General features: G+C 39.0%; 2 protein-coding genes and 1 long non-coding RNA gene across 4 annotated transcripts; all 3 read right to left on the reverse strand.

The window, feature by feature from the left end:
* Positions 1-34,610: 34,610 nt before the first annotated feature.
* On the reverse strand, positions 34,611-36,721 carry LOC143661616 (uncharacterized). Its single transcript, XR_013164733.1, has 4 exons — positions 36,523-36,721; positions 35,927-36,062; positions 35,116-35,305; positions 34,611-34,891 (listed from the first exon to the last, which is right to left on the reverse strand). It is a non-coding gene; the product is annotated as an uncharacterized LOC143661616 (long non-coding RNA).
* Positions 36,722-44,591: 7,870 nt separating this feature from the next.
* On the reverse strand, positions 44,592-47,510 carry REG1A (regenerating family member 1 alpha). Its single transcript, XM_077134701.1, has 6 exons — positions 47,415-47,510; positions 47,067-47,176; positions 46,342-46,460; positions 45,891-46,028; positions 45,069-45,180; positions 44,592-44,849 (listed from the first exon to the last, which is right to left on the reverse strand). Exons 2-6 carry the CDS (start codon positions 47,128-47,130, stop codon positions 44,782-44,784), a joined length of 501 nt encoding a protein of 166 aa, XP_076990816.1. The 5' UTR covers positions 47,131-47,176; positions 47,415-47,510; the 3' UTR covers positions 44,592-44,781.
* An 8,962-nt stretch (positions 47,511-56,472) lies between these two features.
* On the reverse strand, positions 56,473-59,183 carry LOC143661073 (regenerating islet-derived protein 3-alpha-like). 2 transcript variants are annotated; one of them, XM_077134702.1, is made up of 6 exons: positions 59,154-59,183; positions 58,747-58,833; positions 58,228-58,331; positions 57,880-58,017; positions 57,041-57,167; positions 56,473-56,762 (listed from the first exon to the last, which is right to left on the reverse strand). In XM_077134702.1, exons 2-6 carry the CDS (start codon positions 58,820-58,822, stop codon positions 56,695-56,697), a joined length of 513 nt encoding a protein of 170 aa, XP_076990817.1. In that variant the 5' UTR covers positions 58,823-58,833; positions 59,154-59,183; the 3' UTR covers positions 56,473-56,694. The 2 variants fall into 2 exon arrangements, with proteins under 2 accessions (XP_076990817.1, XP_076990818.1); XM_077134703.1 differs by having other exon boundaries at positions 59,150-59,162.
* Between the last annotated feature and the right edge of the window lie 12,906 nt (positions 59,184-72,089).

The following is a 72,089-nucleotide window of genomic DNA, read 5'->3' on the forward strand; positions in this document are numbered from 1 at the left end:
ACGTAAAGTCCAAAATCCGCAGGGCAGGCTGTGAAGCCAACGATTCCGATGGAGGGTCTGGACGAACTCCACAGGAGAGGCTCACCAGCCGAAGCAGGAAGAGAGCCTGTCTCTTCTGAATCCTCCTTAAAAGGATTCCAGTGATTAGACTGAGCATCACTCATTGCAGAAGACACTCCCCTTGGCTGATTACAAATGGAATCAGCTGTGGATGCAGCTGACATGATCATGATTTAATTCTATGAAATGTCCTCATCACAACAGACAGGCCAGCACTTGCCCAACCAGACAAACAGGTACCACCACTTGGCCAAGTTGACCCATGAACCTGACCATGACAGACTGGAAGTCAAAAACAGGGTTCAATTTCTGCTATTTCTCCATTCTCTATCTTGGCTGCCCCTCATTTTTTAAGAGACAAAAACTGCAATGCCCTTCCAGCCCAGGAAGATTTGAAAGCACCAGCAGGCACTGAAGCAGTTGTCCACAATCCACTCCCTTTCATCCAGGTTTTTCTCAGTTAGCTTTGCTAATGCTTTGTTTCTACTTTCCACTATCCCCAAGATCTTTGCTGTGAACTAAAACTTAGAATGTTATCTCTACTTACTTCCAGACTTTACTATTTTGTGTGTGCTTTCTCAGTTGAATTAAACAATACATGACACTCTTAACTCTAACAACATAGTACAAAGCATAAAACAAAAAGTGCTTGGCAGAGCATTAAAGCAATAACATTCTGCATTACAGAACCAGAGTACTCAGTTGGGTGGCAAAATATCTGATACTCCCAGATTATGCCACAAACTGCCTATTACTCATTTCTTCACTTACATGGATTTAGGGATCTCTAGAGGGTTATACACTGGATTCAAGGCATCATGCCTGTGAAATAAGTAGAGATCCCACTGTCCCTTAAAGAACAACACATAACCACCCCTACCCGCAGAATGTCCACCGCACAAACTGAAATACGAGTACTTCTTGGTTCCTTTACTTTGCTTAGACAGACCACTGTTGGGTCTAATCTAGAATTTCCAATGTGACGCTTGTTTTTATTGCTGTTTACCTTCAGTCCTTTAAGTTTCTGCTATTTTACTTACCATATGACCTTGGTCAAACTGGGGGTTTCTTTCCCTCCACTGGATTTGCTTCTGCATCCCCTCACCAATTATATCAGTTATGATGTTTTTGGCTATAAAACATCCAAAAGAAGCTTTAAAATATAGAAAGATTTATTGATTCACTTAAGGACTCTGGGGATGGGCTTATCTAGAGTTCATCAGAAACTCATGGATGTCAGATCTCTAGGTTAGCATCACTATGGTTCTCTTAGGCTCTCTCTCATCAACATAAAACAGCCAAAGCATGCTAAGAATCATATTCTGATATGTCAATTTTCAATGCAGTAAAGAAAGGAAGAGGAGGTTTAAAAAAAAGAAGTCTTTCTTTCCCTACACTTTCTTATTAGGGTGATTTTTTTTTCCTCACATAGTCCCAGAAGACAAAAATTTACAACTCATTGGCCAAAGTTGACTCACAGTTCTACTCTTAAATCAACCATCAGAAAAGGAAATGGGATTGCCATGGTTTGCTTAGATAAATCAAAATTAATCTCCTAAGACTAAACATACTGCCTCCCACACAAATAGGGTCTTTGTTATCAAAAGTAAAAGAGAATGGCTGTGGCCATGTCAATTGATAGTATCTGTTACACCTAGAGTCATATGTAAGTTCCTGAAATACAGATCTCAAGGATATATTCCTAAATTCATAGTGGTTATTCAAGACAAGCTTATGAACCAAACTTTTTATACTTTTCTTCTTGTGAATTCCCAAGAACTTTTTTTTCTAAATCTAGAACAGAAGTAGCCATGCATTCTTCTCTCCACTCCCCCTGTATCTACTGTGATTGAATTCTCCATACTTAATGCTTCCAGCCAGTCTAGAGTGCTACTTCTCTAGATGCAGTTGATAAAAATACCCCCTCCCTTCTAATATTTTTAATCCATTTTCTCTCCCTCTAACATCTTCATCTACTATTCTTGGGGAAAAAGTGGGAGTTGTGTCATTTGCATTTGAGCCCCTGATGCCTCCAATTTGTACAAGAAACAGCCAAAGCTCAAGTGAAGGTGTGAGATCAAAAACATTTCCAAGTTGTATTTTATTAACTTTTTGGCATTCTAACTCTTTTATATCCAGTGTCTGAATTTCCCATAAATTCTGCTTCTGGAGTCCTGCCGTTGTGATACTGACAACTTGCTTTGTCTTTTATGCAGCCTAAGATAGAAGCAGGCTTCTTTAAGATTGGCTCAGTTAAGGATTTTTTGGGTATGAAAAAACAGACATGCATTATAACTTCCTCAAGCAAAAGGAGATTTTTCTCTCTTTTTCTTGAAGAATAGTTTATATCAATACACCCAAGATTAGGACATATGGCTGAGTTTTGTGAAGATTAGATAAAGAAAAAACAAAGTCAGGAAATGAGATTACTCTCTCCTTTTTTTTTCTTTTCTTACCATCTCTCTCTCTGGGTCTGGTTCACACTTCTCTTTCAGCCAACCAGTTCACTCATTTTGGGGATACAAGAAGAGTGATCAAACATGACCCAACATGTTATAATTCTACCAAATTTTTCACTCTAGGGATTCAAAGCCTTAACTGTAATCTCTGTGAACAAATGCAGTTTCAGCAAAACATATGATTGTTTCAACTATGGCTAGTTCAGAGATTAGGGTCACATTGTACTATTATGGGAACTACATCCACCTCTTAAGTAGACCCTGTGCATGAGGTCCAGTTTTTAGACATGAGGGCAAGCAGGCATACTGATAGAAGTTTACTACAGAGAACAAGACAGTTCTCGGTTTCTGCCTCTCTCTCTGACCGTGGCTTATTATCTGATCCATATATCCTTCCCTGAATGGACATGTTGCTCCAAGTAGCCTTGTGCTCTGACCTTGCACTGTTCTCCAGACTTCCAGGAGTTTTCCGACTGTGCTCACTTTTCCCTGTTTTTTGTCCAATTCTTCTCTGTTTCTGAAACTATGTGTTTAACTCATAATTTGGACTTTGGCCAGTCAATCAGCCAATGAGACAAAACCCTTTCTGAAGTTGAATCAGCAGATCCCCACCAGGCCCCCAGGGGCTTCCATTCCCCTCTACAGTAGACATCTGTCCTGCTGGAGACAAAGCCACATGAAAGGAATAAAGGTATGAGAAACTTCAGAAGAAGAGAGTTAAATGAACTAGGGACCATATTCTACACCATCTCTGAATAAAACAGATGATTCATACCTTTTAGTTTTAACAGAATTCTTCCCTTCCAAATTCCAAATATTTCACCCTCAAACTACTTTTGTCTATTCTTCCTAACTAGCTTCTAAAACCCACCTCTGGGATATCATTACCCACCAACTGCATAGGTTTCTGCTACAATTTATGTGCCTTTTTTGAATTTGGATTTATATGTTGATTATTTTTCATGTCTAAAGTAAACTCCATTCCTTAGAATACTCATTTCATAAGTTGCTCATATGATTGTTTAGTTTTGTTGCTTGTGGGTGTGTTTTAGAAATACTCCTTCATGGTTAAATTCAGGAAACAATGAGTTACGCAAAGTTAAACAGGTTTCTTTAATGCAGAACTTTTCCAAGTCTTTGCATGCTTTATGTTACAACTCATCAGATATTTAATCACAGAAGGGGTTTGTGTGCATGTCTGGGTCTGTCTGTCTGTGAGAAATACCTATGAATCGATCACAAGGTTAACCAATATTAATATTAGTAATAAGTATTGGTTTTTGAAGCATGGGTTGCCACTTATTGGTTGATTAAATCAATTTAGTTAGGAAGATCCCACATAATTTTCCTAAATGAAAGGAGACTAAGCTAGAATAGAACAAATATTACAGAATTATACAGAGGTGCTCTAAATACTGTTTGGTGAAATTTTTCTTTCCTTTATATGTATATATGTTTAAACAGGGTTGAGATATAAAGTAGATTTCTTATTATGAATTGCAGTCAAAATTTTGAGTGCTGCTGCTCTCAAGTTTAGACAACCTGGATAACTGTGGGAGAATTAAAGAAACTGCCACTAGAGGGAGAGTTGGACCAGCCCAGAACAAAATACCAGCGAGCACTGTTTGCTTCCGGGAACAGATGTTAGAAAAGACACTGGAAAATAAAAATGTTTAATCTACTCCAACATCCTCTAAGATCGAATGTCTACTAAAGTAGCTCATCGCAGGGAACTGAGGGAACAAATCTTGCAAATGGAAATACATGTCATATAAGCAAAGAAGGAGTCCGAATTGGGTAGTTCTGCTGTGTCCCTAGACAACTAGAGACCCAGGCAGATGTGTTGCAAATTTCTATACCCAGAAAGAAGAAGTAAGAGGGACTAAGAGAGGAAGCTTTAATTATAAGAACCTATGAAGTGAATGCTTTTTAATTATTAGAACCTATGAAATGAATGCCTAGAGATTCATTTACTTTCTTTTTTCTTGTGGCAGAGTGAGAATGCATCGTATATATTCAGAGACGACCCCTTAGCGTAGTTCACAATGGGAAGCAGATTCACAGCTGCCATGAGAGAAGTAAATGCTGTAGAACCTCCAGTCTTCCAGCTCATTGGGAACCAGGGTCTTGGGATATCATAGTGACATGCTAATAGGATGCCTCAGCCAGGATGCGGGGAAAAAAGAAAAGGAAGCAGGTAGAATTCATTCATGATAGTTATGAACCTGGGGGTCTCGTGGTGCTGGAAGTTCAGTTGGTGGTTCTCACATCGTGCATAATATTGAAATTGCTCATATACATGAAATTTCCTGTGTGTTTAGGTCCAGGTTCTTAATTCCTGATTCTTTCTTGTTTCCCAAACTCGGTGCTTGTAACCTCCCCATCAATCTTTGATCTGAAGAAGTCTTTTTATTTTGTTTATTTTGTATTTATAGCTCTATCAGAGTATATTTAAAGTATAATAAACTGCATGTTTTATGATTTTATATGTTTTGCCATATGTATACACCCATGAAATCATCAAAGCAATCAAGATAATGAACATATCTATCACTAACAAACGTTTCCTCTTCCACCCCCAACCCTCACTTCTCAACCTTCTCAATCCTTCCTATCCTCGTCCATGGAAACTACTGATATGCTTTCTCTCACTGCAGACAAATATAATTTCCATTCTCTAGAATGCTGTATAAATGGGATTGTATACCATGTGTTATATTCCTGGTTTCTTATACTCAACATAATCATTTTGAGATTCAACTATGTTTAGCAAGTATATGGAATTAATTTACTTTTATTTCTGAGTAATATTCTATTTCTATTATGTAGATGTAGCACAACTGTTTATTTTCCTGTTGATGTGCATTTGAGTAGGGGTTTGTTTTTGCCATTTGTCCATTATCTATAACATTTCTGTTAACATTGGTATATAAGTCTAGGTGAAGACAAATGATTTTGTTTCTCTTGTGTAAATAGCTAGGAGCGGGTTGTATGGAAGGTGTATGCTTAACTTTTTAAAAAAGTGCCAATTTTCTATGGGGGTTATATTATCTTACATTCACATCAGCTGTGTATGAGAGTTCTATTTGCTTCATATTCTCACCAACACTCTGTATGCTCAGTCTTGTTGATTTCAGCCATTTCTCATAGGTATGTATTGACATTCCATTACCTTTCTATAATAACTAATGATGTTGAGAAACTTATCAGATGTGCATTTGCCACTTATATATCTTTTTAGTGCAATGAGTGTTTAAATCTCTTGTCCATTTTGTATTGGGTTGTTTGTCTTATTATTACTGATTTTTATTATTATTTCATAATAATAAAAAATTATTATTACTGATTTATAAGAGTTTTTTATTAAGCATAGATTGCAGTCCTTTTCAAATATGTGTTTTAGAAACATGTTCTCTCATTTTGTGGCTTACTTTTTCATTTTCTTAACAGTATCGCAAGAAGGGTAGAAGTTTTAGTTTTTTATCATGTCCAACATACCAAATTTGAGTTGATTTTTATAATAAGTCTGAAGTATAGGTCAAGGTTAACTTATTTTACATATGGACATTCAATACTTCTGATCCTAGTTTATCACAAATACTGTTAAATTTTGTCAAATTCTTATCTACATTTATTAAAATTATCATTTTTAGTTTGTTAATATGAAAAATTATATTGATTTTTTAAATGTTAATATAACCTTGTATTTCTGAGATAAAGCATCTAGTGTTCATGATGAATTATTCTTTTAATATGAGTCAATTTGGTAAATTTTTATTGGAAATTGTGCATCATTGTTCCTGAGGTGTATTGGTGTTTAGTTCTCCTTTTTAATGTATTTTATTGTGAAATATAGCATACATACAAAAAAAGCACTAAATTTCAAAGTACATTTTAACAACAGTTACAGAACAGACTTAAAATTTTGTTATGGGTTATTGTTTTTCCTTCTAGCTGCTCCAAAACACTGAAAACTAAAAGAAATATAAAAATACTAGTTCAGCAGTCATACTTGTTTGTTAAATCCTATCTTTTCTGTTATAATTCCTCCTTCTCCTATGATCCTTCTCCTGATTGGATATTTGGGCTATGCCCCTTCTAACTTTTTTATGTTGAAAAGGGATATCAACATTATGGAATAAGTGAATGGAATTTTTGATGTTTTTGGAGAGGCTGCTCCAACTGGGTTTCAGCACTTATCTGGCCTAGGAACAATCTGGAGGTTGTAGGTTTCTGGAGAGTAAACTTAATACATGAAACATTTGTGGAATCTCAGATAAAGCCCCAGGTGTTCTTTAGGGTTAACAGGAATGATAATAGTTGGGATTTGGCAGACAATAGTAATTAGCTATATCTAGCTGATGCTTACATAAGAGTAGCCTTCAGAAAACCTTCTTGACTTTATTTGAACTCTCCTAGCCACTGATACCTCATTTTATTACATTTCTTTTCAGTCAGGAAAGTATTGCCAATTCCATTGTGTCAGGGCCAGCTCGTTCCTGAGAATCATGTCCCACGTTTCCAGGGAGACTTTCATTGCTGGAGGTCATGTCCCATCTAGTGGGGAGGGTAATAATTTTCCTTGCAGAGTGGGTTTAGTGAGAGAGAGAGAGTCCATATCTGAGTTACATAAGAGGTTTTCCAGGAACAACACTTAAACATAATTATAGTTAGGCTTAGCTTCTTCACCACAGAAATAAATTTGTAAGAACAATCCTCAGGATCAAGGGCTTGTACTAATACCAGGGAGTTCTTAACATTTGAGAGAGTATCAGGGATTTCCCATGTGGAAAAGTTTAATAATTCTGTCATTTTTTTCTCCAGTTCCTCAAGGGACTTTGCCAATACTTTTAATTATCTGCCCAACAGTCTCTGGAATGTATCAAAGTATTACATTAAGCTATACAGAATTATTAGTTTTCATTCCCATTCTGAGCTCCTTGTGCTTCGGTTACTAAAATGAGCTATCCATGCAGGTTAAGTTAGATTGTGTCCTACAGAAAGTTTAAGTTTTGGACAAAATAAACCCTCTTCCTTTGATCTCAGACAGTAGGTGAACTTCTAAAATATATACAAAATTAGTTTATTTTTCATTCTATTGTGCTTTGCCTTACTGTGCTTCTCAGATATTGCAATTTTTACAAATTTAAGGTTTGTGATAACCTTGCATTAAACAAGTTTATCAGCACCATTTTTCTAACAACACGTGTTCACTTAATGCCTCTTCAAAACATTTTAATTAAGATATGCAAATTATTTATTTAGACATAATGCTGTTGCACATTTAGTAGACTATAGTGTAGTCTAAACATAATTTTGATATGGACTAGGAAACCAAAAAGTTACTGTGAATCACCTTTTTTGTGTGTGAAATTCACTTTGTTATGGTTGTCTGAAATCAAACCCACAATATCTCTGAGACATACTATAATGTCGTTTTTAGGTTTTCATAATAGGATAATGAGGGCCATATAAAATGATTTGCGAACTGTTCTTTCCTCTTCTATTTTCTAGAAGAATTTATATAGAATTGAATGTTAATTCTTCCTTAAATGTGTGGTAGAACTTACCAGTGAAGCTATTCAGACTGGAGTCGTTTGTCATGGGAAAGCTTTAGTGACTTTGACAGTTTGTGCCTTTCAAGTAATTTATCCTTTTCATCTAAGTTACTATATTCATTGACATAAATTTGTCCATAATATTACCCTATTAGTCTTTTAATGCCAGTGGGATTTGTAGTGATGTCCTGCTGTCATTCTTGGCATTTCATCTTTTCTTTTATCCATCAGTTGGGGTAGAGATTTTTCAATTTTTATTGCCTTTTTCAAATAACTATCTTTGGGTTTATTGAGACTGTTTTATGACCCTAAAATGGTCCATATTGGTACATTTTATTTGCACTCGAAAAGAGTGTATGTTCCACTCTTGATGGGTAGGGTACTATAAAATTATTTGGGGATATCTTCCTTGAGGATGTTTAGTTTCTCAAAATTCCTTTAAGTTTTCTTCCTATTTTTTCTTTCAGTTACTGAGATAGGGTTACTAAAATCTTCAATTATGATTATGGAGTCTTCTGCACTTTCAGTTTTATTGTTTTTTTAATTAATATTCATCTGATTTGAAGTTCTATTATTAGATTCATATAACCTTAGAATTTTTATGTCCTCTTGATAAATTAACGTTTTATGAAGTAACTCCCTTTAACTTTGGTATACCCCATGCACTTTGTCAGATATCAGTGTAGTCATTCCCTCTTTCTTTTGATTACTGTTAACATATGTGTTAGTCAGGAGTTTCGAGAAAAAACAGGGCCAACAGAAGATACAGTTAGATAGATGATAGAAGGATAGATCTAAATCTAAATATCTAGATCTAGATATTTATTATAAGAACTGGCTAACACAACCATAGGCATTGGCAAGTCCAAATTCTGTAGGACAAGCTGTAGGACAAGCTGCAAATTGGGAATCCAATGGTGATGCTGAATTTCTCAGCAGAAGCCACAGGTTGGAATCTCCAATGAAAGTTTGATGAAGTCCCCAGGAGAAGCTGGATGGCTGAACTACAGATAGAAATTTTACTTTCTGACTGCTGAAATCCTCAGTTCTGGCTTTAGGGTTGCAAACATTGGATGAGAAGACTTCTTTCATTGCTTAAGGCCATCTCCTTTGTTGACGGTAGATGTAATCACCCACAGAGGCAGTCAACTGGCTGATGATTTAAATACATGAAATACCCTCACAGTAACAATCAGGGACTCAGTGCTTGCTTGGCCAAACAACTGGACACAGTACCCTAGCCAAGTTAACACATGAGCTTAAACATCACAGTTCACTCTCCCTTGCCATTTTAGCCCACATGCACATCTCTTTAAACCATATCTAATCTCTAAATAAAGACAATAACAACCATATTTTCACCTAACATAATTCAACTGTCTTGTATACAACTGGAAATACACCAACCCTTTCCCACAAAAGGATGCAAGTCCTTGAGTAGTATTCACTTTTAAACTTGACATCCTCTGGTTTAAATACTATGCATACACTTAATATAACTTACACTATCTGATAAGGGGATGAGAGAGGGATGAAAGCAAAGATATTTGATTTATGTATATATGCAAACAAATTCATAACAACTGGTCATATAGTTGTAGCTTGATTTATAACTACCTTTTTCTGTTATCCAATCCATATTGCCTTTACCCTCAGCAAGCACTTCAGCTGGCCATGGTTCTTAGCCTTGCGAGGTGACCCAAAACTTCATTTCTGGGCCACTAATAGTCCTGACTGGATTGGGTTGTTGCAGTTTTCCACTGACTTTAATCAGTGAAGTCAATGAGCCACCCTAAGGGCTCTCCTGTATCCCAGGTACACTCTTCTTTACCTCAGGTTTATAGCAGCAATCCTACTTCCCTCTAATAATCACAACTGATCACCACAGCTAGTACATTTACTCCTGTTAATGCAGAAGCATGAGGGGGCCAAAATTTCTGGCTCTTAAAGTATCTCACAGCCTGTAGAGTGCATCTTACTTCCACTACATGCTCAGTTCTTTAACCTTGAAGGTTTGAGGTTAAAAATGGGCTATTGGAGAATTGCCTTCTTCCTCTGTTGTTCGTCACCCCAGGCAAGAAAAAGCCCCTGCCTCATCACCATGTTCATCCTTTGAGAAAACTGCAGTAACATTGTAGCCTAAATTTTTCAGAAGGTGGGAACAAAATAAAATCCTTACCCACTAGTAAAGCTTGCAGCTTAGATGGGAAATTCCAGAAAGAAACAGGCAACCCCTCTTCAGCTCAGTAGCCTTAAGAAACTCAAGCAGCCCAACTGCTTGTCCCTGGAAAGCTCCCTTTCTTAGGCCCATGAAAGGACAATATCATAATTCATTTGTCTTGTTAGCAAAGAGGTTTCATCTCTCTTTTCCTTACCCAAGTCCTTACTCTTCTCCTTAGAAACTATTAGTAAAGTTCTTCCATTTGAGGAAAGGACAAGAAGGCTATTTTCTATGAAAAAAGGTCAAGACCAAAGTATCACAAATCTGTACTACTTTGAGAGATAGAGTAAAAATCTGTTCTGGGGTACACAGTCTTGAGAGGATGGAGGGGAGCAGGAACATGTCCACTCCTCAGCTCTTTTCTTCCCCTGACTTCTGAGTACCATTGATTATTCTCTCAAGAGGCTGAATGAAAGAAGGGGAATGACTCCTCAGGAGGCATGCTGAGGTGTTAGAAGAGAAGTCAGAGACTATGCAGAGAAAGGAATTTTGCATGGCATAATTTTAACCATAAAATGGGCTGATTATCAGAAAAGAGCAAGGGGGTGGGAGGAAGACCCAATCACATTAAAAATCACACATGAAACCATCCCACATTGGGTTGAGCCAATCCTACCTCACCTTTCAGCTTGCTCCTTTCAGTATCTAAAATTATGAACTAATTCAATTCACATCAATAACCACAGGGCACCAATAATGTGTAGAACACCAGAGACAATATACCAATCGAGAATGCTTGTTTGGGAAGGAAACTGTGATATCAATGGTATCAGTCTTTTTGCTTTACTTGTCCCTCAGAATTCTGCCATGAAGGGGGAATGGAATGCAAGGTACCCTTCTGGTGGCAATAAAATGAAACAATCAGTTAGAATTTCTCCTATTTATATATATATATATTATATATATATATATATATATTATATAATATATATTATATATTATATATATTATATACATATATATATAATATATATATGTATATATATATATAGAAACCTTCATTAAAAGAATGAGAAAACCTACATTTTCAAATATTTGGTCATTTTGGTAAGTAGTCTCAGAGATTGTCCCCAATGATTCCTGCCTCTACAATCATGTTTTGACTTAATTGTTGTAATTCTCTCCTTTCATGTGTGAGATGGCCTAGTGACTTGCTTCCAATCAACAGAACAAGGAAAAAGTGATGGGATGACACTTTCATGATTAGATTACAAAAGATCATGACTTCTCTCTTGCCTCTCTCTTGTTCACTCTGAGAGTTTACATGGTATGAGCTGCCAATGTGGACAGAAATTTGGAAAAGCTCATTTAGTAAGGAACTGAGAGAAACATCCAGTGATCATCACAAGGACGTGAAGCCTTGATGTAAGTGAGTTTGAAATCAAATCCTTTTTCTGTTAAACCTTCAGATGAGCCTGTAGCCCTGCTGATACTTTGATCATAGTTTTGTGAGAATCATTGTACACCCAAATTCCTGAGTCACAGAAACTGTGAGATAAAGATGTGTTTGTTACTTAAGTCACTTTGTTTTGAGGTGATTTGCTAATATGCAACTAAGAATATTTAATACCTTCTACCTACTAAAAGGTAGATGTGGTTCATATTTGTGGCAAAAGGCCATTGTTGAACCTGAATTCAAACATCTTAAACTGGAACCTAGTGTTCTATTTGGTCCTCTAAACTGACTGCATGCTGTAACAAAGTTATGTTTCTGGCCATGATGTGTTTCAGTGGAGGAATGTATCTGTATGTGGATGGTTTGTTTTAAGCATCTTGTTCCTGCTTATTACTTCTAAACCATATACAAATGTGTGTGTGTGTATGTGTGTGTGTGTGTGAAAGAGACAGAGACAGAAAGACAGAGAGTGTTTGTTCAAGCATTTTTCCCAGAATGCCAAGAACTGATCTTCACTTTAAGATAGAAGTGAACAAAGAGAATGGCCTGGGCCTGAGCAGGCACAGTCTGAACCAGGGTCCATTGAGTAATCCTGGGGAATATCATGATTTTTTTTTATTATATTCTATTCTGAGTATGTTTTGTAGCAATAGGTAGGGATGGGGTATCCACTGTCAACCACCATCAGGCAACATGAGATCTAAGAAAGGAATTAAAAGCATGGGAAGTAGACTTCAAACTTGTGGGACAAAAATGCCTTTCTTCTTTATAAGCCTACTATTGTTTGACTTTAAATTCTTTACAAGGAGAGCATGCTGTAGGTCCTACTCCTCTAAATGTGGTCTCCAGTATCACCAAGGATAGTTTACTAGAAATGCAGATTCTTGGGCCCCACTTCTGACCAGTTGAATCATTATGTACATTTGAACAAGATCCTAAGTGATTTCAATGCACATTATAGTTTGAGAAGCAGTGTTCTGGAGTACTAACATTTTGGTGAAATAAGCTGGTCCTTGGCTCATAGCATCAGGCTGCAGACCGGAGAGGGGAAGCAGAAAGGGATAAGAAGTGGCCTGGACCTTTCGGGATACTAGAGTGTCCACATCTCACCATTGTAATTAACCTTCCATTGTCTTCTTCCTTCATTCATCATTAAAGTGTTTTAAACAAAACTTGGCTTAAGTAAGTAAAGGTCTGTCTCCATGTTTGCTATGAAGTCATACAAGAAAAAGAAATAGAAACCTGAAAGAAGCTGATCCAGCAATTATTTGGAGATGGCCCATGGCAGAACTGAAAAAGGAACCAAGTGATATAAATACAAAGGCTTCTCTAAGGAAGCAATAATGCTAGGAGGGTTTTGTGAAGCATGCACGTATTCCATGTAGATTGCCAGAATGACACAAGAAGGTTGAAATAAATGCCTAGTTTCCAAAGAGTCAAGTGGGATAGGAGCTTGAGTTAGTGAATTGGCCGATGTTACCTAATTTGTTGGTCACACATTGGTGCAATCTGATGGCCTTAGAGCCCAGACAAGGAACCTTTACATCGAAAAAATTTCAATTCAGCATCAGTGCCTGTGGTAGTTAAATTCAGGTGTCAACTTGGTCAGATGAAGATGCCTATTTCATTGCTGGGGACATGAGCCAATGGCATGTGAACCTCATCTGTTGTTGATTACATCTGCAGTCAGCTAGGAGGTGTGCCTGCTGCAATGAATGATGTTTGATTTAATTGGCTGGTGCTTAAATGAGAATGCTCAACTTAGCACAGCCCAAGCAGCTCAACATATTCATCTCAGCACTAGCAGAGGCCTGGAGAGAAGACCAGCAGAGAGCGCCCTGTACCTTCCCATGTAAGAAAAAAACCTCAATTGAAAGTTAGCTACCTTTCCTCTGAAGAACTATACATTAACTAAATAAATCCCCTTTAATTGAAAGCCAATCCATCTCTGGTGTGTTGCATTCCAGCGGCTAACAAACTACAACAGCCCCTAATCTTGTTAGTGGCACTCTTGGTCTGTTCTCTAACTCTTTGCTTGGATTTGTTGTGGGATTTCTCTGAGTCTGTCTTGCACACTCCATCGTGAACCTATGGCTTCTACTGCCTCTCTTAACAGAATTTACCATGGATTGTCTTTTTGCTTTGAATAATAATTAGATTATTTTTGTGGTAGAGCATTCTTGTGGCGTATTTCTTGACTCCATGCCCATAAGGGAACTGAATAGCAGACCATCTTCCTTTCCTTTTATGTTTCCCCTCAGTGCCTATTTATAGGATATTAAGACCTGAGAGATGGTGGGGTGCGGGGGCAAGTGCAAAAAAAGTTGGGGATAGCATATGGTATCTACTTGGTGATTATCAGCAAAACTCACTCAAAGAAGATGTAAGATTTGAAGAAAGTACATAATAGCTTACCATTAAAACAACAAGAAGTGACAAAGCATATGCTTGTGGCTTACAAAAACTGCTAATTAAACAAAATATGTGCATGGCGGCAGCTTACTAAATGTAGTATGTCAACACTTAGATTCCAGGCTCCCTCCACACCCCTCCACCCCCATCTGCCAGCATAATCTGAAGTCTGCAAATCATATATTCCATCTGTTTTCTATCCCAGTAGTGCCAGCTCTCACTTGAGTCAAGCTCAGGAAAACTTATGGAGAAAGTGGGAGATGTTTTCAGGAGATCCCAGCAGCTCTCTGGATTTTAGTATGACGTGAGAACAGCTGGTAGCAGTGTCTTGCCAGCTTCAAACTGATGGCTCCCAACACCTCCAAGCTCCAAATGAGCTGTTGTGCTCTCATGGGGAGAAGCAATAATTGGACGTGTTACAAAGTCAACATAGGCTGTTTATTCTCCCTCAGATCTAAAAGCATCCATGTCCAACTGCCAAGTTCCTAAGGTGTATGAAAACCTACAGATTTCTCAAGTCCTGGGGACAGGTAGAAAACTGGTTCCCCTACTGAACAGAAGGTGCTAAAAGCTTTGCTCTCCCACATTTCTATAAGGTTTCAAGTGTTTTCATGATATCCTCTTCTCTTTCTCTTGCTTTACTCATCCCTCTATCAAAACATTCAGGTTAAGCCTACTCTAATAAAAATAAAAGTGTCTTGTATCTGGCAAAAGGAGTCCAGGAATGAAGAAGTCCAGGAAGGTATTGGAGAATGGGGGTGTTTTGGTTTGCTAAAGCTGCCAGAATGCAATATACCAGAAATGGAATGGCTTTTATAAAGGAGAATTAATTAAGTTAGAAGTTTACAGTTCTAAGGCCATAAAAATCTCCAAACTAAGGGTTCCAGAAAAAGATACTTTGATTCAAGAAAGGGCTGATTATGTTAGGGATTTCTCTGTCAGTTGGGAAGGTACATGGCAATGTCTACTAGCTTTCTCTTCTGAGTTCTCATTTCAAATGGCTTCTCCAGAGGTGTTTTCCTTCTGCATCTTCAAATATTTCTGTATTGTCAGCTCTGAAACTTTTTACTAAAATGTTTCCTTCTTAAAGGACTCCAATAAGCAACCCAAATTGAAGGGTGGAGACACATCTCCATGGAAACAACCTAATCAAAAGGCCCCACCCACAATTGGGTGGGTCACATTTCCATGGAAACATTTTAGTCAAAAAGATCCCACCCCATGATACTGAATGAGGATTAAAGAACATGCTTTTCTGTGGTTCACAACAGTTTCAAACCAGCACAGTTGATCAGAAAAAACTACCTAATGAAATTTTCAGTAAACCCATGCTTCAGAACACTTGGATCCAATGGAAGAGCTATGACCCACCTTAACAAAAACAGCAAAACATGAAGAGGAACCTTTACTATGATTGCTGAATGACCCTCCTGTGGATCCCTTTCTCTATATGCCCTTTCAGAAACCAGTTTCAAGTCACCTTCAGTGGAAAAGAATCTAAGATATTGGAACTCTACCTTTCAGAAAGTCCCCGAATTCTCTGTGAAAATTGGCCTGATCCCGTCCCAAATTTTGACCTTCTGAGACCTGATCATATTAAATCACAGGAGAGGAAAAGGCTGGTAATATCAGTGCTTAGTCTCCATGGTAAAAATGTGACTATATTTCTTGAATTAACATTACTAAAGGAAGTCATTCTAGTAATTATTTACAAAATGGTGTCTTGAAGACTTCATCTGTAGACAGAGAAAAAAATGGCATAATTTTTAAGTTCTGCCCCCATACTCTCCCTGTTACAATTAATGTGCTTATACTTGGAATGGAGTGTCTCATAGATTGCTTTAAGTCTTTTGACACTCAGAGCCCTTCATTTATGAATGGGCACTGTTCTCATTCAAATTATAATAACAACATTTATTAAATGTCGACCAAGTGCCAGCCATTTTATACAAACTTTACACATGTTGACTTCTTTAATCATCCAATATAACCTGTGAAGCAAGTACTATAAATAAGTAACACAATTTTGCATGTGATAGAACTAAGGCACAAAATGTTAGGTTACTTAGCTGAGGTTGAAATTTAAGGTCAAAGATCACAAATTTTAGTGGTCTTGTCTCTGACTTAAGGCTATGAGATAAAAGAAGAGAACTATAGGTGACCTTCAGGTTTCTCTCCACATTGATGCTGAAATTGGGTGATTTAATACATACACACAGAGGAGAAAGCAAGGCAAATATGGAGCAGAGAGAGAGTTAGAGAACAAAACTGAGGATTGGAGTGATGTGGCCACATCCAACTAATACCAGTAGTACCAGATATTGGAATGGATTCCCCACAAAGCCCTAGAGGGAAAACAACCCTACTGATACTTTGATTTTGTTCCACAGATACTAATTTCACACTCTGATCTCCAAAACTGTAAGAGAATAAATTTCTGTTGTTTTAAGCCACCAAGTTTGTAGTAATTAGTTATAGGAGCCATAGGAATCAAATACAATATGTAACAAGACGAATGGAATCATGGGACCTTCAGTGAGTGTCAGTTCTACTGATGACATTAGGCAGATAGCTTATTCGTTTCTCCACAAACATTTCACAGATGGGGAAAGTCTATCAAGGAAAAAATCAAAGATATTTCTGAAAGGCGGTGATGCATCCTTGAAAAATATCTATGAGACAAAACGGCTTTCCCAGCTGGTGACTGAATCAGCAGTGGGATCAACAGCGTTCTCCACTCAGATGCATATGCAAAGGTAAGCTGGTTATTCCTGGTTAGGTGATTCTGCTGGGAACTGGTTGTTTATGGCTTTGTGTATTGATGGAAAGATACCTGAGCTCCCTAAATCCAGATGATTCCAATCTTTCATTCAAAGTTGTCTTCCTCCTTCATCTATCCTCCTACCCATAGAAATAACTCAGTAGATTCCCTTCTGCTCCTAGTAAATATAGAGTTCTTTCTTTGGTGCTGGGCATGAACAGGCATACAGGAGGAGTTGACTGAATCTAAAGGATTAAGCACAAGTTGCTGGCCCTAGTGACTTTGGTTCATTGCTTGGTTCCTTTTAAGGCTCAGTACCTGTGTATAAAAGTTTGAAACTGTTATGTACCCCAGAAAAGTCACAGTCTTTTCCTAATTCAATCTGGTGGGGGCAGACCTATTGTCTAGGGTGGAAACCTTTGATTAGATTGTTTCCATGGATATTGACCCATTCAAACATGGGCATGATGCTTTGATTAAATTACTTCAATGGAGACGTGCTGTGCACAATTGTGGGTGTGGCCTTTTGATTAGATGGAGATGTGACTCCACCCATTGAAGGTGGGTCTTGTTTAGTTTAATAGCATCCTTTAAAAGGAGAAACATTTGGACTTGCTTCAGAGCAGACACAGATGCCTAGAAATGGACATCTGGAGATACAGAGCCAAGCAGATGTCACTATGTGCCTTCCCATGAGATGCTGAACAAGCCAGAAGCCAGAGGATCCACCAGGACTAAGAAAGCCATGTGAAACCAGAATCTGGAATAGGATGCACATGTCAACCACATACCCTCCCATGTGACAGATATTGGTCTTTCTTCAGAGTCTGGGTATCTTTATCTACATGCTTTAGTTTGGACATTTTTGTGACCTTAGAACTGTAGACTTGTAACTTAATAAATCCCCTTTATAAAAGCCTTTCAATTTCTGGTGTATTGCATTCTGGTAGCATTAGCAAACTAAAACATTTTGGTGCCTGGAGTGGGCTGCTATGGATTTCAAATATTAAACATGTTGGAATGGCTTTTTAAATAGATAAGGAGAAGGTTCTGGAGGAATTGTGATATGCTTGATGGAGAAGGCCTGAGTTGTTTTGAATAAATTGTTGGTAGAAATGCGGACTTTAAAGATACCTCCAATGAGGTTTTAGACAGAAATAAAGAATGTGTCATTGTAAACTGGAAGGAAGGTGAACTTTGTTTTAAAATGGCAGAGAGTTTGCCAAAATTAAGTACTATTATTAGATATGAGGGAGAATTTAACAGTCATGTGCTGGGATACTTAGCTGAGGAGACTTCCAAATTAAATGTGGATAATGCTGCTTGATTCCAACTTGCAGCTTATAGTAAAATGCAACAGTAGAAGAATAAGCTGAGAACTAACCTCTTGTGTATAAAGAAATCATAAATTGATGGTCTGGAATATTCTGGGCTTTCAGAAAGTGAGACCCCAGAGAATAGTGCCCCACAGATTTAATCAAACATAGAATCAGTCAGCGATTACATGACAAGTCAGGATTGGAGATGAAAAAGAAAGGATTTATGGAAAACCTTGTTATATGATGGATGTGGTCTGTGTATAACACATGGAAAACGTGACAAATTTCTTGTGAGACCTATATAAATGGGACCATGGCCAGTCTGGACTAAAAGGGACAGAAAAGAGACAGATTGAAGGGAAAATAACTTCAAAGACAGAACTGTGGAAGCTAAGATATGGATCCAAGATACTTGGGGCCAGAGAGCAGAATCACCTATGCAAGTGGAGAGGGTAAGTTTGCACTAGAAGTAGAGGGTAGGTCTTCTGTTTCATTGCTTAGAAAGTATTTTGGGGCCGTGGGCCTTGAAGAGGGTGGAACACATTCCTTGGGGATTGGGAAGAGCCTTTCTACTACCCCATTATTCTGAGAGGGTTGAACATGTATCCCAGAGATAGCAGAGAGCTCAGGTGCTGTCCTGATTCTTGGAGAGGGTACAACCAGGAAAAAGGTACCAATGCCCACCAGTATTGCAACCCTTATCCCAGTGTTTGGAGAGAACAGAGACCCTGTGTAAACCCTTGGAAAGGGTGGGATTGCCACTATCTCAAGCCCCAAGGATAAGTGATTCTCAAACCTTGAAATCTGATAGTTTGCCCTGCTGGTTTAAGGGACTATTTGGGTCAATGACCCTTGCTTTCCTTTCAATTTTGCCCTATGGTAATGGGAGCAAGCATTCTGTGACTGTTCCTCTTTTGCATATTGTAAACAGATAACTTGTTCTGAGTTTCACAGGTCAACAGCCAAAGGAGAATTTTTGCCTTAAAACAGATCATGTTTTTGACTTCTGTGAGATTTTGTACTGTTTCTTTGTATTGTAATTGAAATGATTTAAGGAATCTTTGATATTGTGATGGAGTGAATGTATTTTCGCCAAGGAGCGTGTCTTCTGCAATGAGTGATCCTTAATCTACACTGGAAGCCTTTTAAGGAGGATTCAGAAGAGACAGACTCTCTTCCTGCTTTGGCTGACAAGCCTCTCCTGTGTAGTTCATCCAGACCCTCCATCGAAGTTGGTGTCTTCACAGCCTACCCTGCGGATTTTGGACTCTGTGTTCCCATGATTATGTGAGGCACTTTTATAAATTTTATATTTGCGAGTGTTTCCTGTTGATTCTGTTTCTCTAGAGAATCCTAACTAATACAACTTGGTACCAGGAATGGTGCTTAAGAAATAGAATCTTAAAAATGGGTTTTTATGATTGGTTTTCTACTCTGACTGGACTCAAAGTCACTAAGGACTCTGATTGCCAAAATCAGAATGACAAACTCCCAATCCACGCAGTGATTTGGCAGATGAGGTAATCAAAATATCACCATTCGATTCTTCTAAGGCTTCACTTGTATGAAGCCAGACTCTGGTGGATAATGTTCTTGACACCTTTATGGAGTTTTGTGGAAATAAGAGGTATAGCGATGTTGACTGGTTGTTGTTAGATACACTGGATACATTAAGGAGTGAAAGGGATGGGCTTAAAGCTTCAAATGAGAAGGTTAAGTGCCGTCTGAGAGATGTAGAAGTTTCTATGAGTATCCTGAAGGAAAATCTTATTTCCTGTAACTGTAGACTTGAGATCTCTTAAAATCAGGCTCAGAATCATATTGTTAGAGTAGTAACTTTACAACGTAAACTGAAATCTCGATGTTGCATGGTGTCTGCCGTTAAAGTGAGGGCATTGATTGAAAAGGAGTGGGACCCTGAAAAATGGGATGGTGACATATGGATTGATAATGATGTCGAGGGTGAGGTTGAAACCCTAGGTCATGCTAAGTCTTCTCTAGATAACCCTGTAATAGTCTGCCCTGAGGACATAGCAGCCCCACCTCTAGCCTGCCTTGAGGAGTTGACCACCCAACCCCCTCCTGAAGGGATTAGCACCATTCCCCGCAGTGACCAGCCAACTACATGGTGACAGGTTGATTAAATTGGACCACTCCCTTCATGGAAGTGGCAGCAATTTGTTCTAACTGGAATAGACTCATACTCTGGATATAGGTTTGCTTTCCCTGCATGCAATGCTTCTGCCAAAACTACCATCTGTGGGCTTACAGAATGCTTTATCCATCATCATGTTATTCCACACAGCACTGCTTCTGACCAAGGAACATACTTCACAGCAATGAAGTGTGGGAATAGCACATACTCATGGAATTCTCTGGACTTATCATGTTCCCCATCATCCAGAAGCAGCTGGATTGATAAAACACTGGAATGGCCTTTTGAGAACTCAATTATCGTGCCAATTAGGTGGCAATACCTTGAAGGGCTGGGGTAATATTCTCCAGAAAGCTGTATAGGCTCTGAATCAGCATCCGCTGTATGGTGCTGTTTCTTCCATAGCCAGGATCCTTGGGTCCAGGAACCAAGGGGTGGAAATGGGAGTGGTATCACTCACTATTACCCCTAGTGACACACGAGGAAAATTTTTGCTTCCTGTCCCTGAGACCCTGAGCTCTGTTAGTCTACAGTTTTTAGTTCCAAAAGGGGGAATGCTTCCACCAGGAGAAACAATGATTCCATTGAACTTAAATTTAAAGCTGCCACCTGGTCACTTTGAGCTACTCGTGCCCCAGGATCATCAAGCAACAAGGGGATTACATTATCGTCTGGGGTGATTGACCCTGACTATCGGGGGAAATAGGAAGGCAACTACACAATGGAGGTAAAAAAGAGTTTTCTTGGAATATAGGAGATTCCCTGGGGCATCTTTTAGTATTACTGTGCTCTGTGATTAAAATCAATGGAAAACTGCAACAACCCAATACAGACAGGACTACCAATGGCTCTGAAACTTCAGAAGGTTTGGGTCACCCCACCAGGCAAAGAACCATGGACAGCTGAAGTGCTTGCTAAGGGTAAAGGGAACATGGAATGGGTAGTGGAAGAAGGTATTGATAAATATGAACTACAACCATGTGATCAGTTACAGAAATGAGGACTTGTAATGCTGTTTTGTTCATGTTATACTACTTAAGTTATAAGATATCAAATTTAAGAATGAATATTACCTAAGGACTTGCACTCTATTCTGGAGAGATTTAATGTGTTTCCAGTTATATGCAGGACAGCTGAGTATTGTTAGGTGAAAGAAAAAATGTATGTTTTATTGTTTTTTATTTAGAAATTAGGTATGACTTAAAGTGATTTGTATAGCTGCCAAGTTAACAAGGGGTGGACTGTCATGATCAGGTTCAGTGTCAACTTGGCCAAGTGATGGTACCTGTTTGTCTGGTTGGGGAAGTGCTGGCCTGTCAGTTGCAAAGAGGACATTTCATAGAATTAAATCATGATCATGTCAGCTGCATCCACAGCTGATTCCATTTATAATCAGCCAAGGAGCATGTCTTCTGCAATGAGTGATGCTTATTCTAATCACTGGAAGCCTTTTAAGGAGGATTCAGAAGAGACAGGCTCTCTTCCTGCTTTGGCTGGCAAGCCTCTCCTGTGTAGTTCATTCAGACCCTCCATCGGAGTTGGTGTCTTTACAGCCTGCCCTGTGGATTTTGGACTCTGTGTTTCCATGGTTATGTGAGATACTTTTATAAATTTTATATTTGTGTGTGTTTCCTGTTGATTTTGTTCCTCTAGAGAACCCTAACTAATACACCATGTAACAGACATTGGCCTTTCTTCAAGTCAAGGTATCCTTTTTTGGATACTTTGATGTGGACATTTTTGTGGCCTTAGAATTGTAAGCTTGTAGCCTAATAAATCCCTTCATAAAAGCTATTCCATTTCTGATATAGTGCATTCTTGCAGCCTTAAAAAACTAAAACAGTACCATCTGAAAACCCACTTCATGAAGTAAAGGTGATTACTTCCATAAATTTCACCTAATATGTCCTGTAGGGCTGGAATATAAGAAAATAGCAGGGCACAGATGTTCTTAAAGAATCAACACAGGCAGAAACTATAGGGAGCTGATGCCTAAGAAATTGCAAAGAAACTGGAAATGAGGCTGAGCTTTGGGATTCATTGAAGCTTTGGTATAAAGTCAATTTCCTCAAAGGTGGTATGGTGAAATTGAGTTTTTACAGGAAACTCTATGGATTACACTGTTGGAATCCAGGAAGCAAAAGCCAAGATGTAGTGAAAAATTATGGGGAAAAACACCCAAATTAAATGTTCACAGTGAGAAGAATGATAAATCCATTGGGATAAATGGATAAATAAAATATGTTGGAACATTAACTAAACAGAAATTAAGTTGAATGAGCTGAATCTCTACATATTATCATGATTGGGTCCCAAAAACATAATGTTGAACAATAAAAGTCATTTGCAAGCAACTCCAAACTATTTACTTCAAAAGCTCACAGATTAATGTAAGTATTAATTATTGACTACTTTCTTTGTAGTTTAAAAAATAATAATCTGAAAAAAGAATAATCCACCAAAGCATATATTTTCCTGTTTGGCCAGAGCACTTTTGAGGTTTTTTTCTTTATATAAAAAAGTAGGTTTATGGGTGCACACGTGGTTGAGTGATAAAATGCTCTCGTTTCATGTGGGACACCCGGGTTCAATTCCTGGACCATGTACCCCCCAAAAAACTTAGGTTTAAACTAAATGACAAATATTAGTGCTCTATATTCTGACTGACAGGTTCATACATCTGTTAAATTAATTTCTGTCTTTCCTAAAAAAAAAGTAGTTATGCTTTTTTAAAAGCTTATTTTCGTTCATCCACTCTAAAAATTAACTTGATGAATTCCACCTATAGCAGTAGCTACATTAGGAGTTAGCTACCCTTGGTTGTCTTTAACATTTTTTTTTTAATTTAAAAATAAAAAAATACATACAAAAAAAAAGCTTATTTTCCAGGAAAATATTTTTGTCCTGTAAATAAGTGACTCAGTCAAGTTCTTCTGCATTACCAAAGGATGCAATAGTAGGAGGTCCAATATACTTTGTACCATGATAGTTTCCTTGACAAAAATGAATGAGAAATTAATAAAAGAAAACACAAAATAAAAACAAAACAAAGCAACACTTTGTAGTATAATTGAAAAATATGAGAGTTCTTCATTACATCAGAAGACAAATGGAACAAATAAGCAATACTTTTCCAGGTATAAAAGTTCTAATATTTCAAATACATAATAAACTATATTTTAGCCTGCATGAGATAAATGAGAGAACCTCTGCAAGATCAAACAAAGAGGATTTAAAACAACTAACAATTGACACAGTTTTCTCATCAAAATCGTTATTACCCAGTTGCTGCATATCATTGCTTACTAACACAGCTGGCCACATTCCACATGCAAACTAATAAGGTCAAGGAATTTTGCTGACAATTATTTTGGTTCCAGAGTGATGCTTTTTTCAGGTAAGCCATATTTACTATTCTTTCGATATTTGCCTCCTCATTCTTAGGAGCCTCAAGTTTCTGTGTCCTCTGACCTTGTTTCACAAGGTTTATAGGAGCTCATCCCATCCCTTTCCCATTATATTTCTTTTGGAAGTCTCCTGATAGGTAGAAGGCAGCATCCTGGATATCTGATGTTAATGTAATCTCAAATGGAGCAATTTCTTGATAAACCTCCAAAAGGCTTAATTTAAAGTTTCAAGGCTATGGCTGATATGTGGCACTGCTAGCCAACTTTCAGTAGCTGTTTACTTCTTTTAACCTTTGTAACATATATTTCAGACTTGTTATAGAGATGATTTCCTTCTACTTTAATCTCTGGCATTCACAGGAAATCTTAGATGGGGGATTATGAGGACTGAAAAAATACAGATAGACTGGAGACTTTTCATAGTCTCTTTATGTTCTGCGGGTTTAGAGGAACCTATTTTTAACTTAGAATTGTGTGCCTTAAATAAAGGTCTTGTTTATTTAACTCTCCTTTTTACTGTGTGTCCCATATGCCAGGCACTATCCTAATTGTTTAACAAATTGTAAACTGTTTAATACCCATAACAGCCTGGTGGCATATATACTATATTTGACCATATTTAACAAATAAATAAACTGAATGACAAAAAATTAAGTAACTTGCCCAAGATCAGACAGCTTCCAAATATTGGAGTTAAATTTAAAATCAAATAGACATGCTTCAGAGTAATTTCTAATTGTAACAAAACCTGCTTATCTTCCCTCCATCCCTGGATGCAACTCACCCAGCTCTCCAAAGCCTGACTGATTTCATTAAATATCCCCCCCCTCCACTGACTGAGGTCCTGCAGAATGTGACTAAATGAGAGGACACCAGGAACCCAGTTCCTTGATCCACAGTCTGATTTTGTCTTTTATATACCCCAGCATCACCACTCTGCATGAATGTTTAGAGGTGGTGGGGAGGGCAGTATTTTCATCATCACAGTGTCCATTTATGCAACACCAACCATGGTCACAGACACATGGGTCAGATGAACTTGAAAATTTATAAGGACACTTGGAAGGGAAGAGAGCAAACATGAGCCCCCACTTTTCCCTTCCTCACATCTTAGCATATCGCCATGGAAATAAAAGACAGAAGTACTAAAGAAAAGCGTTAACACAGCATAGGTAGCTAGGCAGAAATACCTACAGGAAAGCCTGGAGCTGGAGAAGGAAGAGAAGTGCAAAACAGAAGAGAAAATATCAGATTTTACACATGATTTTTCTGTAAATCTACAGCTTCTCTAATAAAAAAAAAAGTAAAAATAAAAATAAAGAGAGAGGGTCAGATTTTTCAGATAGGAGGGGGTTCCAATTCAATTCTAGCCTCAGAAGCACATCCAAGGCCAATTCCCTTGGCCCACCTGCAGCTTCCTGTAGTTTGTGAACTTGTAGACAAAGGAGAGCATTGTCTTACAAGGCTTATACTTCCATATCTGGAATCCTCAGGCCTGTAGGAGGAGTCAGACTGAGAGGTGCCAGAAAGAAATTGAGGTCCCTCCTTGTGAGGTAGCCCTTATCTGACTCTAGGACTCAGGACAGGAAACAAAATGAAAGAGCCTTCAACCTCTTGGGTAAGGAACTCAACTCTCTTGACCCTCCACAGGTTCATTCTCAGAGCTGGAGTGGGAGAGGTTGACAGCATTGGATGGGGGAGATTCTATGCATTTCACTTGAGTTTGAACTTGGGTTCACAAAGAAGTCAGGGTTGACATTTCTTGGAGCTCCAGTGACCCAGGTTTTGGAGAAGGAAAGGACTCACTTCTCCAATACCAGCAACTGTTCTGGAAATAGAAGTGGGATAGTAGAAGGAATTTATACAGATTAGTTAAAAGTACAAAATAAAGTAAGAATGAACACTTGCTGTCCCCTGCTAATCACAGTCTGATGTCCCTGCTCCTGCTCTTATTTCCCTGCTTCTCAGAATGCCCACATATCACTTTTCACCTCCTGCCTATCAAAGTATAATGACCCTGAATGAGTACTGAGCCTTAGAACCAGCTATTACAGAAAACCATCCATGGTCTTTCCTGTTTCTAAATCCCACATCCTTGCACAGTCACAAACTTATCAGCTGTCACGCCACCAACTAATTTATTTCATTCAATCTAAAGTCCCAGAAATGTTGTAAATTCCTCAAAACCAAAAAGGAAAGCTATTTTCTTCTTACTTTCTCCTTTATAATAACTTGAAAGGGCTTGGCTTCTCTTGAATTACAAGGTCCTTTGGACAGTGTTTCATAAACAAGCTTTGGAAGAGAAGAGACTGACTTCAGCCAGGACACTAAGTGCCTTCAAATCAAGCCCTTTAACTAAACTCTCTAGTGTCTAATGATGACCTTCAAGATCCCATTGCTTATGTGACCTATGAGAGGCAATGGAGAGAGCATCTGAGGCTGTGATGCATGATCTTGAGCCTCCCACATTGTCCTCAATCACCTCCACAGGATAAGAGGAAGCGGAGAAGCTGAAGCCTGAACACTTGTGGGGTCATGGAAGCCAATCCAGACATTGAGCTCCTTAGCGCTTAATCAGGGAAGACTCAAAGTCATGCTTTGGCAGGAGAGCTGGGGTATGGGGTCAGGAGGTACTCCCTAGGAATGGAAGACCCAAAAGAGATTGTAGTTGTCCCTAAGAGAAGGAGAAAGAGGACACCACGTGGGAGTTTGCTGATAAGTTTGCCATTGACCACAGAGAATCTGGACCTGAGAAAGCACAGAATGAGAGGACAAGGTGAGGGATGAGGTCATGGGTTTTTAGGTGGGTGGGCTGAATGTCCTTTGTCATATCACTCCAAGGGGCCCAAAAAGAACCTGAGTGATCTGAGTGATGGTGACCACCTAAATTATCATGCGCCTCCAGGGACTGCCCCCCCCACATCTGCTCCCTCACACACATCTGCATCAACCCAGGTCTCAAGGACTCCACTGATGTAGCAGCAGTAGAACCATGGGCACTGAGCCCCTGAAGGCAGGTTTTCCAGGCAGAAGGTAATTCCATCTGACTTTCCTGGCTTGGAGGACAAAAGAAATAAAATATCAGTAATAAGCCATAAAGTGGAGTAATTTCTGCCCTGCTAAGCTTATGATCCACCTTTCTCTCTAGAACTAGGCTTCTAAGATAGTGGAAGAAATGCTCACTCCTGCTGTCCTCCCTCTTCTCTTTTCCCTTAAAATTCTTAGTGCTAGAGACAACCCCACACCGTGGAAAATAGATGAAATGCATCCCTGTCTGCACCACACCCCTCTACCCAAGCTTTTGCTCCTCATGTCCCTATACATGTGAAGTCTGCCCACCTCCAAACACAAAGGACCTTTCCAAGTCCCCCCAAATACCTTCAAATTAATCCAAAGGACAGACTTATTTGCTGTATGCAAGGTCAATAAGAGAGGCAGCCTGTACCTGGGCCCTGAACAGCAGGCAGGAGATCAACCTCACAGACCACCTGGAATCAGCCATGAGGAGATTCTGTGTCCCTATTTGGGGGAGCACATTGGAGTCCTCTGCAAGAAAACTTTAATAAAGGGGATTCAGAAGAGGAAGAAGCAGGTACTCCTCTCTTCTCCTTTCATCTAACTTCTTCAAAGAAAAGAGTCTACCATTCAGCATCCTCAAATCTGATCTCACAGTAAATTATGTAAGAACCAATACCTCTCATTTCTCCAAGAGTATATTTGGCTCTTGCTAAGCCTTTAAGCACCCATGAAATCAGGGATAGAACACAGCACTATACTTTCACTACGACATGAGAGCTGCTACCCAGACCAGAGGGACCCTCACTTTATAATGGCTGCTTATCAGGCTGTGTGGTTCTGGGACACCTGGAAGGGCGAGGCAGAATAGAGCCTTAATAACAGGGTTATTAAGGCTGAATGAGGATTCACAGCCCTTAAGCAAAGGAGCACTCTGGGGAGAGGGTTAGAGGCACTACTTAGGGTACAGAGGGCACCAACAAAAGGAAATTCCAGCATCAGGAGGAGCAATTTCCGGGTACATGCTGGGAACATTCACAGATAAAGCTTCTTTCCAGCAAACGGGTTGGCAAACTGTCCAAGGCAAAGGTAGATTTTCATTTTCCCAGCAGTGACCAGATGCCTACTTCCCATGGCCCTAAGCAACTAAGAGAGGAGCAGAAACTTTCCAAGAAACATGTGGCTGGTTGGAGGAGGAGGTCCACAGAAAGGGACCCAGACAGTATTAGAGTCTGGAGTAAGGCAATCTGGGGGGCACACTTGCAAGGACTAAATGTGGGGCATCCTTGCTTAGAAATAAAGATAATGTAAATGGCTTGTCCAACATCACACTGGGGAAGAAAAGGAGCTGAGTTAAATATTTATCTCCACCAGCCTGTTCTACTACCACCATCTCCCTTTTAAACTTACTTTTAACATGATGTTGCTCTGTTTTTGTTATTGAAGAGCACCTGTTTGCATATCCCTGCTTTGTTCTTTGGCCTGCTCTCTTCTGCTGCCAGTTTCCTGACCATGTTCCACCTGCATCATCCTATTGATTATTGCTGTAAACCACATGCACATTTGAACATTGGCCACCTCACAAGTACCCTGAAAACCTTGCTGTTTTTCTTCCATAGCACACTTTAATATTGATCAAGATGATACTCCTTCTTGTACAGAAAGAATCTCTAGCTACCTTCTGGGCAGCCTGCCCTCAGATTCAACCATACGGCAAAATCTTCCATTGGATCTTTGCAGCATTGATATTTTCACTAGATTCCTAATTAAAGAATACAAAACAGACAGAGCTGAGAATTCTCCTTCACATATTTTTTCTTAAACATAGCCTGATACAGGGTACACCCGAAGATAGACAAATATCTATTAAATAAATATCTTTGCGATATTGGTTCAGGATACTTGGAGAAAGTAATTAGCCCCACGTGATTCTTCCCCTGGAGCCTCAATGTATTAGTTCACTTTTGCTGGATGAAAAAATTGCCAGTCTCATTCAGGTTGTTGGTTCAATTCAGTTCTTTGAAGTTGTAGGACTGAGAGCCCTATTTCCTAGTTAGCTGTCAGCTAGGTCTCACTCTCAGCTGCATTCCTTGGCCTGAGGCCATTTCCATCTTCTAAGCCAGCAGTGAATCTTTTACATGTTTTGAATTTCTCTGACATCCCCTTCTGCTGCCAGTCAGAGAAATTTTCTGCTTTTAAAAGGCTTGTGTAATTAGTATGGGTCACCCCAATAATCTCTCAGATAACCTCCATTTGGGATAATCAAAGTCAATTGGTCAATAATTTTAATTTGGGTGTAAGAATCCCTTTTGCCATGTGATGTAATTTGGGGATATTTATCTGATCACACTCACAGTTTCTACCCACACTCAAAGGGAAGATAAAATGCAAAACCAAGGAACATTGGTGATCATTAGAATTCTGCCTAGCACAGAGAAGAGCACACTTGACTTTTCTTCCTCTCATGCTTTTCCTCACCCAAGCTTACATAATAGAAACAATTCTCCTATTTCTTATATATGAAAGACCCTGAAGGACTTGGGAATTGATAATTTTTCTTGAGACTTTGTATATTCTTGTTCCCTGTGGCTGCCCTTAACCCTAAAATCTTCTTCAACAGGATTTTAGTTCCTAAATTTTTCTGTCCACTCTTCATAAGAAAATTCAGATTGGACAAATTATGTCTGCAAATATTCAAGAACATTCTTCTATTCTTGAAACTAGGTGAACCCCAAACAACCCTTCTTTCCTAAAGCTCTTTAAAGCATTCTGTCCTCCTAACCCAAGTTAGAATGATTCTTGGGAGGCTTCTCAGGCCAGGCACTCAGCTTCGTTTTCTTGGGTAACACTTCTGCTGCTCAACCCAGCTACTGCCTGAGGCTACATGCACAGGAGACCCTTTTTTTGCCTCTCCCTGAGTCCCAGGCACTGGCCTACTGAGCATGGCTGATTCCAAGAATTGCTCTCCTGTCTTTGCCCTGGAGTGACCTGAGCTTTTATTCCCTCTCTTTCATGTTTTTGGTATAAGCCTCTTGATTTGATTGGTTTCACTATTCATGGTTTTCAGGTCAAAGTGGTATTGTGGTGCTGATGAGATTCTCAGACTCAGTTATTTGATTCTTGTTTGTTCTTATAATTTCAATATAGGCACCCATCATTCAACAAACTTTTGGAATTGTCTGTTTTTAATATGGACAAAGGTCATGGTGCCTACAGCACCAAATATTTCAACCTCTAGCAAGACAATTTAGAAGGGTATTTGGGAATGTCAGTGGCTACTCTGAAGAATTCAGAATATAAACATGACAATCCATTTGTGTGGCACTTGAAAAGACTGAAAGAGTCCAAAGAATAATGGTCAGTATTTTTAAATTGTTATAAAGCAAGCTCTAAACATATGATAAAACTGCTTATGAATGGGCTAGCAAATATCTGGACTGTCTAAACTCCATACTTAAATGGTGCTCTGTTGATTTTCTTCCACACTTATTTTTTCGTAGGTACGTTCATCTATGACCTTGTTGAAACTGGTGATACTTGATATGAACAGAGTATTTGGCTGAGGTTCAGTATGTCTTTAGAGAAGGGTCCTTGTAAAACTCAACCAGTCCTAAGAAGGACTGAACTTTGCAACATGCATGGTCTAGATGTTATGGCAGGGCAAGGCTGAAGGCACTTGATGTATGAAGGGGAGACAAAGATTTTGTAGGACCCTGCAGTTAAGCCATGCAGGGATGGTAGAGTGACAGATAATGGAATAGATAGTAAGGCTGACAAATTTCATTAAAAAAAAAAAAAGAAGGCTGAATTTTTCTGGAAGGAAAGTGCAATGAAAATCAGGAGGTAAGAGTCAAGACCTTCAAGTTCAGGTCTGTTTCTTCCATTGTGTCACAACAGAAAAATTAATTAATTTTATGTCAAGATCTATGAAAACTCTGAAGTTTTACCCTACTGGCAAGCTTAGTTATCTTCCCAAGTTTCACAGATATTGGCAGAAGTAAAAGGATTTTAATTTTTCCAGTACAGAAGCAGCATGACATCGGCATATTCACTTGTCCCCTTATCCCAGGTCTCCTGGAGGTGACACAACTAAGCCCAGATGAGTGGCTTCACATGTAATGAGTTTTGTACTAGGGAAGGAATATATAAGAGCTTATGGAATCTGAATGTTTTATAATGGGAGGCACACAACTCTACCCTTGGTTCCAGAGGGAGGCATCTTTGTTATATAGGAGAATAAGCCAGTCTGTTTTCACTCTGCATGGAGACATTATCTGTATCTTCCAAGATGACAAGCACACTTGTTCTGTGTTTTGCAAAAGGATGTCATCACTATTTTGAAAGTCTGTACACTATATCCCTAATCAGGTAATCTACCCAAAGAGCAGCCAGTGCCTCTACTTACAAGATGTACACAAATGAGAGGGAGATTTAGATAGTTGTATCACAAAAAGTCTGCAAACATTCTTTTATCCCTCAATTAATCAAAAGGGTTTTTTTTCGAAAAATGATGATTCATTTGGATTTAAGGGTCTAAGAGAGGGTAGGTGGAAAATCAAAAGCAGAAGTATGCTGATCATTTGAAAATTTTTCAAAAGATAGAGTTGAAGTACATAAAGCTTTATAAGACTTGGAAACTTTTATCATCCCCATGATGAATTCTGAGTAGCACTGAGGTATTGCAAGCCATCTCCAGCAGAAAGCATCTGACAGAGCACTTATTGGCTTCTAATTACCCAATTTCACAGAATGTTTTTATTCCACCATTTATCTTTTTTTCAGCCAAAGTCTATATAGAAAAATTTGATAGGTGCATCCCCAAATCACAATATGAAGTATTTAATAAAATTTATATAAGATGCTTAAATAAGATAAAAGGTTTATTTCAAATATAACTGATAAAATGTCACAATCATGCATTCCTTCAAAAGGATACTAAATGTCAGTAAATTGGTTTTGTGTCCCAGGTGTTGCAGGTGCAAAGACAGATACCACCTGCTCAGGACACATCATAACAAAAAAAGAATGTTTGGGGAAAACACATTAATTATCTGACAGTCAGAAAGCTGAGTTTTAAAGGCTTTTTTCGTCTTAACATGCGAGCTTGTTACTGTTTTAGGTGTGTAGCTAACTAAATATGTACTTTAAAGAATTAGTGAGGGGGTTTGAGTAGACACCTACTGTACTATATTTTTCTTTATTTTAAAATAATGGGATATAAACTGGCAGATGACATTGTGACACAGAAATCAGATTTCCAGGGAATGCCAGTAGTTGGCTCAATGAGCAGAATAATCTTTTTTTCTCATTGTCCTCATCTGATGCAATCAGATTGTGCATCACCGAATGCTGGTCATTTTCATGAGTTTTGGGGGAAAGGTAAAATCAGGAGAGGAGACAGGCTCTCAGTTGTAGGGCTGGTCTGTGTAGTTTTCCCTATTACTTTTATCTTCCCTTAATTTCTGCCAGATGTGCTCATTTTTCCCATTCATTATCCCTTCTGGGCCACTTCATCACTGCCCTGTCCCTGTGCTCTCCTAGAAGACGTGTTCTCACTCCCTCTGCCTCTGAGGGACATGAGAATTGAACACCTGGGATCACCCAGGGAAAGGACAACTGCCACCTTTGCCTGCAGGAAAGGCTGTAATATTGTAGGGAGGAGGCCTTACTTGGGGTAATTCCAGTCATTGCCTAGAACAGCCTCACACTGTTCTGGGAATTTCTTTGAGGCCCCATCATTTATGTCCCTACTCAATGACTTGAGAATTCATCTTGAAATATGGTCTTACTTCATTCAAATTCTCCACCTGGAGGTGGGTGCAGTGATACCTACCGGGTTCCTACAAGCTTCATTGCCCCCTTTCCCCTTTGGGTTCTTCTCAGGGAAACCCTCTCTTCATCCTCCTTACTGTGAGCCTCTTTGTTGTTTGGGCGATATGGATTTTACCACAAGATCCTACAGGGTATCTAACTTGTATGATTCAATCAGCACAATATCATGCTCTTTGCTATGATATTTGTTCAAAGATATCCAGTAATTTAGGCTTCAATAACCAGCCGGTGGCATTTCCCTGGACAGATTGATACAATCAGATGTGTCTATAATAAATACAGGTCAGGACTTTTTCTCTATAAATTTAGGAAATCGTATATGCTCTCCTGTCTGACAGTGATGGCAAATCAGTAGGCTCAATTACTGTTGATAACTCTCTGGAGCCATTAAGGGAAGACAATATAGAGATAGAACTTAGAGCTGAAAAATAATAGATGAGAAGACCCCAGAGCAACAATGCTTGAGCTGTTATTGACTGACCTCAAAACCCACATTTCTGCTACATTTTTCACTTGGGGATCCAATAACCCTTTTTTTTTAAGGAAAATTACAATGGACCTTCTTACTTGCAAGTAAAAAATGTCCTATCTTATACACCATGGCCCTCCTACTGCAGGAACAGACACTGGTCTCTGTGGCTGCTCATCCAGCACTAAAGACAGAACTCAGACGGATGGGTGAGCTGGCCCAATCTGAATTAGCTTGGACATTTCTAACCCACTTTATTATTTTCACAAGGGCAGAAATCAAGACTTGTGGCATTGTACAATCATAAATTCACTTAAGGTGATAGAAAAATGTTTCTTAAAAAATGCTAAATGTCCTTTTGGTGAGAGTATCTTATCTTGGGAGGGATAAAGGAAACTTGGCAAACATCAGGTAAGAAAATTAGACACCATCCATTCATCTTATCAATTTATTTCATAAAGAGGGTTGTATTCAGGGCTCATATAAATATTTGTGTGTGTGTGTGTGGCCTCACTAAGAATTCTCAGATAAAGGAATTAGGCAACTGCCTTGTAAGGTGAAATGGAAGGGAAAGTGCTCGTCTTGAAATATGTAGATTCATGGAAAGTCTAGGCCATGCTTTCGTTCTAGTGAGAAGAACTTCCTCCACACATGACCTATTACATTTTTATTCATTTAAAATATATAAATAGAAATCTTGCTAAATATTAAATTTTCCCAACTCCCACCATGATTTTAAACAGAATGTGTTTTAAAGCCTCAGGAAAGACAGTAAAATGGGGCCTTTTTTTGTAGATGCCATCTAAGGAAAGGACAACACATACTGAGATGCACCCATGCTTGTTTGCAAACCCTTTGTCATCAAAATACAGGGAAGCAAGATACAAATAGAGAGATATTTTTTACAGCGGTGCAAAGGTAGCTCAGTGATAGAAATTTCGCCTGCCAGGTGGGAGACCCGAACTCAGTTCCCAGACTCTGCACTTGCAAGTAAAAGATGAGCTTATATATTGATAATCTACTTAATCTATTTCATTCTTCAATTCATTTTCATTTCAGGTTACTGATATTAATTCTTGATGGATTGGAAAGTTAAAACAAAACAGCAAAAACAAAAATCCTGTCCCTCCATCCCAGTATGTTTGAGACATTGTTATAAAAAGGATCAGAACCCCAAAATGCCTGACATTTACGTCATCTGAGACTTGAACTGGGGGAATGTGTAAGCACTAGAGTGTCTAAGAGCAACATCGTCATCTGTTCACAACCCAAATCCTACATGGAAAGGACCCAATTAAAAAAAATAATAAAAGGGCAGGCCATGATAACTCAGCAGGCAGAGTTCTTGCCTACCATGCCAGAGACCCAGGTTCGATTCCTGGTACCTGCTCATGCAAAATACATAAATAAATACATAAATAAATAAATATATAATGCACTCTCAGGGATGTACATATAATCACTTTTCCCTGAAACATGGATGGAACTGGTGACACCAGAGGTTCTTTCCCCAGAGATTAGAGCATACAAGACACAAATGCACAGGCAAAAATTTTTATTAATGCTCTCTTACTCTTCAAGTTATAGAGCACACAGAAGAATCTGACGTGATGGCAGGGTGAAGTGAAAAGAGGGGAGATCTGAGTGGAAAGGCAGGCTGGGTGTGGGTAAAATCTTCCCTTCCAAGGTGGGTCTTCACACTGCATCCCACATCCACAATGAGCTTCACACCAGCTTCAGTTGCTGACTTTCTGCCAATCCTAGCCCCTGAACTTGCAGATGTAGGCAAACTCATATCGCAGTTATAATCTCACCATTTCAGAAATCCTGGAGAGACAGAGAAGAGGTAAAGATGGGTGGAATTGGTAGACATTGTGATGCTAAAGGAAAAACAGCCCATATTCTGGCTGAGGCTTCAAAGCTTCTCCCTCATTTTCACCAGTGCAATACCATAGAAGAAAAAGAATCCAAACGAAAAGAGATGAGAGGGGATGGGAGAAGAAATCTTCATATTGTATCTCCTGGCCTTGAATAAATCTCTAATGTCATACCCAGAGATGGAAGATAGGAGGATGATAAAGCAGGGGAAGATGGCAGTTCCTCTATTGCTTATCAGTGGTTCATGACACACTGCCACAGTAGCCAGGATTTGAGACACTTGGAGGTGCTTCTTTTCAAGGTCAAGTAATTCATCATGTCAGTGCAACTCTACTCCCTTCCACCTCCATTGGATTCCTGGCCCTATAAAGGAGAGGAAGGAGCCATATGAGAGCATGTCCTGTACCACTTCTCCTTTCATGGTTCCCTAAACTGGATTACATGAACCCTCCCCAACATCATGGATTTAGTCTACTCTTCCAGAGGCTGCCCCAGGACCATTTCTTCTGGAAGCCCTTCCTAAACTCCTCACTCCTTTGGAAAAATCCCAAAGCCAGGACCAATGGAACTTCCCAAAATAGCATGTTGCTTATAGAAAAATAATAGATGGTACATATGTGATTAGCCTCTGAACACCAATATCAACATCTCTTCTACTAGAGGTCACAATAATCCTTTCTTCAATTAGGATTTCCTGAGCGCAATTGGTGTAGATCCCTTTACGTTCAGAACACTGACATTTAAGGCCTTGTTCATAAGTGGTCAAAAGTCTTGGGAAGAGGCCCATTAGCTTTAATTGGAGGCCAAGACAATCCACTGACACAGCTTCTCAGCTGGTCCAAAAATCCTCACTTTCCTTAATTGTTTCTCAGGACCCCTGAACTCTAGGGCTCCATGGGGTACTTCCTGCTAAGAGGATAGGACCTGGGGCTAGGTGAAAATAACTACTCAAGAAATAGGATTGAGGAGAGGATGTCATCGTACCTGTAAGGGGTCGAGGAGCCCGATTCAGAAGTATGTGTAACTGATCAACTGGCTCTTGACCAGAGGCCATGCAGGATCCCTCAGCCCCACTGAGCACAGACATCAGGTGTCCCAAAGGCCATTTTTGGCAAGCTATCTGTGCAGGAAAAGGAGAGACTGAGAGGGAGCATGAGACCTCACTGGGGAAGGGAGGGGCAGAGGCACGGTGAGAAGGGGAATGTGTGAGGATACAGGTGTACATTTTCCCCTCAGGTCTCTCTGGAGAATGAAGCTGCCACCTCCACCTGTGGCTCCCATGTGCTTTCCCCTACCTCTCCTACCCCCACCCCCACCCCCACCACTCATATCTGCTTCCATCCATGTTTTTGGCATCACCAACACAGCATAGCAGTATGATGCATAGGCTTTGGAGCCTTTAGGACAGCTTATCCATGGAGAGGCCTGTTTCTCCTGGAGGTGTCCACCTGGGCTAGCTGGGAAATTAAGGAGAGAGATGGGAAAAGAAGGGGAAGGATGTGTGGGGAACAGGTTGGCAATGTCAGAGGAATGCCTGTGAAGCCAGTCCTTGGGGAGTGACTCCAAACATCTCTTCTCACCTTTGCCAACACTTTAAGGAATTCCTTGTCTCACAAAGCCCTGCTGAAGTAGAAGGAGTGCAGAGGGGAGATACCATCTTTTTTTTTTTTTTTCTTTTTTAACTCTTTCTCATTCTTCAATCTCCACCCTCACATTTCTCTGGCTAGCTGTCACATCTCTGGGCCGTCTGGTTTTTCTCCTTCCCTCTATATGGTTAATGAAACTTTCACTCCTCTACCTCTCAATTAGGATATAAGGAGAAATGGGAAATCATCTCATTCCAGTGTTGTACTACTGTGATGTCTCTCACATCTGGCTTACCCAAAGGGCATGTAATAATGGAGGTACCACATGTACATGTAATGTGGAGCAACGTACCTCAACCCTACCACATGTGTCACACAGGAGGCTTCCTATTCTTCTCGGGCCTGAACCTTCACAGGGAAGCCAGTGTGTTAGAGGCAGAGAAATCTCAACTTGGACCTGGGAGAGGAGCATCAGGCAGGAGACCATCATCCAGGACACATTGGAACAGGCCATGAGAGGCAGCATTTTGTCTGTGAGTTTAACCAGGGATTGCTAAGGAAAGGGTCATTAGAGAGGGGGCATGCGGAGAGCACACTGCCCTATGTCTTTCTTTGTCATTATAACTACTAAGAATAAAGTTGTTGAATATCCATCCCCTGCCATCATACTGAATAGAAATGGCAATCTGTACACCAACTACATGTGAGTTTCAGAGCTTCCATGTTCTAGGAGGGCCAGGGTCTTTCTAGACCTTCCACTGGACTATGTTAGGAAAATCCCTGGCATGGGTTTTGTCTTTCTGCAGCTCCAACTTATTTGTCTTGCAGAGGTTTGGATGGGTTTTTTCAGGCTACGAAAATCTGAGTTTGTATGAGAGGACTAGAAGGAAGGGGAGTGAAATTCATAACAGTGCTTTGTAGGCATGGCAGGGTCATGTGAAGGTATTGGCATTGGTTCAAGGAGGTTCTCATCATAGGAAGGAGACTTTCTTGTAAAGGCTGGGGATTGCCACATACATGTCTCTTTCCAATTAGCTGGTCAGCACTTTTCCAAGGAACAGATGAAGTTTGCAACTTCCTCAGCTTCTTCCTTGTCAAGGGCCTATAGCAAAAACTATGTATTAAATTTTTAAAGGAAACATCCGAAGGACTGCTGACCTCTCAAGAATTCAGTCATATAGTAGACGTCAGTATTTCTGTCTACCATGTATGCTAAGATTAATAAATGTTGGGTGATAAGAGGAGGAGAGTAGAGTAATTGCAGGTAGCACAGATAATCAAGGCTAAGAAGTAACTGAGCAGAGTAAGAGTATTGGTTCAGGGTTTTTGCTTAAACATACAAATAAGATTTCAAGAAATTTCAGAATCATCTCATAATTCAATAGATAAACCAAGATCTTAAGGAAATCACTTGTACATATTTGTCTTCTGAGTGATCTTAAGGAAATTACATGAATATACTTGCATCTGAGAGATGGAGTGTCATTGATGAATAATGTTAACATGATAAAGTCAGTGCCGATGATGGAAACAAAAGTGAAAGGAGGGTACAGTTAAATGATGCAGAACAGTGAATTGAAGGAATAAGAGTTGAAGCAGGGACTGAACAGGTGATGGATGAAAATGTGGGCGTGGTCTTATGTTGCCTTAAGACAGCCCCCTACTGCACAGAGATGCGCTCTGTTCCATAGCTGCCTCTGAGTTCCTTGGCCAGAGTGTTCTTTGTCCATCATAAGCCATTACCATTAAATGAATTTTGGGAGGGTGGCCAGCTCCTGTGTAGAGACTGAGAAAAGTTCCTGCAGGCAGATTTACTTATGAGTTGGCAAATATATGATGTGGTTCATACTGTGTTTTGCAGATTCACATTGGTCCTTCTGGGAAAAAATTGGACTGATTAATTTTGGGGCCCTGAGACTCTCACCTTTATTTTTATAGTCTAGATTCTATGCAGGCATCTATTGTACAGATTTGTGTTGGGCTAACCTAAGTAAGATCACAATTGATTCATGGTTTCAAACTTAAAAGCTAATTAAAATAAACAGAACCCCAAAATAATCATATATTAGTGTATCTTTAAGAGTGTGGTTTAAAAAAAAAATACGTAGTACATTTGGTTGCTAAGTGAAACTTGTAAGTTAATGCACTGGCTTTCTTACATCACACATTTATATGTGCCTTATAACATTTTCCACGATATACATTACATATTTAAGTTACGTCTTGTCCTCTGAAAGTACATTGGTAATTTTCTTTTCCTTGCCTAGCCAAAATTTAAAACATTTTGGAAGAGTGAGATAATTGCAGAGGTTATGTTTTTTCTTCTAGGATCCAAAACTCAGTGCTTGGTTCCATGATACTGTTTAACCAATAAAATAGACTATCTGACATTCATAATTTGCAGCAACAATTTTACAATGAGTAAATTTGAGTATATATTGAAATAAAAACATAAAGCCAACAGGTTCCTTTGTTAAAAAGGAAAATGTAATTTTGTTCCCAAAGCACTATAAAACTTCTAAAGGGAAGGCCATATATGTAATCACATCTTGGTGAATGTTTAAGTTTAAACTTTAATATATGATGCAAACATGAAAATTAAAATAATTTTGGAAGTAATTTTGCTAGATTAAAATGAATTATTTGATAGGAAATGAATAAACTAATCAAAATAAAGAATATATTACTTCAGTTTTTCAAAAACTCCGTGTCATGGAGGAAAGAGACAGTTTTATTTTAAAGAGGCTAATGACACATAACAAACAGATCTTTTTAGAAACTTGAATTGGATCCTGGTTTAAAAAGTAAGTACTTTGGGGGGAAATTGGGTAAAAACTGTTCTAGACTGATATTTGTTTACTCAGGAATTTTAAATTTTCTTTCATATGATTATAGTAATACAACAAAGTTGAGGATTTCTTAATACCTTGGATGTTTATGGTGAAGTATTAAGAGGTAACATGTCATGATGTCTGCAACATACTTTCATATTATTCAAGAAAAAGGGCATGAGTGTGGGATGTTTCCTTTTACTTTTTCAATGAGATGCTGCCATATTCAGGAAATTCTCAGTATAGCAGCAATATCCCAAATTGCATGAATAGTTTTTCTTTTATCAGTTTTGCAGATGAGGATGGGATCCACAGGCAACTGCTGACAACTTGGGGACAATTTCCCGTTCTGAAACTATTTGAATTTTCCATCTTCCTTGCCATCTCCAAGGGTTATAAGTAAGTCCCTTTTCATTTTTGAGCTCCATCTCTGTGTTTGAGCATTCTGATTCAAAGTTTATTTGGCCAATCCTGTCAACAAAATGATTAGAGAGGCTCAAATTGTAAGTTTGAATCCCCAGCCTTTTGGTATCAATCCATAGTTTCCTTTTCACAACTGTTTCTTTGTCCTGTGCACAAGGTAAGAACTAAAATGATAAAGGTGAGATCTTCAAATTCTTGAAACTTTGGTTCTCCACCCCCTGAAACCCCAGCATATTACATGTTCAAAAACTATGTGGCTAAAATATGTATATATCTAACAAAGAGCAAAACCTCACCAAACAACCTTGAGCTGCAATGGCCAGTATGGGAAATGTTCCAATTAGACAAACGTACTCATTTCAGAGGTGCACTGGAGAAAAGGTCCCTGAATTAACCAGGGTAAATGGGGTGTCCATATTAATTGGTCCTCATATCTATTAAGAAATTGCAAGACTCTAAAAACAGCTTCTACAATCTAGTAAGCCCTTGTTTATACAAGCTGTGTTTCTGGTTTCTACTTTTAATGCCTGATCTAACAGCTTAAATTTGTAAATTAAAAGTGTGAACTCTGTCTGCCTGTAGGTTTTGATGTTGATTTTTTCCTCCCTCTAAATGGTATGAAAAAATTAACATACAAAACTCCTTAAAAGAGTTCTACCCAAATCGGTTTAAAAGTAAATTAGCATTTTTATAGTAATAAATGCTCATAAATTCCTATAAATTAACGAAAACAAACTTCTAATACTTCCCGTGGTGAAAAGGGAGTATTTATAGAACTAGACCCAAATATTTTTAAAAGCTCAAGTTCACATAATTCAGATAAACCTTTGGCAAATGGGACTACTGTAATATTGTTAGTTAAATAAAAACAATTATGCCTGCTGAAAATCAGTGTTAAGTACTATACAAACATACCTTTATTCTACTTGTGTATGTTCTTCCTAAATTCATTTGCTGATAAAATAATCTGGCATTATATGTACTAATCTTTAACGTGATAAAAAAATGTCAATTTGTGTTTAACCAAATTTAGTTATTACTCTGACAAACTTTCATTTTAAGAATAATTGTATTTTGTAGGATGTTGGCTTGAAGACCAGTTCCAAGATCTTTGTTAACAATTTAAATATGTAAGATATGCAGGATTTGTTTACGTTAAGGAAAAAGAGACTAGTTCTCCCTAAATAAAAAGAACTGGTTGTTGCAGAATGAGAAACAGGAATGTCTAGGACAAAATCTAAATAGATATAAAAGTTGTAGAGGTTTATGGAGAAGGAATTTTCTTTGCTGTGGTCAAAGATAGCTAAGATTAGCTATCTTATCAGTTTATATCATTTTAAAATGTTTCTTATCAGACACTATCTTCATGCAAAGTAGAATGTGGTTTTCTTATTAAAATGACAATTTTCTTGGATTATTGGTCTCTCTTATTAAGAAATTGTAAATTTTTTCTTAACAATCTGAGTGATCCTCCTTGAAGGCAAAAAATCTATATCTTAGAAGAATTATCTCCTAAGCTTTATATTGACCTCATCAGCTGTTATTGGATCTTTATTATAGGAGAACAAGTTTTCTCACTTTTGGAAGATTAAGGATTTTTTTTTTTTTTATGATCATGTTAACACCTGATTACCATTAAATCTTTTATTGTCACTTTGGTTAAATAGGTAACCAAGTATTGTTCTATGGTGACCCATGATCCTATTCAACAACCTTCTGCCTCTCCCAAGTCAAACCCAAAATGATGTCTTATTGATCTCAAACAGTCTCTAGGACTTTCCAGAGGGTCCCTAGAAAATCACAAAGAATTTGTTCTTTCAATCCTTTGTAAAATAAGAGATGCTAGAAATAATTAGATTTATTTGATGCTATAAGTTGCATGGGAAGTATTGACAAATTGCATAGGATTTTCTAACCTTCGGTTGATTAAATTTGTATGGTAAAATATTCAGAAATTGTATAAAGTTCCTAGAGAGTTGTCAATATTCTCACTATCTATGAGATGTCCTAGTACTAATCTATCTGATATAAACATTATAACATTATTGATCATAATTTCATTATATTTAAAGAAAAAATGTTACATGTGGCAGAAACAACTAAATTTCCTTCCTAGTCAATGTATATTTGTTCTCCACTTTGTAAGATCCCCCTATGTAAAATAGAAATTTAATGTCAGCCAACCAGAAAACACTTCCTCATTGACTTTCACTTTTGCCCTTCATGAGCTATCTCTTTCTACCCCCTCCGTGGAGATCCCTTCTACTTTCTGAATGGGATGCTGCCTCATTTATGAATTGCTCAACAAAGCTGTGAGAACTTAACTTTAAAAAAATAAAAAATGCATGAATATGCACATGTATTTGTGTATATGTGTATGTGTGTAGAAAGAAGTGGGGAGAGAGAAACAAAATATTAACAATTTTTATGAAATTCTTTAATCTGGTTTGTTTTACTTGTCTCCTATGGCATATCTCAAATAATATAGCAATGGAATCTACACAGTTGTAAAAATAACTAAACCAATGCTCAGTCATGGCATTAAAATGCATGAGTCTAAAATCCTTATTTAAACTAAAATAAGAGGTTGAAAATCATACCTACAGTAATGGTTCAATTTATCTAAAGTTCAGAGAATATAACCATAATCAATATTTTCTTTAGCAAAACACAATTATAACATTTAGTATTTTCCACATAGTGAAATATTTGATTTATTAGCCTTAACTAATGCCATCCTCATATTTTTACATGATAAATGTCAATTGTTAGTCTATTATTATGCTCATTTTATAGATGAGAAATCTGAGAACATAAGCATCATGTAATTTTCCCAAGGTCCTCCAAATATAAAGTATGGAGCAAAATTTTGAAAGTAGACACATTGACTCAGAGTCTGGATTCTTAAACGCTATGCCACAATGTTTGACACGTTTCATAAGAGAGACATGGAAACGAGTGGAAAATAAAATGAAAGTGAGGGAAAAGATAGTAAGATTTTCAGAGAGTAGGGATTCTATGATGAGGAAGGAGACAAATGAACTGTGGAGGAATACAGGACTGCAAAGACCCTGGTCTCTTTCATCAACTGGATGATGTTTGGACAAAGTGCTTCCTAATTTTCTCCTTTAAACCATAAATACAATTAAAATATATTTTTGCATATATTAAATCTGTTGTAAGTATTTTGAAATGAATAAAACTGACCATAAATAAAAATTTAAAAATATCTGAAGCAGGACAAGTATACAGCAAAATATAAGGCATGATATTCAGCTTTGACAAAACTCAGTAGCAGGCTCAAAAGAGAATATTTGTTGCATGAGTCTTCCTGGTTGCATGTTTGGTAAAACAGCATTGCTCTGATTTTCATGGAAATTGATTTGTTAATTCTTTTATTCTATCTGTTGAAATCATCATATCTGATTTTTTGTGAAATTTGATAGTGTGCTTCATCTATTTTTGGGATAAAAGATAATTTTTAAATCCCTATTTATCATTCATTATTCACAGGTACATGTCAACATATTTGAACTTTTCATCCCCCTTCATGTGTCTTTTTCTAAAAAGATGCTTCAAAATCACTATAGACACGTATTTATCTGTCTGACAAATGTTGCTGCATTGAGTCCCAAGAACTGTCAAATGTATTTAAGCATTTTTTATTTGAATATAATTGATTCACTCAACCTCAACCTGTCCTGCCACGTAATGCATACTCACTTCCCCAAGTCTTCACATCCTACCTGAACATCACCCCCAAGGAATGCCATTACAAAAGCCGGTTTAATTTCATTCTGATACTTCTCCAGGATTCACTGAAAACCCTTCTGCTCCTCCACTGTTATCTGATTGATTTCTCTTCTTTCCTCCGGAACCCCACCCACCAGAGGTATTGAAATATAGCTCCAAGAAGAACAGCAGCAATTCAAGGAACAGCTATGTTGTCTTCCTTTAATGAATGACCATTTTTGCTTTCCTCTCCCTGTCTCCCTCACTCTCCCAGTAATGCTTTCCCATCCTCTCCCTGCTTTCCCTTCCCCTCTCCATCTTTTTGTGAGTGGCGTATCTGTAGGTGCCTGTGCTTGTGGGTTGGCTTCATCTTCTGCAGACCAGTTCCTTTCCTTATACTTAGTATCAGTTCACACCTGGCTTCAGCTTGTCCTAATCAGACTTAATGCCATACAATCACTCTCTGCAACACTGTTTATTGGAAATGTATTTTTCTTTCATATTTCAATCCCAAGAGAAAGAAACTGATTGAGTCAAGCTCATGGCAGACCATCTGCTTAGTCCAAAGGTATCTACCAGTTCCTGAGGAAAAGCTGAGTCTAAGTAAGAGAACCACAATTGTTCTAGCCACCTGGGGCTGAGTTGAGAGGGATGTATGCAGGATTCCAGCCATGTAGACTTCTAACGCAGCTGATAGCTAGGAAAAGAAATTGAAGCTTTTCTTCTAAGCTTCTTTCTTCCTTAATTCTTTTTTCTCTTTTTTTCTACTACCTTCCATCTTTATCTCCTTCCTTCACCAAATTAACAAACACCCCACCCCTCCCCAGATCTATAATCTGTATCTTTCTATAACATATATTGGGATGTGATTATGTGGGTTGAGGATAAATTCATTATCTTCTAACCTTGTCATTAGGACCACATCATGTTCATAAATCCTGGAGTCCAAAATGCATGACTGTGGGTGGAATCTCAAAAACTGTGTGAGCCAGAGAAGACCCCAGCTATGTGCAATCACCTCTACCCTTACCACTTAAGAATTGGCTATGGAAATAGTAGAGGCAGAAGGCAGCACAATGAGGTGAAATGTTTTTATTCATATTACTCAGGGCTTCAGTGAATTGACTCAGTGAAGGGACTGAAAGGTAGCAATAGAAACTCAGCAGGGGACAGAAGTCCAGTTTGAGGATGGAGAGATGATCAAGTTGTATTTTTGGCTCCCTAGTAGTAGCAGGGCCAGTTCCAAACATCCGCTTTCCAGCTGCTTCTAGTATTTGAACTTGCACACAAAGGAGAATGCTGACTCACAATTTACATCCTTCCATTTGAGGAATCCTGTAAGACAGGAGGCATCAACTGAGAAGAGCTAGAGAGAGGTTTTGGTCCCTTCTGGCTCTAGAATCCATGACAAGAAACAAAAGCAAACACTTTGATTTTCTAGATAAGGAGCTTACCTCTGCTCCCTACCCCTTAATTCCACCCTTACATCCATCCATGGAGCTTGAGAGGGAGATGATGATGGCACTACAGTAGGGTATATTGCCAGTCTCTCACCTGTGTTTGAAGCCAAGCTTACACAGTAGCCAGGGTTGGTACTGCTGGGGGCTCCTGTGGTCCAGGCTTTGTAGGAGAATAGGGACCCACTAATCCAGTGCCAGCGGCGGTTCTGAAGGTAAAAGGGTCAGAAGAAGAGTGGAAGTCATGCAGAAAGAGAAGGTAATACCTTGAGGGTATGTGCACTCAGGAGCAGGCCAAGACATGGAGCAAGAATCAGCCTGTCCTCCTACAAACCATATCCCATCCTGCCTCTACTTCTGCTCTCAACACCCCCCTTTCTTGAAATATCAAACACCTTCCCCATTGTCCCATCAAACAATAAGGCCCCTGTATTTGAAGCACTGCCCCTGAATAGCCCATTATGGAAAAAAGTCCAGATTTTCCTTTCCTGAGTGCCACAACCTCATAATCAAGCACAGCATTGACTATTTTTAAATTACTAGTGTATTTATTAGGATAACAACAGGATTCCCAAATGTCAGTAGGAGATCCTCTGTTCTCCTTTCTAAATAGACATCAAAGGTGAGAGGTGGCACTATATATATATATATCAGTGAGAGGTGGCACATAAAAATGCTTCATTAGAAGGGGCAGAATAGCATTATTCATGAAAGTAAAGAAAACCCAGGCTCTTCAGCTTCTGCATAACCTCTCCCATCTCCTAGAGTGAGCCTTGAGACCTTGAACATTCTGGGAACCACAGGGAGTTTGTTTAAAGGGCAATAATGATTCATGGTAGAACTTGGGGTGCCAGATGTTGGACTTCCCTCTTCTCTTGCAAAGCTGAGCATTAGGAGAGGAATGAAACTTCAGACTGACCTTTTTGGGGTCATAGAGGCCAACCCAGACATTGTAGTCCTGGGTGCTGCTTTCTTTGATCAGGGAGGCCACGAAAGCACCCTCAGCCTGGTTGAGAACAGACACCAGGTGGCCCGAATTCATGTTCTGGCAGAAGAGCTGTAGGTGGGAAAAAAGGAATATTCAAAGGAGGAGGAACATCTGAGAGGTGTTCTGGGGTCTCTAAGGAGGTAGGGCAGGTAAAGAAAAGCCCAGAGCAGGTGTCTGATGGTTCTGTCATTGCCCGCAAGAACTCTGTGCTGAGAAATACAGAATGAAAGTAGTAGTAGCGCGGTAGGGTCCAGGGGTGGCATTGGGTTGAAGAGATGCTCAATCTCGCCCCATTGAGATCATGGGGTACTCTAGAGAGTGGAAGCTTTCTTTATCCCCATGTGCCTCCCAGGGATTGTCCCCACACTGTTCCTTCACTCACATCTGCTTCAACCCAGGTCAGACGTTCTGTGTTAAAGAAGTAGCAGTAGGCTCCATGGGCATTGGCACCTTCTGGGCAGCTGATCCGGGCAGAGGGCAACTCCGTCTGAGCTTCCTGTCCTGTGAAAGAGGGATCATAAAGAGTAAAAGGATAGGATAAAAGCTGAAAAGGGCTTAGACCCCTTTTCAGGTACTTAATGTTCCAGAGTGAGTATGGAGTGATTGGGCGCTTCGGCCCTCTTGCCACCCAGCTCTTCCTTCTCAGGCTTCCAATGCTAAAAACAAGCCACCCAATGTACGAAGAATGGAAAAATGTCCTCTTCTTTCTCCTCTTTCTGAGCCCTTCATCATTCTTTAAAAGCTCAGGCTTCTTTCTACCTTTTTCAGGCTTCTCTTGGCTTCACAGCTCATGAGGCTCTCCTCATTTCTCCATTCTATTTATGACCTTCTATGTACTCGCTCCCGAAACTTTTAACCAAATGTATATTTAACGAAATGAACTAACTCTAACTGCAGTGTTCAAGAACAAAGGGGAATTTTAAATTCCACCTGAAACTCTCTAATGAGATGAGCGTATATTTTAATGGGCTTAGAGCAGCAATAAGCTTCGCTGAACAACACTAAACAACCCCTGCCATTGACTCTGTCTTTTTCCCAGTGAGGGGGTGTGTTGGGAAGGTGTAAGAGCTTGAGGGTTGGGAGTGGGGAGGGCTTGGAGGAGCTCACCTTGGCTCTGCGGCAGGAACACCAGGCAGGAGATCAGCAGGAAGCATAAGTCAGTGCGCACCATGATGAGCAGCTGTGAATCTCTTGCTTGAAGTACAGATTAGCAGAGTCTACAGAAGGGGACAGGGAGGAGGCTTCAGAGAGGCAAGGGCAATTACCACCACCTATTGGAAATCCCTAGAACAGTAAGGCCCTTTTGAGAGTTTGGTGATACCATTGGTTCTACTCATTCCCAAGGAGGCTTCATTGCTGGTGGAAATACTGGAAAAGAAAATCATCCTGTCCCTTCCCCCAGGGCGAGGATAACATCCTAGTGAGAGAGACCCATGTCCTGTAACAGACTCTTACCTGGATGTCTGGGTTTGCAATGGGCTGTCAGGCCAGGCAATGACAGGGCCTTTATAACAGGGTCTGAGCATGTGCTCATGGCACCTATTCAAGGGGAGGGGTCAGGGAAGAGGGAAGTGGCCCTACAGAGGGCACAGAGGGCAATAATAAAGGAAATTATCAGCATTCACATGTCGGGAAGCCTCACAGATAAGGCCTCCTTCCCGCTAACAGATCTGTAACCTGTTCAAGGCAAAGGCGGCTTCCCCGTTTCCCAGCAGGGACCAGATGCCCGGTTCCCACAGCCTGGAGCAGAGCCCTTCCAGGAAACGGTTAGTTAGAGGCGGAGGCAGCAGAAAAGGGGAAGATAGTGTCTGAGCCCTGCGTAAGCCAATCTGTGGGGCACAGGGGCAAGAAAAGCTGGAGGGATGTGAGGCTCCCTGCTGGGAAATTGTAGGTACCTTAATAACTTGTCCAGCACCAAACTGTGGAAGAAAATGGACTAAACTTTTATATCCATTCCCTTTCATTTCTCATCTTTTAAGCATTGCCCTGTTATTTCTTCAGTCTTTTAACAGTCCCTAATTGTATATTCCTGTGTTTTCTTTTTGTATCTGTCTTCCTCTGCTGTCTTCACCAGCATCACCCAGTTAAGACCTCTCTGTGCTTCCAAAACCACTTGTCATTTGAACATTGGCCATCTCACAAGGCCCCTAAAAACCTATACTGTTTTTCCTTCACGGCACACGTCACCATCAATCAAGTGGACACTCCTTCTTGTACTCCAGGTACCTTCTGAGTGGCCTGCTGTCAGATCAAGCTGTCTAGTAGAACTTTCGACCGGTTTTCTGCAGCAATGGCATTTTCATTAGCTTTCTATTTAAAGAATATTGCAAGGTCAGACCTGAGAATTCTCCATCACATTGTTTTCCCTAAGCATGGACTGATACAAGCTTAGAATACACGAGGAGATAGGAAAAGTTCTGTTAGTTGATATCTTAGAGCATCGGGTCTGTGATAATAGGGAAAGCTGATTATGACACACAAGACAGATGGCAAGCACCATATGTCTCTTCCTCTGGTGCTTCAGTGGATTAATTTATTTTTGCTTTGTTATAAATTGCCACTCACATGAAGGTTGCTCGCTGAGTTCAGTTCTTTGGAGTTGAGGGACCAAGGTCCCCATCCTTGTTAGCTGTCAGCTGAGTGCCACTCTTAGCTGCATGCTTTGTACTGAAGCTGCTTCCATCTTCTAAACCATCAGTGGCACATAGAATCCTTTTTAGGCCTTGAATTTCTCTGATTTCGCCTTCTACTGCCAGTCAGTGAAATATCCCTGCTTTTAAATGGCTTATGTCATTAGAATAGACACACTTTAATAATCTCTGCATAAGTCCTTTTGGGTTAAACAGAGTCAATTGGTTAATATTTTAATTGCAACTGCAAGAATCACTTTTGCCATAAATCATAAAATAATTCTGGGGTTCATATCCAACATATTCAGAGGTCCTTCCCATGGTCAAAGGAAGAAATTATTAAAAAAGAGGGGACATTAATATTCATTAAATTCTGTCTAGCACAGAGGAGAGCATTTGGCTTTTGTTCCACTCATGCTTTCCTAAGACAGGCCTCACCTAAACATTCATAATAGAAACAGTCCTTCTATTTCTTATGTGTGAAAGACCCCGAAGGACTGGGAGCTTACAATTTCCCTTGTGACTTTACATATTCTTGTTCCTTGCAGCTGCCCCCCCCCACCCCAACTCCAACATTGTCTTGCACAGAACTTTTATCCCTAAATGTTTCTGTCCACCCCTTATGAGAAAATTCAGATTGATCAAATTGTGACTGGAAATCCTCTTCTATTATTGCTACTAGGTGAACCCCAACCAACCCTCCTTTCCAAAAGCCCCTTAAAGCAGTCTGTCCTCCTACCCCATGTTCGAATGGTCCTTAGGATACTTCTCAGGTCAAACATGTTTAAATAAAGTCTATGTAATGGCACTCAGATTCATTTTCTGGGGTAACACTGAGCCTTCTGCTGCTCAGCCCAGCCACTTCTTGGGGCTACATGCACAAGAGACCCCTTGTTTCCTCCCCCTGAGTCCCAGCACTGGTCCACTGAGCACGGCTGATCCCAAGAATCACTCTGCTGCCTTCACCCCAGAATCCCACTAAGCTTTTATTTGCTCTTTTTTTTTTTTTTTTTTTTGTCCTTGGTATGAGCCTCTTGGTTTGATTTGCTTCATTACTCAGGGTTTTCAGGTCAAAGTAGGGTCATGGTGCTGGCAAGATTCTCAGGCTCAATGATTTGTTCTTGTGTTCTCATAATTTCAATATAGGAAACTGCCCATCATTCAACTAACCTTGGGCCATTGTCTGCTTTTAATGTGAACAAAGGTCATGGTGCCAACAGCACTAAATATTTCAACCTCTAGCAAGACAATTTAGAAGGGCAATTTAGAATTTCAGTGGCCACTCTTGGGAGTGCAAGATATAAATAAGATACTCCATTTTTGTGGCATCTTATAATCAAAAGATTGAAAGAGTCCAAAGAATAAAGTTCAGTATTTTTAAATTGTTGTGAAGAGAGCTCTAACTATATAATAAAACTGTGAAAGGCAGGAATGTTCTAAAATTATTTCCCTTAGGGATTCCTTTGAATGAGCTAATAAATATGTAGACTGTCTAAACTCCAAACACAAATGATTCCCTGTTTATTTTCTTCCACATGTCTTTTCTTACGAGATGTGCTTATTGGTGACCCTGTTGAAACCTGTGATATTTGATATGAGCAGAGTATTTGGCCAAGGTTCAGTGTGTCTTTAGAGAAGGGTTCTTGTAAAACTCAGCCAACCCTAAGAGGGACTGAGCTTTGCACCATGTATGGTCTAGACACCATGTCAGGGCAAGGTCAAGGTCATTGGCACTTGACGTATGAAGGGGATGCAAAGGAGAGTTTTTGTAGAACCGAATTAACAAATGGAGGAATGGCAGGTAGCTGAGTGCCAGATGATGGGACAAATAGTATGGCTGACAGAAGTGACCTAAAAAAAGAACAAGAAAGCTGAAATTGTATGGAAGGAAAGTGCATTGAAAACAGCAATAGAAATTAGGAGGGGATACCTTTTAGTTTAAGGTCTGGTTCTTCCCTTGTGTTGTAATGGAGAAGTTACTTAATATCATATCAAGATTTATGAAGAATCTGAGTTTCTACCCTACTTGAAACAGATATTGACAGAATACAAAGGATTTTCTTAGTTCCAGTTCAGAAAGCAGCATGGCATCAGCATATTCACCTTTAGTCCACCTTATCCTGGGCCCCATAGATCAATACAGAGGGCCCCAGACAGATACTTTCACATGCAGTGGCTGTATTCTAGAGAAGGGTCTCCCTTATAATTATGTTATAGGAGCTTTCCATACCTAAATGCTTCATAATGGGAAGCACACTCCCTTGGCTCCAGAGGGAAGACATTTTTGTTTCTAGGGGGGAATAAGCACATCTATTTCACTCTGGAAGGAGACATTATGTGTATCTTCCAAAAAATAATAAGTAAATAGGGTTTCTGATTTAGAGGGAGATGTTATCCTATTTTTAAAGGCTCCTCATTACACATATATCCTTGAAAGTGTATTTTACACAGAAGGCTGTCAGTGCATACATAGAAGATGTGTAAAAATGTAAAGAACTGCCCTGGAACTTTGGGATCAACAATGTTATCCTGACAAAAAGGAGGGAAAGAAGTGTGTATTAGTTAGGGTTCTCTAGAGAAACAGAATCAACAGGGAACACTTGTAAATATAAAATTTATGAAAGTGTCTCACGTGACCATAGGAACGCAGAGTCCAAAATCCACAGGGCAGGCTGCGAAGCCGATGACTCCAATGGATGGCCTGGATGAACTCCACAGGAGAGGCTCACCAGCCAAAGCAGGAATGGAACCTGTCTCCTCTGAGTCCTCCTTAAAAGGCTTCCCATGATTGCATTTAGCATCACTAATTGCAGAAAACACTCCCCTTTGGCTGATTACAAATGGAATCAGCTGTGGATGTAGCTGATGTGATCATGACCTAATCCTATGAAATGTCCTCATTGCAACAGACAGGGCAGCGCTTGCCCAATCAGATGAACAGGTACCACAACTTGGCCAAGTTGACACCTGTCCCTAACCATGACAAAATATAACAAATAAGGTATCACTGGCTGAGAGAGTTCAGATAGAAATGAGAGGCTACACTGTAAGTCACTCTTATGCATGCTTCAGTTAGACATTGCTACCTATTATAACTTGAAAACCCCAACCAAAACCATTGCTGACAATCCTAGAGAATACGTAGGACAGTATATAAGATTCTACAAACTTCCATGCACTAGAGTAGCTTTCCAAAACCTAAAAGCTCCAGATGAGTCCTTGGGCCAGATAAATCCTGAAACGCAGAGGGGCCATCCTTTCCAGATCATCAACTAGTTCCATCCCCCTATTCCATATTATCAACAGCCCCTTCTAAGATGAAACACTTAGAATGGGCATAGCCCAGCTACCCCTAAAGAGTGGGAGAAAGATCAAAGATGATGGTGGAGTTATACAGAGATCAGGCTTCACAAATGAATATGAGTGCTGAATCATTATACTGATATTTTCTTATAGCCTCTAATACCTTATAGCAGCTAGAAATAAAAACCTAAAATTCTGGAATTGTAACCCATACCAACTCTGAAATCTGTTCCACAACTAATTATTGTGATGGACTTTGAAATGAATTGCTTTTATGTATATATGTTATTTAAAGAGAAAGAGAAGTATAACAGAAAAGATAGGATTTAACATATGAGTATGACAGCCGAATCACTATATTGATATTTCTGTCGGTCTCTAGTGTCTTGGAGCAGCTGGAAGAAAAGGCAAAACATCATGGAACTGTAACCCAAACCAAACTCTTAAAATCAGTTCTATAACTATGTGTTAAAATATGCTTGGAAATTTATTGATTATTTTTTATATATGTTATACCTCACACACACAGAAAAAAAAGAATGGGAAAAAAAGTAAAAAAAAAAAAAAGTAAGGAAACAGTGCATAATTGCCTCTCAAAACATCTCTAAACTTTATTTTATCCCTCTATAAAACAACAGGATTCATTTAATTTTTGATAGTCCATGGCCTTCAGTAAATGATGATTCATATGGGTTTAGGAGTCTAGGGGAGGGTGCATGGAAAATTGGGAGCCAAGTCATTTTGATCATTTGTAATTCTTTAAAAAGATGGAATTAAAGAGTGAAAGTGCATAAAGCATTATATATGACTCGAAAACTTCTTCATTCCCAAGATGAAATTCTGAGTAACATCTAAATCATTACAACCATCTCCTGCAAAGAGTATCCCTGGTTATCATTTTACTGATGAAACAATTGTTGCCTTCTAATTTCCCAGTTTTCATACAATGTTTTATCCCAAAATGCATCACTTTCAGCCAAAGTTTATATTGGAAAATTGGGTCCATCCATCCATAAATCTCAATATAAATAATTTAATAAAATGTACACCAGAGAGTTAAATGCAGCAAAAACTTCATTTAAATACAACTAACAAACCATTAGAATTATGCATTCCTTCAAAAGGACACCAGAGGCCAACAGATTGGTCATGGGTCCCAGGTGTCAACAGTGTAAAGAGAGGCGTCATCTGCACATGACACCACATACGAAAACAAAGTCTTTTTTAACAGAAACATTAATTCCATGTTGATCAGAAAGCTGAGTTTTTAAGAATTTTCCATCCTAGCATGAGAATTTATTACATTTTAGGTGTATAACCAAGTATGTGTTTGAAAGAATTAATTGAGAATTTGGGTGGGCATTTACTGTATTGTGTTTTTTCTTTATTTTTAAATAATGAGATAAAAGCTGGCAGATAGCATTAGGACACAGAAATCCGATTTTCAAGAATTTCAGGGAATGTCTGCAGTTGGATTCAATTTGAAGAATTATCATCTTTTCTCCATCATTCTTATCTGTCACCATCAGATTATGCCTTGGCAAGTGTTGGTCATTTTCATGAGTTTCAGGGAAAAAGTAAAATCAGGAGAGGAGACAGGGGTGGAAGGAATGGTCAGTCAGCTCTTCCCTATCACTTCTGTCTTTTCTGAATTCTTCCCCAATGTCCTCAGTATTCTCACGCATGATCCCTATCTAGGATAATTCCTCACTACCCTGAACCTGCACTCTTCCGAAAGAAGGCTTCTCACTCCCTCTGCCTCGCAGGGATGTGGGAACTGGGCTGCTGCTGCTGCTGCTGCTGCTGCTGCTGCTGCTCCTGCTGCTTTTGCCTAAAGGAAAGCTATAAGATTTTGGAGAGGAGGCAATTATGGTAATTCCAGTGCTTGCCTAGAAGCGCCTCTCAACATTCTGGGAAACTCTGAGGCCACATCACTCATGCCCCTTCTCAGTGTCCTGGGAATTGATTGTGAAGGGTAGTCTTATCTCCTTCCAGTTCTCCTCCTGAAAGTGGGTGCAGTGATACCCACCAGGTTCCTACCAGCTTCATTGCCCCCTTTCCCCATTGTCTAACAACACCTTTGTATTCTTCTCAGGGAGACCCTCTGTTCATCCTCTTCACTGTGATCCTCTGAAACTTAGGTGATATGGATTGCACCAAGATCATGAAAGGTTTGATAACTTGTATGATTCAATCAGTGCAATCCCCTCTGCTGTAGTATTGGTTCAAAGACACGCAGTGACTAAGGCTTCAATGGCCAACTGTGGTGTTTCCCTGGCCATGGCGATACCATCAGGTATGTCTACAAAAAGTGCAGCTTAGGATTTTTCTTTTACACAATTTAGGAAATCCTATATGCTCCCCTTTCTGGTATGGATGTTGAATCAGTAGCCCCAGTTGCTACTGGCAGGTATTTGGAGCTGTGAAAAAAGACAATCAGGGTTAGAACTTAGAGCTGAAAGAGCACAGACAAAAGAACCCCCAGAGAAACAGCACTTGAATCGTAATTAATCTGACCTCAAAGCTTACCTTCCTGCAACATTCTTCTGTTAGGGGATCCAATAAGCCCTTTGATTTTTTTTTTTTAAGTAAAATTATACTGGGATCCTTCTCACATGCCAGTAATAATATCCTGTCTTCTATACCAAAGCTCTCCAACTGTATGAACAGACCATGTCTCCATAATCATGGTGACTCAAGGTCAAAAACAGAACTCAGGCCAACTGATGAGCTGGCACAAGCCAAGTTAACATGGGCTATTCTAACCCATTTTATCATCTCCAAAAGGACAGAAAATGAATGCCTTTAACATCATAAGATTATAAATCATCTACAATGATGGAAAAATGTTTCCAACGAAAGTACTACATGACCTTTTAGTTAAGGTACCTCAACTTGGGAAGGGTAAAGTAATTTTGGCAAACATCATGTAAGAAAATTAGATACTGTCCATTGATCTCATCCATTTTCTATGAAGACACTGTTATGCTTCTAGCCCATAAGAAAAATTTTCTCCATGGTCTCATGTAACATTCTCCTTTCCAGTTGAAGGAATTAGACATCTTATTTGTTTCTCCATAACAGGAATATGGGGCTGGGGACAATGATGATGAGACATAAGACTGTTGCTGGTCTTGAAATATGCATACTATTGAGAAATTTGAGTCTTGCCTACACTCAGTGCTTTGATTTGCTAAGGCTGACAGAATGCAATGTACCAGAAATGGAACAGCTTTGAAAAAGGGAATTTATTATGTTACAAATTTACAGTTCTAAGGCCATAAAAATACACAAACTAAGGCACCCAGAGAAGCATACCTTGGCCTAAGGAAAGCCAATGTCTGTCACTTGAAAAGACATGTGCTTGGCATCTGCTCGACTTTGTTCCCAGCTCCATAGCTTACAGCTTCTGATGCCATTGGTTTCCTCTCTAAGCATCTGTGGCCTTCATTTAGCTCCTCTGGACAAAATTCTGAGTTCCGGCTTACTTAGCATCACATGGTAAGGCACACGGCAATAGGTGTCTGCTCTCTCTGTTGGTATGCCAAGCATCTGCACCTGAGGTTTCTCAAAAATGATTCCTCTTTTAAAGGATGCTAGTAAACTAATCAAGTTTACTAATCACCCACCTTGAATGGGTGAAATCATATTTTTCCATCTAATTAAAAGGCCACATCTATGATTGAATGGGCAATCTCCATAGAAATAATCTAAACCAAGGCTCCTGCCCTAAACCATATGTCAGACCCCCACAAGATTGGATCAGAATTTAAACGTGGCTTTTCTATGGTACATGATAGCTTCAATCCAGCACATGAGGTAAGGGAAACATCATCAAATAAGCATCATTAGTTGCATTTTTATTCATTCAAAAATAATAATAGAAATATTGTTAGACATTAAATTTTCTCGGCTCTGGTCCTGATTGAGGACAGAATATATTTCAAAGCTCAAGGAAGAAGGATTACCTGGGGGCCTTTCTTGCAATTGCCCGCTAAGGAAAGGGTAACACACTGTGAGATGGACAAGGGCTGATATTATATGGTTTGCTAGCCAGACATAGCAAGGTAAATACAGAAATAGAAAGTTGTAGAAGATTTTATAGGAATTTGAATAATTATAATTGCTCAAAGTAGCAATTTAAAAATGTTTTTATGAATTGATGATCTGTTTTATCCATTTTTAAATTAATTTTTATTCCATTTTACCGATATTAATCCATGACAGACTGGATGTGAAAAAGGGGAATAAAAAGAACTCTCCTTCCACCCTAATATGTTAAAGAAGTACTGTTATAAAAATATCAGAACCCCATAAGGCATGTCGTGTCACATCATCTGAGACCTGGGGGTGGGGGGGGAATGTGTAAGCATTAAAGTTTGGTAAAGCAACCTCATCAACTGAATCCAAATGCAACGTGAACAGAGGTGATTTTTTTTTCCTTTAAAAAAAGGCAGGATGTACATTCAGTCAGTTTTCCCTGAGATCTGAGTGAAATTGGCAAGACCCAGAGTTTCTTCCCATACCGACTTCCTCCCCTTCAGTTTCTGGCTAAGAGATTGGAACACAAAAGCCACAAATATGCAGGCAATTTTTTTTTTTAATTCTCTCTGACCCTTCAAGTCATGGGACACAAAGAAGAGTCTGAAATGAAGGTACAGTGAAGGGAACAGAGGGGTGATCTGACTGGGAAGGCAGGCGGGGTGTGCAGAGAACATTCCCTTCCTGGGTGGCTCTTTTCACTGTGTCCCATGTCCGTGATGAGCTTCACACCAGCTCCAGTTGCTGACTTTATGTGAACACTAGCCTTTGAACTTGCAGACATAGGGCAAAGCTATATCACAGTTATAATCTCTCCATTTCAGAAATCCTGGAAAGACAAAAGAGGTAAGACCAATGGGTCTACTTGATATTGTGATCCTAAAGGAAAAGCATCCCGTATTCTCGCCAGGTCTTCAAAATTTCTTCATTATCACCAGTGCCAGACCACAGGAGAAAGAGATGCCAAGAGAAGAGAAATGAGAGGGTTTAGGAGAAGAGACATTGTTACGCATCTCCTGGCTTTGGAGGATTCGCTAAAAATCACACCCAGAGATGTAAGATGGGGGTTGAGAAAGGGAAGGAAATGGTGGCTCCCCTATTGCTTACCAGTGGTTCGTGATACAATGGCACAGTGGCCAGGACTTGAGACACTGGAGGGATGTTTCTCCCAGGAAGAGTAATGCATCATATCATTGCTACTCCACTCCCATCCATCTGCACTGGGGTCCATGCCCTAGAGAAAAGAGGATGGAGCTGATGAGGGCAATGGCCCTCTTCTTGCATGATCTCCTAAGCTGCAATGCATGAACCCTTCCCAACATGACAGATTTAGTCTGTTCTTCCAGAGGCTTCCCTAGGACCCTCTTCTGTAAGCCATTGCTTAACTCCTTATTCTTTTGGAAAAATCCCAAAGCCAGGACCAATGGAACTGCCAAAGTAACATGTTACTTATAGAAAAAGAGTTGACAGGGGACTTGTGATTAACCTTTGAACCCCAATGTCAGTTTCCACTCTACAAGTGGCCAAAATGATTCTTTCTTCAATTACGATCCCTTTAGCACTATTGGCCCAGACTTCACGAAACTCAGAATAGCTCAATTATAAAGTCTCGTGTGATAATTGTGCAAAAATCTTGAGAAAAGGAAGATTAGATTTACTTTGGGACCAGGGACCTCCACTAACTCATATTTTAATTGGGCTAAAAGCTTTTGTTTTTCTTGAAATATTGCCCAATCACTGTGCTTCAGGACCCCATAGGGTGCTTCCTTCTAAGAGGACAGGACCTGGATCTAGGTGACAACCGCCACTTAAGAAGTAATGGGGGAGGGCCACGGTGGCTCAGCAGGTAAGAGTGCTTGCCTGCCATGCCCGAGGACCTGGGTTCGATTCCCGGTGCCTGTCCATGTAAAAAAAAAGAAGTAACGGGGGAGAAGATGTCACCACACCTGTGTGGGATCATTCAGCCCAATCCAGACGTATGAGTAACTCCTCAACTGACTCTTGATCAGGGCGGCCACGAAGGATCCCTCAACCCCACTGAGCACAGACACCAGGTGCCCCGAGGATTGCTTCTGGCAGGCCATCTGTGCAGGAAAGAGAGAAACTGAGAGGGAGCCTGAGACCTTGCTGGAGAAGGGAGAGGCAAAGGTAGGGTAAGAAGGGGAGTATGTGAGGATGCAGGTGTACATTCTCCCCTCAATGCTCTCTGGAGAATGGAGCCCCACCTGCACCTGTGTCTCCCATGTGCTTTTCCCTACCTCTCCCATCCCCACCCCACCCCCACAACCACTCACATCTGCATCCATCCAGGATTTTGGTTTCACAAATAAGGCATAGCAGTATAAACCATAGGCTCTGGAGCCTCTGGGACACCGGCTCCGTGTTTCTGGAAAGTTACCTGGAGTGAATGAGAAATAAAGGAGAAGGATCTGTCTTTTTTTCTTTGTTTACTCTTTCCCCCTCTTCAATTTCCACTCTTGCCTTTCTCTGGCTGGTTGTCCCTGCACAGGACCCTCCAATCTTTTATCTTCCCCATATCTCATTAATGAAACTTCATACCTTCCCTCCCCTGCCTCCCAGTTAAAGTATAAGGACAAATGGGAAATCATCTCATTCCAGTGTTAATGAACTACTGTGATGTCTCCCACAACTGGCTGATCCAAAGGGGCATGTAATGATGGATGGGCTGCATATAGTTTAAATATAGAGCAACGTACCTCAACCCTAGTACATGTGTCACACAAGAGGCTTCCTATTCTTCTTGGCCCTGAACCTTCACAGGGAACCCAGTGCTAGAGGCAGAGAACTCTTACCTTGGACCTGGGAGAGGAGCATCAGGCAGGAGAGCAGCATCCAGAACACACCGAAATGGGCCATGGGAGGCAGCATCTTGTCTGTGACTTGAGGAAGCAATGAAAGATCACTAAAGGAAAGGGCAACCAGAGAACGGTGTGCAGAGATCCCACTGTCCTACCTCTTATCATTTTCCTTTTAACCCTGAGTTATCAATACCTTGGTGAACATTCCCTCCTCTTCTGTAGTTCTGGATCATAATGGGCATCTGTATACCAACTACTTCTGAAACCTCCCCTGACTAACCTTGGTGAGCCTCAGAACACCTAGGTTCTATGAAGGCCACATCCTCCTAGACCTTCCCATGCAATGGGTAAGAAAAGACCTTGGCCTGGGTCCCATCTTCCCACAGCCCCCACATACCTACCTTACAGGGGTCTGGGATGGTTTGTCAAGCTAGGAAAGTCTGGGCTTTTATAAGAGAACCAGAGGGAGGGGCTTTGAAATTAATAATAACAATATGTAGACAAGACAACATCATGGGAAGGTATTGGAACTGGTTCAAAGAGATTTTCTTCCTGGAAGGAGACTCTTTCCGGAAAATTGCCACAGCTATATCTCTTTCCCACAGCTGGTCAGCACGTTCCCCAGGACAGGTGAAATTTGCTATTTCCCCACCTTTTTGTTGTCAGTGGTCTGTAGCAAAAATTGTGGTATTGAATTTTTAAGGGAAACATCTGAACAAGAACTTCTCTGATTTCTCAAAAATTAACTCCTGTAAGCATAGGGAGGTGTCTCTTTCTACCTTGTCTACTAGAATCATATAAATACTGGATAAGAAGAGCAGGTGAGTCCAGAAATTACACAGAAGCTCAGATAGTTGAGTGTAACTTATACAAAGAGCTGGAGTTCAGGGTTGCTACTTCAATATAGCAACAAGTTTTGAAGAAAGTTCTGAGTCATCTTACAAGTCAATAGATGAGCCAAAATCTGAGGGAAATCAGGTGATTACATTATCTTTCCAGTCTTCTGAGTGAAAGTGTCACTGATCAAATAATGTGATAAAATAAGATCTGATGTGGGAAACAAAGGCATAAGGAGGACTAAAGTTATAGGTAGAACAGAAAGATATATAAATGAGTAAGCAGTGAAGCAGGGACTAAGCAAGTGTTGGATGAGAATGTAAGCGTGATATATATTGCATGGTTTGACCACTGCTTCCTGGAGATTTTCTCCCGTCCAGGGCACCATTTTGGGTGTCCATTAAAAGCCATTCCTTTTAAATAGCTATTAAGAGGGTGGCCAGCTTCATGTGTGGAGAACGAGAACAGTTCCTTCAGGCAGGTTTAATTCTGAGTTGATAATTTGGCACCTCAGAGAAACATGAAGTGGTTCTTACTTTTGTTACAGATTCACATTGGCTGTCCAGATTTTGGTCGTTTCTATGGGCTCTGAGTCTCTCATTGTTATTACAGTCAAGACTCTGTGCAGGGGCCTACAGTAGGGATCTGTGATAGACTAACATAAGCAAGTTCATTGTCAACTCACATCCTCAAAATCAAAACTTTAAGTAAAGGTCAGTAGAACCTCCAAATAATCTAATATTCCTGAATATTTAAGTGAATGTTTTCTTGAGTAGTTAATAGTTATGACTGCCAAGTGTAATTTGTATTCGATGGACAAGGTGTCTTACATCACACATCCCAGTGAGGCTTCTATGTGTTTTTGTCTTTGCATTGTCCACAGTAAGTATTAATGTATTAAGTGGCCTCCTATCTTCTGAAATTACATTGGTAATCTTCCTTTTCTTCCCTACCCAATACTGAAAACATAGTGTATGAGTTATGTAACTGCAGAGGTTATTTTTTTCTAGCTTCCAAAATATGGTGCTTTTTCCATAGTATTGCTTTTACCAACAATATATAAGCTTCAACCATGTTAAAGTAAATTATCTGTTATTCTTCATTCCCAGTAACAATATTATGAGCATATTTTGAATGTATATCCAAATAGAGACCCTTTGTAAAGTCTGTCAAAGAATAGCCTGGGAGCTGCAAAGATTGAGGCAGAATTATAGGGGCTTTCAACAATCTCAATTGGCCTCTTCACCCATGCTACCAATACGATGTTCCAGAACATGCCTCTTTTCCAGATCTAAGCACAATTAAGTTCAGGTGTTCTGACTAGAATTTATAAAACAACTCAGGAAACTTGGTCATGTTTAGTTGTTTTGTTTTTAATTTTTCTTAATAATAATCCTTATCAATCAGGCACTGAAAGGTTTATTGAGATACTGTATTGATAAAGCTGATTTTAGATTAACAATCTATTGCTTTGCTAGTAAGAAATAAATCCCTACTCTTTAATTAATCAAGGCTGAGTTTTTGACATTTTCTCTTTTTTCTTTTTTTGCCAAAAGATGTCCATCTTGTGCATTTTTGCACAATTATTTTCCTAGACCAATAATTCTTGAAGACTAACCATAGTACAATTATTCCAAACATTAACATGAAAAGGAAATGGTCACTTCATGGAAGTCCAGGCAGTGTAAGTGTTTCAGAGATGGCAAAATGTGCACAGTTACCAGAAGTTGGCTCATTAGGGCCCCACGTCTAAAATCCCCTTGAAACTTTTTTTCTATTGGAGATTTAACAATAAAATACATCCCTTTGAAAAATATGAGCCAGATATCTGAGAGATCACCTCTATCCTTTAAACTCTTCCTAAGCCTGACAGATGCAATGAAAGGATTAAAATGAGGTCATGTGTGCATTGTAAAACAACACAGAGGCGCCAAACCTCAAAGTCGCTGAGGCCAATGAGGAAGTTTCAAAGGGTTGAAAAGCTAACCCATAACTACTGGAATTTGACCAGCCCTGGATGCAAGCAATGAACAGCGACTATCTTCTGGCATCTGCAGTTATTAGGGGCAATAAAGGTTTTTATTAGAAAATTGTGTCAATATTATTTGGTTTCAATCTTTCATTTTGATCTTGGGACAATTCCTGGTTGTACATCATGTTAGCTATCCTAATACACACATACACACACACAGAGGCAATGATATTTATGAAAGATACTATATAAAATATACTACATATATTTATTATACTATATGTAAGTGTTATATATAAATAACATTATAAAATATACTATACATAGTATTTATATAATATAGTATAGACTATATATTATAAAATATACATATTTATTTGTATAAAAGTTATTTTAGTTTTGGGGTATGTAAGGCAGTCATAAAACATTGTTCTTCTTCTGGTTGATTAAAGATTATTTTTCCAACTGACTACTATCAAAGCAGTTTGCTGGTAAAAGAACAATTCCCTTCCAATTGGTGGTAACACAGCAGATCTGAGCTACATTACCAGGGTTTACATTCTCCTGGCAGCAAATAAATATAAAAGCAAGAAATATTTCCATAGCCATTCAGCTTTTCTTTCCTTTCTATTTTGAATTACTTTTATGATACAGTAAGAATTCAAAAAACCCTTATGAACCCACCACTTATAATAAACTATCTTACCATCTGCCTTTATGCTTTCACCTTTTAAAGGAAATAAAGAAGTAAATAGAAGAAGAAACAAAGACTTATACAACAATAGTCCATTTATACCATTCCCTAGGCCTCCATTATGAATTTATTTTCATCTTTCTTGCAATTTAGGTTTATAATCACTTATGCATGTGGACATATCGATACCATATGTAGTATCATTTTATATTTTTTATATTTTTACATTTACATACTTATATCATAGTTTATGTAACTTCTGAAAGTTTTTTTTTTTCCATTCCACTGTAGGTTTTTAAATCTATACAGCTTGAAATAAGTAGGTATAACTCGCTGATTTTAACCACAGGGTAGTATTTTATCACATTAATATTCCACAACTATGCATCTATTCCTCTACTAATGGAAAGTTACCGTATTTTTTTTTTTACTTTACTGCGCAATTTTTCACATTTTAGAATCTCTGAAATTTGGGGACAGTGCTAGTAAAGACAAACATGACCTTTACCTTTATTGTAAGACGAGGTCAACAAACTCATTCTCAGGAGAGACAGATTATAAGTAGTTTTGGCTCTGTGGACCATATGATATCTGTCACGACTACTCAGTTCTGCCATTGTAGTGTGAAAGCAGCCAGAGATAAAGTAGAAATGAATGGGTATGTCTGCATTCTAAAATTTATTTATGGACACAATTCTGACAATGGATAATTTTTACACACCATAATAAATTATTCTTTTTTTGAATATTTTCCAACCATTTGAAAATGTAAAAACTATCCTTAGCTCACAGGCTCTATACCTACCAGGATTAGCTCAGATTTAAGGCCCTGGGCAAACTGAAATTCAAATTCTATGTCAATGTCCATTTACATGATCTTAGTTCAGGTCAAAGGTCCAAGTTCCATGTCTAGATCCAAATACCAGGTCCAATGTCAGTGTTCAAAATCCAGGACCAGGTTCAAACTTAAGAGAGTTAATGTACAGATCCAAGACTCAGGCCTAGGGTACAATAAGATCCAATGACTTGGGCAAGTTCAGGTCCAATTCCATTCTGAGTCAAAATACAAGATCTGCAGTTAGGTAGAGTTCCTAGATCCAGGTCCAATATCCAAGACCAGTGTTCAAATTCAGGCTCAAAGTGAAGTTCTGAAGTTCAGGTACATGATTCACAATTCACTTTCAAAAACCCAGGTGTGATTCCAGGTCCTAACATCAGGAATAAAGTCAGGTCCAAAGTTCACATAAAATCCTGGTGCAAGTCCCAAGTCCAAAGACCAGGTCAAAACCTTAGGTGTTAGGTCACATGAAAAAAAATTAAAAAAAGAAAAAGAATAAAAAAGGAAAATAAATGTAAGATCTAAGTTTAGGTCTTGTAAATGAATTGAGAGCCAAATTTAAGACACAATGGCTAAATCTAAGGTCCAGGTCCAAAACACAGTGCTGAAGCTCTGGTTCAAAGCTAGGAAGAAGTTCCAAGTCTAACACAAAATTCCATGTGTGGGTTCCTGTTTCATTTTTAAGGTCCAGCTGCAGACACTGGGTTTTAGTACACAGTCCAGGTATAGAATTGAGGGCCAGGAGCCAGTACCAGGTCCAGGACCATGACCAAATCCAGTTCTGAGGACCAGTTCCAAGATCCAGGACCAGTATCTAGCATGTATGGAATAGGTCTTGGTCCATTTAAAAGTTCTAATTCCAAGGAACAGATCCATTACTAGGTTTATTAAGTTAAAAACCAAAGTGCAAATTCATGTTCCAAAGTCTTGAATCACAGCCCAAACTCTAGTTCTAAGGTTCATGTCCATATCTGATATTCAAGTTAAAGACCCAAGATTCATGCCCAGGTTTGAGGGCCATTACCTATGTCAATGATCAAGTCTACATCTAGGATCTTGGTCTCAGAGTTGGTCATGGACCTGACCTTGGACATGGGCATAGACCTAGACCTCTTATCTAAACATGAGCATTGCATGATGTAGGTCATGGAATTAGGCTAAGACCTGAACTGACCTAGAATCTTTAGCTGGGACATTTAATTCCTATCTTAGACTTGGATCTTGAATCATAGATTTGGACTTGGTCCTGGACCTTGGGACTGACCTTGAAATCAAGCTCTTTTTGAATATTTAACCTTAACCTTGGGGTGTCTCCCCTGCCTTTACACCTTTTGTTCTCCAAGATTTTCTCTCCCTTTTACTCTCTTCTCCCTACTTCCCATTCTGACACTTACCAATGGATCAAGATTTTCTCTGCTCTTCTCCCTGCTCTCTCACATTTTACCTCTGTCAATTCTTCAATATTCCCTCATACTCTTCATGCTTTTTACTTTTCTAAAGTATGCCAAATCTCCAAGATTTTCATCCCAATTCTCCATCCAATCATCCTTGCCTCATCTGACATTTTCCTACCCCTTGTCCTTTTCTTCCTCTTTAAGTAGGATTTTAAATATTTGAAAATATGATCAACCTATTACAAATATGCTCATTAAAAATAAAATGATTGTGAATTAAAACTACCTTGAATCTATCAATTGAAAGATTCTAGAAGTTTGATTAAACATTGTGTGAGCTCGAATGTGGAGAAGCAGGATCCTTAGATATGCCTGGAGGAAGGATAAGTGGGTGTGATTTTTCCCCCTTCATAGGTGAATGTGGTCACATCTAGCAAATTAAAAATATATATGCCCTGGGCCATGAGTTTTGCTTCTGGATTATTTATTCTATAGATAAAATTATAATACATACAAAATTAATATGTTCAAGATTGTTCCTTATAGAATTATTTATAAGTGAAAAATAATGGAGACAGTCTAAATGTGAACCAAAAATGTAGAATAAATAAATTATGGTATCTCCATTAAATAAAATAAGGCCCACAGTCTTTGAACATGATGTGTTTTGGAATTCAGAAGTTTTAGGATTAGAAAGGTAATCCTAAAATTCTAAACCCCAATTGGGCTGTGACAGTACATCTTTATCAAGCACATTAACATTCTGCAGAAATATGTAAGAAAAATCACATGAAGTGTGATAAATAAAATCATAAATACTTTTACTTCAGTTCAGGTCAGTTAAGTTCAGATGAGGTGAGAGTGAATCTTGTGAAAGGCAAAATAATGGCCTCATAAAAATATACTTGCCCTAATCCTTAGAACCTACAAACATATTATATTACAAAAGGAACTTCACAAATGTAATGAAAGTTATGGACTTTGAGATGGGGAAATGATTCTGGAATAGCTGTGTGGACTTAATCTGATTGCATGAGTCATTTAAAACAGAGAACAACTCTGGCTTCAAGAACAAGAATAAGGAAGGCAGAAGAGAAGAGGAAGAAAGATGTGGCAGAAGGGAAATCACAGAGAAAGACTCTATGCACCTTTGTTGGTTTGAAGGTGGAGGAGGCTATGAGGAATGCAGGTATCCCTAAGGAGCTGAGGGAAGCTGGTGGCTAGAAGGGAAACATAAACCTGCCTTATAACTGCAAGGAACTGAACTCTGACAACAACCTGAATGAACTTGAAAGCAGATTCCTCCTTAATGTTTCCAGAAAGGAACTCAACAATGCTGGCTCTTTAATTTTGGCCTGGTGATATGTGGAACAGGGAATTAGAGTGCCACACTGTGCATGAACTTGTGATCCACAGAAATGTGAGATGATAAATATGTATTGTTTGAAGGCCTCTAAGTCTGTGATTTGTTACATCAGCAAAGGAACACCAATACAATCACCAAACAAGTAATAAAAATATTTCCACTTTTCAAAATGTTTTCTTTCTTTTTTCTTTTTATTATATAATAACATATATGAAGCAGAGTAAGTAGTCATAAATGTATAGTTTGATGACATTTCAATAACTGAAGCATTGGTGTAGCCAGAGGAAATAAAACATTACTAGCATCCAAGAAGAGCCCTTCATGCCTTCTTTCACAAAGCCCTGACTTCAAATACATAGATTAGCTTAGCCTGATTTTATACTTAGCATAAATGGAATCCTTTGACTGGCTTTTCTCATTCAACTTTGTGTTTGTGGGATGCATCGAAACTGTTTTGTATAATTATAGATGGCTCATTCTAATCGTTGTTATGTTCAATTGTATGAATATACCATCATCAATTTATTTTTTCTTCTTTTGATTGACTTTTGGATAATTTTCAGTGTTCGGCTTGATGAAAAGTGCTGCCAGGAATAGTTTCACACATGTCTTTGAGTGAATATATGCATATTCTATTTTTGCATACCTATCTAAGAGTGGAATTACTGAGTAATCTAAAGCCTAATTTATGTTTGTTTGTTTTTCTGAATTACAAATAAGAAATTGAGGACTTGCACTACAAAAAAAAAGTATGTGGAAGCTTTTTCTGCACTGATGAGAAGATTTCTAAGATATGATTATAAATGGGAACCACTACAAAAACAGTGTAAAGTATATTGTTTATGGGGATGGAAATGAGTCAAATAACATGGGGCCAGAGGCAAGAGAAACACTTGTGCATTCTCAACTCTGGACATGTATTACCTATTCAAAAATAAAAATAAAATGTTAAATCCATATAGTTTTAAATCTATATGTTTACAAGTTTCAATCTATACAGAGGTGATTTTCCATTTTTTATATATGTCTACAATTTGGTCACAGAAATTCTGAAGAAATTATTTCTTTCCAATAAATTCCTAAAAGAAGTTACAAGCCCCATGATTTTACCAAAACAGTTTTTCCTCTAAGGTAACTGTTACCTTCCCTGTAGAATGCTCCTATTCTTTCTCCAGAAAATGGGTAGCAAGAGGCATGGTCCTGCTTTGTAATGAAAACACACAAATTCAAGCACTGTTGAAAGCCATAATTACATTTAAACTTGTTTTAAATCTCTTTTTTTTGTTTTTGTTTGTTTGTTTTAAGGCTCTAAAGGGAAAATACTGCACCTGGTTGTTCCTGATATAAAACCATGACATGCTGAAATTCCATAAAAGAGAATTGGCAAGGTAACCTTTTACCCTAATGAAGACCTGGTTTACATAATCCAAATGAGAAGCAATATAAAACTGATGAATGAAGAATTGCTTTTTTCAACAGCTGAAAGGGTGAAGATCTTTATTTCTTCCATCCATAATGCATATCCCAGCAGCAGCCTGACCTCATGTGAGTAGCAACCTCACTGCCAGCCCCCTATACCTCCTCAGCTGCCTTGGGTACATCCAGCCAGAAATCCCATGGAGATATGTGCCACTACTCTGCAAAAGACACTATCAGTGTGAAAGTGACTCAACTATTTTCTGGCTCTAAGTCAAAGCTCAGTAAAGCCCAATGTGCCAGTTTGAAACTGTTGTCTGTATCACAGAAAAGCCATGTTCTTTAATCCTGATTCAATATTATTGGGTTGGATCTTTATTATTAAGTTGTTTCCGTGGAGATGTGACCCACTCAATTGTGGGTGGGATCTTTTGATTAGGTGGTTTCCATGGAGATGTGTCACTACCCATTCAAAGTAGGGTCACTCACCGGAGTTCATTAAGAGGGAACCATTTGAGGAAAAAGTTTCAGAGCCAACACAGACAGAGACATTTGGAAATGAAGAAAGAAAACACCCCCCAGGGAAGCTATTTGAAACCAAAAGCCAAAACACCAGCAGATGCCAGCCGCATGCCTTCCCAGCTGACAGAGGTGTTCTGGACTCATCAGCACTCTTGAGTCAAGGTATCTTTCTCTGGATGCCTTAGTTTGGACCTTCTTTTAGCCTTAGAAATGTTAACGTGTACCTTAATAAATTCCTTTTATAAAAGCCAATACAGGTGCACAGGTGTTTCAGTGGTGGAATGCTTGCCTTCCATGCAGGACACCTGGGTTCGATTCCTGGACCATGTACTTAAAAAAAAAAGGCATTTCTGGTATATTGTATTTCTGGCACCTTTAACAAACTAATATAGCCAGTTTCCCTCCTCTTCAATCATAGTCATAACTCAGGTTTCTGCAAAAAGACCCTCATAATGGATATATCTCAAGTACAAAATAGTCGATATACTGGGCAAGTCTCCCCAATCATTTCTTGTAAGTCATGCCTGAAATTTATGGCCCTTCTAACTTACCATCATTCCAGGAATTCATTAATTTTGTGTGTGTGTCCATAAAGTCAGTCTCCGCTTGTTGGCTCTGAATGGAACTGATCTTTAAACATCAAAAAAGTAACTCAGCTTTAAAATTTGCAAATGATTCAACGATTCTCATCATTTCACTGTCCTTTCTGATTTATGGCTTTCATATTGAAAGAACAAGTCAACATTTCTTCAATCTAGAAACTATGTTCAACATTATGGTGGGTAGGATTCTGAAAATAAGTCTCCACAGGATTCTTATCCCTTGGTTATTGAAACAAAAAACTGATCTAGATACAGTTATAAAAAGATTTTATTGATATATTTAAGGTTATTAATCAACTGACCTCAAAAGAAGGACATTATCCGGATTATCCAGGTGTCCATAATCTAATCACCTGAGTGCTTGAAGGCAAAAGAGAAAGGCAGAAAAGATAGCCAGAGAAATGAGGACGAAGGAGAGGTCAGGGAGAGTTGAAATGGAGGAAGAACTTGACCCACTGTTTTAGTTTGCTAAAGCTGCCAGAATGCAATCTACCAAAAATTGATTAACTTTTACAAAACGGGATGCATTAAGTTACAAGATTACAGTGCTAAATGTCCAAACTAAGGCATTCAGAGAAACTTTGAAGAAATGTGGATGGCTTTCACATGGGAAGGAAGGCACATGGCTGGTGTCTGGTGGTCCTTGTTTCTAGTTTTGTTGCCTTTAGCTTCTGATTCCAGTGGCTTTCTCTTTTGACATCTGTGGGTCCTGATTTAGCTTCTCTAGGGCAAAATTCTGGGTCTCATCTCTTAGCTTACCCTCTCATGGAAAGGCACATGGTGACATTTGCTGGACTCTGCTTCCTGTTAGCTTCTATCTACTCTGTCAGCTCCTAGCATCTCCTGAGATCTCTGCATTTCCAAGCATCTGTGTTTAAGCTTCCTCCTAAGTGTTTCCCTTTGTCAGCTCTTTTAAGATTCCAGTAAACTAATCAAGAACCACTTTGAATGGGAGAGTTGCAACTCCATCTAACTGAAAGGTCACACCCACAAATGCGTATGTCAAATCTCCTTGGAAACAAGTTGATCAGAAAATCCCACCAGACAGTATTGAATCAGTATTAAAACCATAGCTGCCCCCATGTGCCAGTTTGAAGCTGTTATGTACCTCCAAAAGGCCTGATCCAATTTTGTGGGGGTAGCCACGTTTCTTTTAATCCTAACTCAATATGTGGGGTAGAAACTTTGATTGGATTGTTTCCATGAAAATGTGATACACTCAATTGTGGGTGTGGCCTTTTGATTAGATGGAGACGTGATTCCATCCATTCAAGGTGGGTCTTAATCAGTTTATTAGAGTCCTTTAAAAGGGGAAACATTTTAGAGAAGGCTCAGATACAGATGCTTGGAGAACAGTTGTTTCAGAGCCACTATGAGATCCAGGCATTTGGAGATGCAGAAAGGAAATACCCCCTGGGAAGCTGTTTGAAACCAGAAGCCAATTTCCCCAACAGACTCCACCAACTTAGCCTCCCAGCTGACAAAGGTGTTCTGGATCTATTGGCCTTTTGTGAGTTAAGGTATGGTTCTCTGGAAGCCTTAGTTTTGACACTTTTATGGCCTTAGATCTGTAAACTTGTAACTTAATAAATTCCCTTTATAGAATCCAATCAATTTCTGGTATACTGCATCCCAGAAACTTTAGCAAACCAAAACACCCCACAAAATTAGATCAAGATTAAGAAAATATGACTTTTCTGGGTACATAACTATTTCAAATCAGCATACCCACCATTGATGTCTTTGAAAATGGAGGAAGAGAGCCATGAGTCAAGGAGTGTGGTCATCCTCCAGAAGCTGAGAACAAACCCCAGCTGGCAGTCAGCAAGGAAAGAGACATCTATCCTACTACCTACCACAAAGCCAAATTCTTCAACATCTTGAATGACCTTGGAAGCAGATTAATTCCCACTCAAAGCATGAATACAGTCTACTGTCACCTTGGTGTCGGTCTTGTGGGTCCTAGAGCAATAGCTAAGTCACACTGTGCTCAGGCTTCTACAAATAGAATAATGTAGTAATTAATGAGTGGTGCTTTAAGTCACTACATCATAAAACTGTAGAGAAAGCTAATACAGATATTTGTTTTTTAATGTAATGAATAAATGTTTCCTACAATTTATGACATGGTGTAGTCCTCACCCAAACATATGAAACTTTAGTATCTGCCCAGACAGCATAGTCATCATCAACCTTACCTCCTTCATCTGCCTCATTCCATCATCTTCATCAGCATTTTCTCCTCTTGATGAACTATTGTGGCTTGTCTAAAGAGACAAGTTAGCCACCTTCTCTCCACCCAGCATACAATATTGGATCAGGTACTGGACAACCACTATGGATGTTATTGTTTTAAAAATAGGAAAATTGGAGGCAAAAAGAGTTACTGGATCTTAATTCTGAACCCCATACAGGCAAATGTTAAAGTTCTGTAGTTAAATCTTAACACATGGTAATATTTCTCCATGGTTCTTGACTCCAATCTTTGGGCTCTGAATTTTACCATGAGAGTCATCTGGGCATGGTTTAGCTGGGTCCTCTTCTATAGTTTCTCTCAGAAGGCTGCAATCAAGGTTATGTTTGGGATCATAGTCTCATCAGAAAGTTCTGAAGTGAAGGATCTGTTTCCAAGGTCACTTGTGTGATTGGTGAAGGATTAAGTTCCTCAAGGGTCATCAGATTAAGGGCCTTCATTCTTCTCTGGGCATTAGCTGAAGCCCCCTCTGTTCCCTGCCATGTAGGTTTCTATAGCTTGCTTTCTCAGAGCAAGTACACAAAAAGAGCCAGAGAGAGAGCGAGAGTGAGTGTGAGAGCAGGAGAGAGAGAAAGTCAGCAAAACAGAAGGTGCTATTAAGACAAGTCACAATTTCCATAACACAGTCATGGAAGGGATTTTTCATCACTTTTGCTATATTCTATTTGTTATAAGCAAGTCACTAGGTCCAGCCCATACTCAAGGGTAGGGACTTATAAGAGTTGGGAATACCAAAACAATATATTTACAGAGTTGTGCAGTCATAACCATAATCAATTTTAGAACATTTTTATTACTCCAAAAAGAACACCCCATGCTTCTTAGCAATTGCCTCCCAATCTCTCTATGCTTCTTTAGCCCTATATAACAACTAATCTATTTCCATCTCTGTAGATTTATTTATATTTTCATTTTATGCAAATGGAATCATACAATATGTAGTATTTTGTTTGGCTTATTTCATTTAGCAGAATGTTTTCTTTTTAAATTAAAGGAGCTGTAGAGTTACAGAAAAGCCCTATAAAAAATATGTCATACTCACATATCCCCCAATTGTTGACACTTCTCATTAGTGTGGTACTGTTGTTACAACTGACCAGAGAATATTAAAATAGTGCTTTTAACTATAGTCCATAGTTTACATTGTGCTAATTTTCCCATATACCACCCTATTATTAACAGCTTGTATTAGTGTCGTACATTTGTCATAGGTCATGAAAGAACAGTCTTATAGTTGTACTACTAACTCCAATCCATTATCAACATTAGGGTTCATTGTGTTATACAGTCTCCTTTTTTAGAACATCTGATTTTTTGGCCTGGATTTGGTTTTTATTTTATTTTTCTTTAATTGTTGACCTTTTAAAATTCTCCTCAGTTGAATTTGAAGCATTTGTCAAGTCTGTCCTCAAAGTTACTGGCTTTGTTTCTTTTTCAACTGA

Source organism: Tamandua tetradactyla, chromosome 17 (assembly GCF_023851605.1).
Source record: "Tamandua tetradactyla isolate mTamTet1 chromosome 17, mTamTet1.pri, whole genome shotgun sequence".
In the NCBI taxonomy this organism is placed as follows: Eukaryota; Metazoa; Chordata; class Mammalia; order Pilosa; family Myrmecophagidae; genus Tamandua; species Tamandua tetradactyla.

Excerpts from the sequence above, each read along its gene's own strand:
- LOC143661073 (XM_077134702.1), bottom strand. The coding sequence starts at position 58,822 with ATGCTGCCTCCCATGGCCCATTTCGGTGTGTTCTGGATGCTGCTCTCC. Across the intron at positions 58,018-58,227 it reads AATCCTGGATGGATGCAGAT|ATGGCCTGCCAGAAGCAATC; the intron begins GTGAGTGGTTGT and ends TTTCCTGCACAG. Across the intron at positions 57,168-57,879 it reads GGCTGAATGATCCCACACAG|GGCATGGACCCCAGTGCAGA; the intron begins GTGTGGTGACAT and ends TCTTTTCTCTAG.
- REG1A (XM_077134701.1), bottom strand. The coding sequence starts at position 47,130 with ATGGTGCGCACTGACTTATGCTTCCTGCTGATCTCCTGCCTGGTGTTC. Across the intron at positions 46,461-47,066 it reads GTTCCTGCCGCAGAGCCAAG|GACAGGAAGCTCAGACGGAG; the intron begins GTGAGCTCCTCC and ends CCTCTTTCACAG. Across the intron at positions 46,029-46,341 it reads TGACCTGGGTTGAAGCAGAT|CTCTTCTGCCAGAACATGAA; the intron begins GTGAGTGAAGGA and ends TCCCACCTACAG.